General features: G+C 44.6%; 4 protein-coding genes across 4 annotated transcripts in view; 2 read left to right on the top strand and 2 right to left on the bottom strand.

The window, feature by feature from the left end:
* LOC306889109 (uncharacterized protein) overlaps nucleotides 1-11,178 on the top strand; it is a 25,302-nt gene extending 14,124 nt beyond the window's left edge. Inside the window, exon 3 of the mRNA XM_079488371.1 lies at nucleotides 9,016-11,178. Coding sequence (XP_079344497.1) covers nucleotides 9,016-10,503 — 1,488 coding nt within the window. The 3' untranslated portion in view covers nucleotides 10,504-11,178. The remainder of the gene's footprint in view (nucleotides 1-9,015) is intronic.
* A 4,710-nt stretch (nucleotides 11,179-15,888) lies between these two features.
* LOC306889108 (uncharacterized protein) lies at nucleotides 15,889-31,726 on the bottom strand. The gene is made up of 3 exons (XM_079488370.1): nucleotides 31,696-31,726; nucleotides 21,250-21,314; nucleotides 15,889-18,146 (listed from the first exon to the last, which is right to left on the bottom strand). Exons 2-3 carry the CDS (start codon nucleotides 21,276-21,278, stop codon nucleotides 16,643-16,645), a joined length of 1,533 nt encoding a protein of 510 aa, XP_079344496.1. The 5' UTR covers nucleotides 21,279-21,314; nucleotides 31,696-31,726; the 3' UTR covers nucleotides 15,889-16,642.
* Nucleotides 31,727-34,763: 3,037 nt separating this feature from the next.
* On the top strand, nucleotides 34,764-60,491 carry LOC306889107 (uncharacterized protein). Its single transcript, XM_079488369.1, has 3 exons — nucleotides 34,764-34,788; nucleotides 41,352-42,204; nucleotides 58,297-60,491. Exons 2-3 carry the CDS (start codon nucleotides 41,356-41,358, stop codon nucleotides 59,782-59,784), a joined length of 2,337 nt encoding a protein of 778 aa, XP_079344495.1. The 5' UTR covers nucleotides 34,764-34,788; nucleotides 41,352-41,355; the 3' UTR covers nucleotides 59,785-60,491.
* An 813-nt stretch (nucleotides 60,492-61,304) lies between these two features.
* On the bottom strand, nucleotides 61,305-67,214 carry aoc1 (amine oxidase copper containing 1). Its single transcript, XM_079488372.1, has 5 exons — nucleotides 67,124-67,214; nucleotides 64,956-66,497; nucleotides 64,592-64,880; nucleotides 64,360-64,492; nucleotides 61,305-63,081 (listed from the first exon to the last, which is right to left on the bottom strand). The coding sequence occupies exons 2-5, from the start codon at nucleotides 66,487-66,489 to the stop codon at nucleotides 62,812-62,814; spliced, it is 2,226 nt and encodes a 741-aa protein (XP_079344498.1). The 5' UTR covers nucleotides 66,490-66,497; nucleotides 67,124-67,214; the 3' UTR covers nucleotides 61,305-62,811.
* Nucleotides 67,215-72,089: the final 4,875 nt, after the last annotated feature.

Below are 72,089 nucleotides of genomic sequence, written 5' to 3'. Positions count from 1 at the left end.
GATACAGTAGGCTTATAGAAAGTTATGAAAGTTATGATTTTTTTTGTGGCTTAAAAGCAACATGCTATATTGTTTATAAACAATAAACGTGACATGACTTATTGCTGAATTACAGAGCTGGTATAAACATATCAAACAACCTCACTGTGATCAGACCAGATGCTTTCTTTTTTTTCTCTTATTTTTTACCCCGCTGTCATTGTTGTGTGTTATTGTTATTGAAAGAAAAGCGCTCAACACATATTTAGGTTATAACGTGGTGTTATTCAAAATACGTTTTCCACTTGTCTAGTTCAGGGTGCTTGCAGGAAAAGTTCTCAAAGTGATCATAGCTGAAAGCTGCTCGCCGCTCCATTCTCAGAGCCAGCGGTTGTTCCATTACAATCCACAGATTGGTCCTCCAAATAATTATTAATCTCAATACGAGTTTTTTTTTACTGTGCGCGAATGATGATTCAGACATTGCGGTCACGGCTGGCTGTGTTCTTCCGAGAATCAGCCACCACCTCGAGTGCTTCCCGTCCGGCGGCAGCAGCGGAATTACCGTGAGCCTCAATCCGTCAGCCACCGGCTCGACGCTCCCATCGCGCAGAGTGGCCTGTTTGGTGATACGGTCGAGGACTTCTCCCAGCAGTTCTCGACTGTAAAGAAGCAGACGGAGGCGATTAAACATATCCTGCCCCGCCGCGACCCGGCCGCCTATCGCCCGTCGAGGTCCCGCGCGGCATCTGCTCCCCAGCAGCCCCGCCCCTCTACGACTCAGACTCCGGCTCCAGCGGCCCCTGGACAGGCCGCCTCCCGGAGAAGGACGTCGAAGAGGAGAGCACCTCCGCGGAAGCAGAAGCGTTCCTGACGGGATGAACCGAGGGAGATCGAGTTCACCGGGCCCGACCCAAGCAACTACATCGCTAGAGGGTCGGACTGGGACGGTGCCTGCCCCGTCCCAGCAACACCAGCCGGGCCCTTTTCAGGGCCAGGTGCCCACATTCTCACGAAAAGAGATTTCTCTCTCCCTGGGTCTTCCTCACAGCCGCTCTCACCCTCCGCAGGATTGTGCTCGGCAACCCCACGTTGTGTTCCGGCGAGACACACAGTCGGGTGTAACCATCAGTGGCCACCAGCACCCTCAGTCAGACGGTGCGGTGTGCCGCGATATCGCCAGGCAGGCATCTCGGCAGAGCCGCTCTCCTCCCCGGGTCTCCCCCACGGCGAGGGAGCCATACTGCCAGCCATCGAACCGGGGACAATGAAGCAGATCGAACCTCTGGTCCCCCTGTCTCGGTCCCTGGGAGCCTGGTTGGCCCTTCCCAGACCAGCACGGTGGCTAGAGAGAACGATCCGTCTCGGCTATGCGATTCAGTTCGCCAAGCGCCCACCCAAGTTTCGGGGCATCCTCTTCACCTCAGTGGGAGGGGTCGATGTTCCTGTGCTTCGGGCCGAGGTCAGTACCCTTCTGGCGAAGGGGGCGATCGAGCTCATCCCTTTGGCCGATATGTACTCCGGGTTTTACATCCCGTATTTCATTGTCCCCAAGAAAAGCGGCGGGCTGCGCCCCATCTTAGACCTGCGTACCTTGAACAAGCACCTACACAAGCTGCCGTTCAGGATGCTAACGCAGAAGCGCATCCTGGCGTCCGTCAGTCGTCAGGATTGGTTCATGGCAATCGACCTGAAGGACGCGTACTTCCATGTGTCCATCCTCCCTCGTCACCGGCCGTTCCTACGGTTCGCGTTCGAGGGACTTGCATATCAGTATCGCGTCCTCCCATTCGGTCTGTCCCTGTCTCCACGAGTCTTTATGAAGGTCGTGGAGGCCGCCCTCACTCCGCTCAGGGAGCAGGGGGTGCGCATACTCAACTATCTTGATGACTGGCTCATCTTGGCGCACTCGCGAGATCTGTTGTGTACACACAGGGACCTGGTGCTCCGGCACCTAGACCGTTTGGGGTTGCAGGTCAACCGAGAGAAGAGTAAGCGCTCCCCCGTGCAGAGCATCCCCTTCCTCGGTATGGAACTCGACTCTGTAACTATGACTGCCTTTCTACCGAGCATGCCCAGTCGGTGCTGAGCTGCCTGAGGAATTTCAGGCAGCAACCAGCGGTCCCACTGAAACTATTTCATTCGCCTAGAGTTGTTGGCGGTGCTACTTGCACTGAGGAGATTCCTACCCCTCGTGCAGGACAAGCACGTGCTGGTCCGCTCGGACAGCACGACTGCCGTGGCGTATATCAACCGACAGGGTGGTATTCGTTCACGGCAGCTATCGCAACTCGCCCGACGCCTGCTCCGGTGGAGCCAGCAGAAGACGAAGTCTCTGTTAGCCACTTACATCCCGGGCGACCTGAACCAGACAGCCGACTAGCTCTCTCGTCAGTCGACGCCCCGCGGAGAGTGGCGGCTCCACCCCCGCGCAGTTCAGCTCATTTGGGTGCAGTTCGGGCAGGCACAGGTGGACCTGTTCGCCTCGCTGGACACCACCTATTGCCCGCTTTGGTACTCCCTGACCGAGGCCCCCCTCGGCACGGATGCCTTGGTGCACAGCTGGCCGCGGGACAAGCGGAAGTACGCCTTCCCCCCAGTGAGCCTCATTGCACTTGTCGTGATGATAGGTGATGATAGGTTCTCAAGTCAAACCCCATTCTGTCGTCACAACGTCTCGTTCCCTCCATCAGGGAACGGAGGTTACATACGTAACCGAGACGTATCCACGTTTAACTATACAGAGTAGTATTTTATTTTTTATTTCTGATTCCGCGCCTGTCGTCCGACATCCGATTTCATCTTTAAAAATAGACAAAAGGCCCCCACCGCGACCAGTTAACTGGGGGGGTTATAATAGGATTAGCCCTGTGGTAAAAGTTCGGACATCGGAGTGATATCTCCTAACTTTAGCCAAGTTTCCGACAATATAAATTAAGGCCAGCTTATTGTTCATAATATAGTAATTGAGCATGAAGGTTTTGTTTCCCCACGTAGCGGACGTTAAGCAAAGCCATCTGCACTGTGTCTTTTTCTTTGATCATTTGCCACTCACAGCGAATAGGGCGAAGATTACGCAGCTAAATGGCTCTCGAACGGACTCGTGACCATCCCGTTTGTCTTGCAAAAGCCGGACCATCAGGGACTATCGGGTGAATCCAGCCACTCATGCCAGTCGCAAAACGCCAACATAGTGTTTGGTTTCCACCTCTCTTTCTATCCGTGTTTGTTGAATCTGGGAGAATCTGATAACCATGGCCCATTTCAGTTTTACAATAACAATTTTCCCTGCTTTCTCCAGCGGCGTCTTCGAAGAATCACTATGCATAAGTGAACTGGCAAATCATAGCACACCTCGCTTTGTAAAATATCTGCATGTTTCAGAAAGGCGGAACAAAGAGGAGATACAAACATGCCCAGTATGTGGAAAACACAGCGTTTTTAAACTTTAAATCGTGTTTACACATTGTATTACATCTAAAGCAAACAATAATATTAGTTTTAGCCACATCCAAAGACCCATTTAAATGGGGTATCATCAAATGTATCGCAAGTTTATTATGGATTACCTCAGGGATCGGTTCTAGGTCCCTTTGCTATTCTCCATATATATGCTGCCCATTGAAAACATTATTAAAAAACATGGAATTAGCTTCCACTGCTATGCAGATGATACTCAGCTAAAATATGCTAAATAAACCACCGGGAGACTGCATTTATTAGATATTATTTACAAAAATAATTTAACTTGTTATATAAACACCATGTACTTTGCAGTGTTTTAACTTTTTTGTCTTTTCTGATTTTCTCCTGTATAGCTGCTTTGGAACAATTCACATTGTGAAAAGCAGTATATAAATAAAAATTGAATAACGTGAAAATAAAACAAAAATAAAAGGACCTAAAACCAGGGACCCGTTTCAGACAGCAGGGTAAGTGCAAACTCAGTGTAAGTTAACCCCAGAAAACGGGATACTCTGGGTTTTCCGTTTCAGAACGCGAGGTATATTAAACCTGTGACCGCGGGGTAAGTCAAGCCCGTTTCAGAAATCAAGGTATCTTATACTTAGAGTGAGTAACCATAGTAACCTACTCTGTGAACCTAACCTGGTCGGGAGCAGGTTTTATTCCACTAACCCGAGGTTTGTTACAACCTCCGCCCCTTTTAGAAGCGCGAGCGGTGTTGAACTTGCCTTCGCCGTTTGTTTTTCAATCGTTTTACTTAATCGCGCACAAGTTCGTAACACAGACATTAAAATGGCATGTCCGTTCATTCAGAGAGAGTTAAATTTACGTCGGGAGAGAATATATGGTGAACCCCCGTTTGGATGTTTTATCACATCCGGAGGATTCTTTATTTGAGCGATAGAGTTTTTCTTTACAGTCTATTAAATATATCCACAATCTGCTTCATCCTTACATCACAAACCTCACACATCGGGGTCACGCTCTTACATCTGAGCAGATTCTCTGTGTGGCTTAACGTTTCTTTGCTAATGAAAGCTTTCTATATAACACCGATGCAGAACACGTTAGCAAGGCAACTGTATGCAGAGCAGTAAGAAAAGTGTGAATCTCTCTCAAGCTTTTTTTATACACTTTTGTTAAGTTTCCTGTGAGAGCCATCAAAGAGGAGTTTAATAGGATTATGGTGAACGTCTTTCTGAATCAGACAGATCAAATAAATGTAGTATTGCTGCCACCTCTGGAATTAGATAATAATTCAAATACCCTTTAAAATGTCCCAATGTGATTAGGTGCACATTTAAAAGGTCCCACTCGCCCCGCTCTGCGCGGGCTTCGAACTGCCATCAATCCGAATGAGAGACGGGTGCTCTAACGATGAGCCTAAAGACCGCAGTCCCTATGGTGTTTGTCAGTAGAGTGTCTCTGTTGGTCGGGGAGCGAGGCTTACACACTGCACAACTCTTCAATTGCTGGCCTCCGTTACACATAGCTGGATCAGGGGCGAGCATGGCCAGTTTTCTGTCTTCTATAACCACAGTGCTCGGTTCTCATATCCACATAAATTTCAAAGCCAGTTTATTAAATATATCAAACATTTCCCAGTCAGGCATCCTACAAGCAAGAGCATTTAAACTCACCGGACTGAATGATGTTTTTATATTTCATTTTCAGCTGCTGCCTTGTTCTTTTTATTGCAAAATCGTAGGTATATGTATATATATGTGTATATATATATATATGTGTATATATATATATATATGTATATATATTTATATATATATAGGCCTATATATATTTATATATATATAGGCCTATATATATATATATATATATATATATATATATATATATATATATAGTGCCTCCAATTCGACTGCGAGAAATAAACGGAACGCTTTTTGTCACGTGGCGTTGCCATGGTGAATCGTGTTATCTTCGCTCAATTGATGATGGCTTTTTAAAGCCGCGATGAACGCGCGTAACCTAGAGTGAACTTACTCAGAGTGGATTGAACTGATTGAAACCAGCTGTTCTGAAACAGAAAACTCAGAGTAGCGATTATCTGAGTAAATCAACTCTGAGTTCATATTTTAACTCAGGGTTGCTTGAACCTCCTTATTGAAACGGGTCCCAGATTTTGAGATTTTAATGTTGGAAAATGGTTGGTAAGGAACCATGTCACATATTGAGTATAAACAAAGCCGCATTTTGATTGGAAGTGATGATTAACAAAATTTCATGACATCACATGCAACATATGACTGTCATTTATTTATTTTTTACTTAAAATTTTGCCTGTAAGAGCCGATAGCCTGGGCAGTGCTCCGACATGTGGCACGGTTGCGCATGGGGGGACTCATGTTCGATTCCCGTCTTGTTCTCCTTTCCTGAACTTTTCTCTCTTCACTTCCTGTCCACTCTCTCACTTAACTTACAAAATAAAGCAAAAATGCCCAAAATAAATCTTTAAAAAATGTTTGCCTGTAGGATGTGATAAACTTGTACACCTATTGTGTACCCGTTTAATGGTATTGTTAAAAGTTTTATTTCCCCAACATTCAAGTGTAACACAATAGGTGCATAAAGGGTCCAAGTATGTAGCCATTTTATACTTTGTACCTGTAGAAATACTAAAAGGAACCCTAAACCTTCAGGTAATGCTGTGCAAAAAAACCTCCTAGTGTTGGTTAAAGATCAGTGTTTTATACATTTTAAAGTGAAGCCACAGTATTGTAGCCGTTTTAGCTGCATGTTAAAATAATGATGAGCTTAGCTCACCAAATAATTTTCCACCAGATCTGTCAAGATCAAATTAATGAACTGAGTTATTTTGAACATCAGTTAAAGTCAAGGAATTTGTTTGGCAACATGTTGAAACCTTCCGCAGTGACTAAGCAACAGTTCTTTACATCTACCAAAAGTCCATAAGAGCACAGAAAATCTGCGCCCCGGAGGGGCCTGCTCACATCTGCTAAAACAAACTCCCATGTAAAACGTTGTCCATTGAAACACAGCGGGACTAGCCGTGTCCCATACGTCTTAATTTTACCTTCGTTGGCCGCTTCGAGCGGTGTGCCAGTTTCGCCGGATCGGCTGTCCACAGGTGATGGAGGAATCATGCTAACTTGTGCGCCCGTGTCACACAAGAAATGTCGGCAGGATAGCGAATCTGTGATGAACAGGAGATATTCAGCATTATGTGTTACTACGCTGCTGACTGTTGGGATGCCTCGGCTCTCACTGAACGTGCAAGGTGCACGACACTTTTTGGCTTTTGCTCCAAAACGGGCGTGAAAGTAACAAAATCCGTGATCGCCTGACTGCCGTGCTGGAAACGATGGCTGTACGTCTGGACAACGCTCTGTAGCTCTCGTTACGGGACACACAAATGTGCTGTTGAGTCATTAGCCGTACATTTGTGCGAAGCTGTGTGATATTCGTCCGCCAGCTGCGCTAGTTCTCTGTAATCAGTCACCGTGCTGTTTGCGAGAGAGGTGCGAACGTTCTGTGTAGGGTGGCCATACATCCGGCTTTTGGCTGGACAGTCCGGATTTTAAGCCCCCTGTCCGGCGTCCGGCGCAGCCTCAAGCCGGACACTTATTTGTCCTCCTTTTCGGAGTTGCGCTGAATCGGCCTTTAAAAACGAGCTGTAAAACCTTTATTGGGACCCAGCAGCATCGCGTCTGACGCCGTAAGATCTCCGGTCAAACAAATGATTGGCTGAAAGAGATGTCAAATAAATATCTGATATATCATTGGTTAACAACGTTAACAAGCCTCCACGAATTGAGGTGGAGTCCACGTCACATCATAACGTTAACATGCCGAAACGTCCGTCATCATTTAATCCGGAATGGACAAAAGACCACAAATTCATGTAAAAAAGCAGTAGAGATGCTATCCATGTATTTTGCACACTATGTCGCTGTGAAGTGGACATTAGTAGTAAAGGGAAAGCCGCCATTGACCGACATGCCAGCACTGAAAAACATAAAGGTAACCGATGAGCTGCTTGTACGTCTTCCCTTAGGTCTTATTTTCTACTATAGATGACAAAATCTGCGCTGCAGAGCTTTAAAGTCTATCATGCAGTCAAGCATCACCAGTCATACAGGATAAATACAAATACTGAGAACAAACACTTTTTTGCCTCTTCTGTTACACATAGGTCTACATCAAGATATGTTGTTGATCAAATTGTCTGGCAATGAATAGAGTAGTCTATCTCAGATTCACTGTATCGTGATCCCATCGATATGATAGACAAAATTGTATTGTATTTGCGAATACACCAGATGCAGTTATTCTTGCCTCACTAAATGCCGCTAAGTGTCCTCCTTTTTGGTGTTATGGAAATGGCCACCCTAGTTCTGTGGCAACTGTTGTAGGAACAATTCTTTAAACAGGAAACATGGTTTATGCTCACCGAGCAATGCTAGCATGTGATCCATCAATTCGGACGGCCGGGAATCTCCGAGACCCGGCAGCGAGAGCAAACGACGTGCTCTGTCGGTCTCTGATCAACTGAAAGTCTTTAGCAGGTAAGCCTTTAGTGCAGCGTATTTGTGTCGTTCTGGGGGATTTTCCAGGATGCTTAACGCTCGTGCGGCTGTGGAACTGTTGAGAGCTGCGACCACATAGTAGTATCTCGTGTCGTCCGCGGTTATCTCTCGTAAAGCGAACTGAGCCTCGGCTTGAGCGAACCACACAGACGCTTGTTGCTCCCAAAACTCCGGAAGCTTAAGCGATACAGCATTCGTCAACATTTTGCGTTAATTGTTCTGACTCGGGGTCACCAATGTAGCACTAGTGCTATCAAAAGAAAACACGAGGAAACCACATGTGGTAACTCTCAACGCAGTACGTTTTATTTAACCAAAAGAACATCAAAACACCAGAACACCAAAGGAACAGAATCCCGGCTCCGCCTCCTTAAAGGGGCCGTATGGCTTCTCTCTCAGTGAATACCGGGTGTGAATTATGTCAGCAAGTCCCTCGTGTGTGTGGCGCTTGCATCTGCCACTACAGCTGCATGTTAAAATAATGATAAGCTTAGCTCACCAAATAATTTTCCACCAGATCTGTCAAGATCAAATTAATGAACTGAGTTATTTTGAACATCAGTTAAAGTCAAGGAATTTGTTTAGCTCAAAGTAAAATAGATATAATAATCGTTATTAAATATACATATTTTACAGTCAAAGAGGCACAAACTTAACGCAGCTATTCTATGAATAGGACGGAATACGTGCGAGAAACCAGACCAAAAGGGAGTGGGGGGGGGGGTTATTGCCCTTCTTTTAATGATCCAATACTCTACAGTATCAAGGTCCATATTCTCAAACTTCATAAAAAGCACACAAACCATCTCAACAATTCGGAACAAACGAAAACCAAATCAATTAGAAAACCAAATACTCAAAATTACGCAGTGTACACTTAGGATAAACCTGTCTTCTCCAATGAGATTAAATGCACTTTTGCTGCTGTAAAATGTGTTTACTAACAAGTGAATAGCATTAGCACACAATTACAATGTTTTAGTATTCATTTGTTTTATATTTACAGGAAACAAAACAGACCAAAACTGATGAACTCATCAAGAAAAGCATCTTAATTGAAGATGGAAATCATTCTCGATATCGTCTGCAGACAACAACAGATCATCAGAATCAATCTGAGTCGTATAGAAAGATCAGCAGTGGTGAAAGAGACCCAGATAAACCTCATAAAATCATTCTGCTGGTTGGAGAAACAGGCACTGGAAAAACAACCCTCATCAATACTATGATCAACTACATGTGTGGTGTGAAGAGAGAAGACAAGATCTGGATTGAGATCACAGATGATCAGAGTGACAGAACATCAGCTCACAGTCAGACCTCCATCATCACTGTCTATGGAGTTTATCTACCAGAGAGTTCACTCGACCTAACATTCATTGACACACCAGGATATGGAGATGTTCATGATATCAGCTCATATGAGAAGATTGCTGTGAATCTGCTTAAGTTATGTAGATCTGATGATGGACTCCAAGAAATTGATGCAGTGTGTTTAGTTATCAATGCATCTCAAAATCGACTCTGTGACAGTCAGCGATACACATTTGATGCTATTCAGTCTTTATTTGGTGAAGATATTAAAGAAAACATTGTGTTACTCCTCACACACTCAACTGGGCTTCCTCCTCAAAATGCTCTTACAGCCGTCAAAGAAGCTCAAGTCAAGTGTGCTGTAGATGAGAAGAACCAGCCCATTTATTTTCTGTTTGACAACAGTCAGTCATTGTCCTGTGATCAAGACTGGGACCTCAGTTGTAATGGAATGAAGCGTTTTTTTACGTTTCTTGAACATAGAAGAACAAAAGGCTTAAGATCAACTCGAGAAGTTTTGCAAAAAAGGCAAAAGTTGGAGGAAAACATCTCCGAACAAAAAGCACATGTTCAAACAATGGAGCAAAAACAACACGAGTTGAAACAGGCTCAAGATGATCTGGAGAAACACAAAGAAAATAAGAACTTTGAGGACACAGTTGAAGTGTCCTACAGAGAAAAGGTTGATATTGATCCTGCTGTAGCTAAACAGGCGATGTGCTGCACCGTCTGTGAGGAGAACTGTCACTATCCAGGATGCTGGTGGTTTAAAAATATCTCCTGGTGTCATGTATTTAAAAATGATCACTGCACAGTGTGTACAAATAAATGCCACTTCAGCAAACATGTCAAAGAAGATAAAATATATGCAACACAGAGAAAGTCTGAGAAGAGGATTAATGAAGATTTAAAGAAGGAATATGATGATAATTATGAGAAAAGTCTTTCTAAGGTCAACAAGCTCAATGAAGAACTTCAAGAATTAGACAACAAGAAAATCAAGCTGGTAATGGAAGCTTTTAACTGTGTGGAGGTTCTGGAGAAGATCGCTCTGAACACTGATTCTCTGTTCACACTTCAGCACATTGATTTTCTCATTGAGAAGATGAAGGAAATCAAAGAACCTGAAAAAGCTGAAGAACTGGAGAACATCAAGAAGAGAGCAGGAGTGAAAAATTAGCATAATTATGAATTGATATACCGCTGACATAATCATATATTATTGATCAACTGTGGGGTCAACAACCTGTCTTAAGGTGCTCATATTGATTTTACAGCCAAAATGATCACGTGACTAAATCCCTTTAGAGTTTATCATTGTGATATCAAAAGAACACAAGCAGCCTCAAACCTATCCTGAAACAGAGACTGTCCATTTTCTGATCTTCACCAGGTACTGGACAACAAACAGCTACTGTAAGAAGATGTATAAACCATGTTGACTGGAATATTAAACCACTGTGTTGCTACATATCTCATTTTCAATTCATAAATAGATGTTTTTTGAGAGATGCTGTAGTTACAGAATCTACCAGCAGAGGTCAACAGAGTCAAATTAACCAGACAAACTCTGAGCTCTGGTTACAAACATTTAATAAACTTCAGCTTCTCATTATCAATTTATATGCTTTTTTAAAATAGAATAGTTTAGTTTTATCTGTTTTTAAGTGACAGAATTGCATTTGACCCAAATCCACTTTTCTCTTTGACTGAACAATTTCCTACAGTCACATTTACCATAAATGTATGAATGGTGATGTAACACACATATACTGTGTGTTTTTGTCTGCCTTTCATTTTCGTTTCCACTTTCTTGTGCTGTAAAATTAAACTTAATTAAACAATTGCTTAAAATGAAAGCAGGTGATTTTTGTCAATTCGTTTTTCACCATACAGACATGAACAAAACCCACATTATACCTTCAGCACAGCACTCATTAACACAGAAACAGCATCTCTGAACAACTTAAAATACATGCAGATAAATGTGTTACAGTCTGATCGAAGGGAAAGTTCCGCCAAAATCAACAGCTTTCATGATTTTCACAGAGTCCATTGACCTTCATTGTATGGACACGAAACCACAAATATCTTTTGTGTTTTACAGAAGACTCATATACAGGTTTTAATCAACATAAAGGGGAATTAATGTTGACAGAATTTTTTTATGTTGGCTAAACAATCCTTTAAATGATAAGATCAGAGGCTTAATGCTTTAATGTGTGATAGACGGAAATGTCGCCTCAAAGAAAGTTACACAGTAAAACATGTTTAACATACTTCATACAAAATTAATCATCACATTTACAGTATCGGGGGAATAATAAACTTTTATGTGATTTTTCTGTGATTTTCCCATTATCTGGCATCCCTACCTGCAAATAAATGTATTCACTAGTGACCAAAAAAGTTAAAACTTCCTTTTACTTTAAGCAAATGCATGTGTTTTTATTTAGATTAGTAAAATCCCCTGCTGGACCTGTATGTACATGAATAGAGAGAGAAGCTTTAGTTTATTGTGTCCTCACACACAGATCTTGTTTCGTAAGGATTCAGTTGAAATGTGACGCATGAGTTATTGTTGTCATGGTGAGTTTTAAGAATGGCAGTCCTATATAATGAAACTTCACCAGCGTGTTGTCTTCGAGTAAAAACAAGAATCTGTTCTGCTGGACGGGACACTTTAACACACACTGTGAAAACCCAAACAAACATCCTCATCACACAACGTACTTTTAACGTACATACACATTCTACAGAATAACATGTTTACATGCGTTTACATTTAACTGTATACTTGCCTCCATTTATCGTGCCGCTTTCTTTAGAGCCTGAGTGAGTTCATTATTCCACGGTGTCGGTCTGTCATTTTTAATCTTCTTTAAGCGCAGAGGAGCAACTGTGTCTAGCGTTTCTGAGAAGGTGCCGTTAAAATCTGGGAATCAATGTTCTCAAACATGTTTTGTCTTTTGTGGGAGACCTAAGAACTTAAGTTTCTCAAATCTTTTCTCTGTTTTTGGTTGGGTGGGGTAAGTAAGTGGGCTAGTGCGTGCGTGTGAGAGAAAGAGTGAGAGAGTGCGTGCGTGCGAGTGAGAGTGCCTGCGAGAGTGAGGGTGCGTGCGAGAGTCAGAGTGAGAGTGCGTGCGCCTGTGAGAGTGCGTGAGCATTTGAGAGTGGGTGCGAGAGTGCGTGTGTTAGTGAGTGAGTGCGTGATATAGTCTGTGATCTCTTGAAGGTCTGGTACGGAGGTCTAAATGTTACATACCTGACAGAACAGTCTTTCTGAAAAATCTTTTGGCTCCACACCACCACGCACCAGGCACACAGCTATCATCTTTCCAATTTGCTTGTACATACCACTGTACAGTGCTGACACACACACGCGCACAAAAACGCATGCACACACGTTAGGTTTCAATGTTTTATGGAGACATTCCATAGACTAAATGTTTTTTTATACTGTACAAACTGTATATTCTATCCCCTAAATCTAATAATCACAGAAAAATTGATTTGGATATTCCATGTTTTTAGGGGACATTTTGTCCCCTTGAGGAGATCTCCCTCATTTACAAAGTAAAAAAATCACGTGTAGGAACACCTTCATCAGCAGCACCTTCACTTACTCCATCATCATCTCGAAACACGACATTTTGCTGTTGGGTTAATTAAGATAATTGACCTTTAAATTGATGCTTATTGTTTTAAAGTATTGATAGTCATTTAAAAAGGGTGGAAATGTACTGTAACTATAAAGTTAATGTTTAGGAAACCAAGCACTTGAGATTGTTGCATACAATTAGTGTTTTACTCTAACTTAGCTATAAAGACACTGTATTGCCACTTTGCATTAAATTAAAAGCTGTCATTAAGATAAACGGTAACAAGAATGTAATAATTAGGGAATCACATTTGGAGCATTAATTATTATTAGGAATTAATTAGGAATATAACTAGGAATATATCAGAATTTGGGGAGAGCACTTCACACTAGCTAGACACGCTAGGGGTGCTACACTAGCATGTTTGCTAGGACGAATATCATGTTTTCTAGCATGAATAGCATGTTTGCTTGCATGAATAGCATGTTTGCTAGCATGAATAGCATGATTGCTAGCATGATGGAAACACGATAAGCATGTTGTTAGCATGTTGCTAACAGAATTATGCAAGCATTATAAATGTGTTGCTGGTATGTTTGCTAACACGATTAACATGTTGCTAGCACATTGCTAACATGATTTGCATTTTGAAATCATAATGGTAACACGATTACCATGTTTGTTAGCATGATTAGCATATTGTTTGCATTGTATTTATATATATATATATATATATATATATATATATATTAACGGACTTTTGAAACTTGAGTCCTGCATGTTCAAAAATTTGAAGAAAAGTCAAAGAGACAGTTTTTCCCAATAAGTTTAAGTAGAATTTATTATCAGATGTAAAAGCTTCTTCCAGCTGGGGTTGCCACTCTTCATATACTCGAGCGACCAACTGAAAAACACACTTCCGGGTTACAGATATTTATAATATATGTGACGTCAATTCTCTCTTCAGGCTCCTCCCCTTCATTGGACGGGCTTTCAATCCTCCGGAACCAATCACCTCGGGACATGTTAATCTGACTCCATTCTCCCCCATTGGTCCCTGCAAAACATTTTGAAAGTAGCCGGTCCTGCCGAAAGATGCGATTGACGCACACACATACACTCACACACTTGTTATCTGAGACCCCGCTTCTGCATACCTCAGAGCTCGTGTTACACACTTCTGCCAACTAGTTTTCAAGACAAAAAACCCAGCACAGCATGGACATACTCATATCATTATATTTAACAGTAAAACAACAGTAAACATAAACTTATAATACATAGAACATCGTAACCCCAATAATATATATATATAGCCTACCTGTATTGCTAGCATGATATGCCAGGCCATGAGTGAAATGAACCAACCTCCATGTATCTACAATGTTCTGATAAAGAGAAATCGGTATTGCTAAATGGTTGCTAGGCTAACCTGTGTGGTTGCTATGTGCGTGGCTTACCATTTGACAATCGATGATGCAATAATCTATGAGTGAAATGAAGTAACACAAATGTCTCTACGATGTTCTGATGCAGAGATATAGGTCTTGTTAAACGGTTGCTTAGATGTTTTGTTGCTATGGGCGTGGCTTTGTGACTTACTGAAGTAAAATGAGCCCACCCCCATGTCTCTACGTCACTGTGCCTGCAAAGATATCCATCTGGACTTTTTATAATGGTAGTCTAACTAAACAGTTGCTTGGTTGCTGTAAATGGTTGCTATGGGCATGGCTTAATAGCTTAATTATGATCATGTGACACTGATTGGTTGCCTGAGTCAAATGAGCCCACCGCCTTGTCTCTAAGTGGTTGTAATGCGAAGATATTCAACACAGGACAGTTATAACAGTTAAAACGCCTTATATGGGCATGTTTCCTCTCCCAATAAAAGGATCTTACATACCAGGGGTGCAACTTATGAAGTAGAAAGTTGATCTTGTATTTAAAATAATTGCTTAGACAAAGAAGGTCCAGGTGTCATAGAGTTCAAGCCAAACAAAGTGAGATCTTTCCAAAACATCTGAAAATACAGTGTTCTCCAGCCTACAGTTAAAGTAAAAACTCTCTTGAAAGACCCTGTTATCACTTATTTGTATTAACCAATTGCTGTTCTTCCGCCACCAATAGATGGTGGTTGGCTCATTATTAGCTATTTTTTAAATAATTGTATACAATGTAACCATCTTAGTTACAATGGTCAGTGGAAAGTACCTAGGTTTTCTGTGCCTCATCCTCTGAACTTGATTAAACTTTAGGCCTCAGGCTTCTAGGTCTCACAGACATTACTGGATTTTATATTGCTGCATAGTGCTCAAATGTTCTCTTAAACATGCTTAAAAGAATATTAAGTGCGTTTATGTGAATAATCATTGATCAGGTATACTGATTGTAACGTTAAATCATACGTACAATAATCTTTGAATAGTCTTTTGATAAATGTGGTTTCAGATCATATTACTATACTCCCACATACGGTATGGATATCTTTCCAGCGCAGTGTCGTAGAGACATGTGGTTGGGCTAATTTTAGTCAGGCAACCAATCAGTTCTGCATTGGAACATCATAGAGACACAGGAGTTGGTTCGTTTCACTCTTAGTTTAGGGCCTCATCAATTGGTAGATGCTAAGCCACGCCCATAACAACCAAACTGGTTAGCCTAGCAATCCTTTAGCAATAGCAAAATCAATGCATAGGAACATCGTAGAGACATGGAAGTTGGTTCGTTTTACACATGGCTTAAGAGTATTATCAATTGGCAAGATGAGGACGGTAATCCAAAAGGGTAACTTTGAATAAATCACACAATAAAGACAAACACCACAAGCACACGAAACAAAATCACTATCGGACCAAGGAATAGGGCAAAACACAGGGCTTAAATAACAAGGGAATAGAATCAGACGAAGGACTTATTAACTAACAATGAACACAGAAGACAAAACCAAACTGAAGACAACTGTTACAGATGTAGACATGATTTATTTATTGCAAAAGCCATTTTAAAAAGGTTCAATGACTATATAAAGAATCACAGAATTTATGCACCTTTTATTGCAGATTGTGAAGGCCTGCATACCTGCTTTTTGTGTTGGTTTGTTTGTGTAGGTTTATTCTTTGTCTTTTGGGGCAGTGGTGCTGTCCATAGAGGAGATTGAGGACCCCTGGGAGCAGAATCTTCTCTCCTAATAAAAAGCTTCCTCCTCTTCATTTAAGAGAACCCCATTCTTCCGTGCATCGCTTTTATAGATTATTCTTTGCTTATAAAAACAAATACAGCTAACTCATATAAAAGATGTCCAACATATGGTTCCACTGTTTCTCATGCCCCCTTGGTTTGAAAATATATTTTTTTGGATTATATATACACTATGAGAGTTAATTGTACCTTATTAAAAACTGCTGATTTTGCCTTTAACATAGTGGAATTTTCTGCATCTATAGTTTATATAAAATATTATATACAGATACTGCAGAAGATTGCTCTGGTCAAATCGGTCATCCTCATGACTCCCTGCAGCAGGCCTATGGCATGTTCACACATATGAGCAGGAACGCTGGGCATCTTTTCTCTGGTGTTTTTGTGTAAGGAGTAGGGGGAATGTCACAAAAATATTGCAATCGATTACAGTGGATCAGGTTGCCCAAGCTGGTGTGATTTGAGGGAGCACTTACTTGCATGTTTATTGATCTGGGTATACTAAATGAAGCAAATGTGTTAAGCTGTATGTGGTGCTTGATTTTCCCCTGCTCTCTTCTTGATGTTCTCCAGTTCTTCAGCTTTTTCAGGTTCTTTGATTTCCTTCATCTTCTCAATGAGAAAATCAATGTGCTGAAGTGTGAACAGAGAATCAGTGTTCAGAGCGATCTTCTCCAGAACCTCCACACAGTTAAAAGCTTCCATTACCAGCTTGATTTTCTTGTTGTCTAATTCTTGAAGTTCTTCATTCAGCTTGTTGACCTTAGAAAGACTTTTCTCATAATTATCATCATATTCCTTCTTTAAATCTTCATTAATCCTCTTCTCAGACTTTCTCTGTGCTGCATATATTTTATCTTCTTTGACATGTTTGCTGAAGTGGCATTTATTTGTACACACTGTGCAGTGATCATTTTTAAATACATGACACCAGGAGATATTTTTAAACCACCAGCATCCTGGATAGTGACAGTTCTCCTCACAGACGGTGCAGCACATCGCCTGTTTAGCTACAGCAGGATCAATATCAACCTTTACTCTGTAGGACACTTCAACTGTGTACTCAAAGTTCTTATTTTCTTTGTGTTTCTCCAGATCATCTTGAGCCTGTTTCAACTCGTGTTGTTTTTGCTCCATTGTTTGAACATGTGCTTTTTGTTCGGAGATGTTTTCCTCCAACTTTTGCCTTTTTTGCAAAACTTCTCGAGTTGATCTTAAGCCTTTTGTTCTTCTATGTTCAAGAAACGTAAAAAAACGCTTCATTCCATTACAACTGAGGTCCCAGTCTTGATCACAGGACAATGACTGACAGTTGTCAAACAGAAAATAAATGGGCTGGTTCTTCTCATCTACAGCACACATGACTTGAGCTTCTTTGACGGCTGTAAGAGCATTTTGAGGAGGAAGCCCAGTTGAGTGTGTGATGAGTAACACAATGTTTTCTTTAATATCTTCACCCAATAAAGACTGAAAAGCATCAAATATGTATCGCTGACTGTCAGTTAGTCGATTTTGATCTGCTTTAATCACAAAACAAACAGCATCGATTTGCTTCACCACATTATCAGATTTACATAAATGCAGGAAACTCTTGGCGATCTGTTTATCATGCTCAGTTCCTCGAGTGTCTCCATATCCTGGTGTGTCAATGATTGTTAGGTCAAGTGAACTCTCTGGTATATAAAATCCATAGACAGTGATGAGGGGGGTCTGACTGTGAACTGATGTTCTGTCACTCTGATCCTCTGTGATCTCAATCCAGATCTTGTCTTCTCTCTTCACACCACACATGTAGTTGATCATAGTATTGATGAGGGTTGTTTTTCCGGTGCCTGTTTCTCCAACCAGCAGAATGATTTTATGAGATTTATCTGGGTCTCTTTCACCAATGATGATCTTTCTATGTGACTTTGATTGATTCTGATGATCTGATGTTGTTTGCAGACGATATCGAGCAGGATTTCCATCTTTAATTAAGATGCTTTTCTTGATGAGTTCCTCAGTTTTTGCACAACTCATTTCACTGTAGTGTCAGAAAAACATAATAATTTTATACTGCACTTTGCGACATATTAATGTGTATATGAAAAACATGTGTCATTATGTGATATTTGTACGTCCACATTTCACATGGCACATTAATGTAAAGACCAGGTTTTGTAAAGGTTTTGGTGGAGCAATAGAAAAAGTCTCTGTGACTTATGTAACCTCGGTTCCCTTTCTGTCAGTCTCTCGACGTTGTGTCGAACCGACAAATGGGGTTTGACTTGAGAACCCTTCATCTTCTGACTATTTTGAAAAGGCAAATGTAATTGGGGAATTATATTTGCATGCCGGACTCCGCCCCGGATATCTGTCGAGCTCAGGATGAAGCAGACATCGAGATGTCAGCCATGCTCTCTCGGGCTGCCGTGAGCGTTGGGCTGCGGTGCACAACACCGCCTATCCCCTGCGCTTGCGGCTGGATAAGTGGTACATCGGGTCCCAGCGTGATTCCAAGCCGCTCCAGGCCCCAGTACCATTTTTTCCCGAGGTGAATTAGGAGCTCGGTAAGGCACCCCCTTTAGGCGCCCTCCTGTCAAACTGACTCTGTCAACCCTCACTTCCCTCGATGGGGGGGCAGCTAAGGGCTATGTCGATGTGCCACAGATGGAGCATGCTGTCGCGGTGCAATTGTCGGCCACCTGGGGAGGTCGACCTAGTCTTCTGTCCAAAGCTGGTAGGTGTTTGGCATCTCTGGTGTCGAAGGCTTACAATGCCGCGGGCCAAACTTATTCCGCTCTTCATGCCATGCCGCCGGGTAAAACCGAATCAACCATCATGCAGGAACTTCACGCCGTCACCGACCTTTCCCTCCGGGCAACCGAGGTGATGGCGCGGACCCTGGGTCGGACGATGTCCACACCTGTGGCCCCGGAGAATCACCTCTGGCTCAACCTTGCCCAGAGTCGGGACAACGAGACACAACTTCCGTAGCGTATATCAAACCGCCAGGGTGGCATTTGCTCACTGCAGTAAACGCAACTCGCCCGACACCACAGTCCCTGCATGCCACACACATCGTGGGCGACCTGAACCAGACAGCCGACGTGCTCTCTCATTAGTCGGCGCTTTAGAAAGAGTGGCGACTCCACCCCCAGTCCGGCTCATTTGGGTGCAGTTCGGGCGGGCGCAGGTAGACCAGTTGCCTCCCTGAACACCAGCCATTGCCCGCTATGATACTCCCTTACTAAGGACCCCTCGGTACGGATGCCCTAGCGCACAGCTCCAGAGGCCCCCCTACTTGTGGGTTCTGGCTCTCTGGCAGACATCTGTAGAACACCTACACAAGGGTTTACAACCCCCGCATGGAACAGGTGTACGCCTGAGTCGTGCAACTCGTGAGACCGGCGACCGGTAGGGTGTATGCCTGCGAAAGCACCTTCCCCCTCATAGGCGGGTCAGTGCGCTATTCTGACTCACTTCTTTCCCCTCGGATGAAGAATAGGCATTCCATCGATCACTAAGCACTCCATGGTGGCAGGCTGGGCGGAGCAGCCCTGCCTCCTGTGGCCAGGTATAAACTGAGTTATCACGTATAGCTTTAACCGGACCTAATGCCCTACACGAAGTAACCCCCCAGCAGGGCGGTTTCATCTGACGTATTCTCATGAGATGGTTCCCCACGTGGTGACCCATGACCTCCTCCAGCGATTGTGACGGCACAACGTCGAGAGACCGACAGAAAGGGAACGTCTTGGTTACGTATGTAATCGCTGTTCCCTGATGGAGACCGCCCTAGGCGAGGGTCCTCGCGAATCGCAACCATCCAGCCATGTAGTAAGACATCAATTCGTGTCACCACAACAAGAGGTTCTTACTACCGGCCGAATAGGTGGTGGCCTTGCTACTCTAGAGGCGAGGAGGCCACTGACACCGTAAGGAGCCCTGGGAATCGCTACTCCCTCGCCTGACGGGGGGAACCCAACAGAGACCACATCTGCCGAAAGGAATATGTGGAATGCCTACACGGTCTCACAAGTAGGAAGAACTCATGGGAGTAGTAGTGCGCCAACCCAGGGGGTGCACAGAAGCTGTGGAGTCCACCAAGGGGAGGTAACAGGTTAGCCGACAGGGGGTCAGACACTACTCAAGTAGGGAAGTCACTACGTGTGGAGCGATAGCCAAGGTACAAGGGTTCACCTCGTTAGGGAAACTTCTTATATGCTGGGCGTGAATACAAGATGCTCTGCCAGGCTCGTACTCCCCAAGTGTTTAGTGATGGATGGAAAGCCTATACTTCATCCAGTGGAGGAAATAGAGAGGCTGGAATAGCGCGCTTACTTGCCCGAAGAGGGGAGAGTAGTGTTCGGTCCAAGTAGAAGCGCAGAGCCCGTACTGGACACAACAGAGTTGTGGCTAGGGTGCGGCGGCAGATAGACATGATGGGAACACGCCTTGTGCCGGTGTGCCACGCTCTACAGCCTGACTCCCGAGCGGCATGACTGCCGACAAGGATGCTATATGCCTCAGCAGCCTCGGAGTGTTTCAGAGGACCGCTGACTCCAGTAGAAAGATTCGAAAACCGCTCAGCATAAGCCTCGCAGGTTCCAAAGAACAAAAAGGTGAATGAATGGGCACATTCTCCAAGTTCATTGGCCTTTTCAAAGTAGAATTGGAGATGATAGGTTTTCAAGTCAAACCCCATTCTGTCAGTCTCGACAGAATGTTGAGAGATTGACACAAAGGGAACTGGGTTTTTTACTTCATTAAGTTTATCTGCAATTGCTTCAAAATTCAACCCTAATCCAAACAGTTCAAGTTATGTATGAGGATTTTTTTTTATTTGTCAACTATGTTTGCATTTAATCAAAAACATATGACAAGAAAAGGCAATAATGAAGCCCCATTTCTAACCCCACCCCTAAACCTAACTGACACTGGTGCACGTGAAGATTGTACAATGAATACCACTTTACAAATTCCTACTAGATAGCCTTGTAAAATAGACTTGAATTGCCTTGAGCATGTGTTGGTTTTTGCTGTCTGTGTTGTTAACTGATCATGTTTTCTTAATTTGATGATGTATATTGTATTTGCATGTGTTGTGTTTTTTTTTGCAATGCGGTTTGTTAGGATGTTTATACCTGTTTGAGAAGCGTTGACAATCTGTCATGACTGTTTCCAGGTCAGACTGTTTTCAGGTTTGATGCTACAGATTTAAATAGACATTAAATCTAAATTAGGTCTTGACACATTTTGAACAATCACAAGCCATTTTATGCAAAATAGCAAAATCTATTCTATAGAAAAGAATGTAATATATAAAATGTCAATAATTCTATGACTCTATGGTACGGTTGCACCAACAAGGATTAGTCTTAAATCTAGATTAAATCAAGGTTTATGTACTAATTATGTTGCAGCGAACTGTAAACATTGCTTAAAAATAATCAGATTTATATTTAATACATTTTTGTTTTATGTTTAAATTTTGCACTAAATCTAGATTAACTTTAATTTCAGTTAGGGATTAATTTAACTAATAAACTACTGAGGAGGATTAAATAATAAAAAACACATATCTGTCATAACATGTGCAGGAAAATAATCAGAAACAAAAACGTCATGTCATGCTTCAGTGATTAGTTTTTTTGTAAATAAAAATGGAAATTAAAAAAAACCTAGTCTTGGCTTGGCGGTTGGATATACTGGGTGGTCGGCTTATGTACAAGCACAAAATCTGTGATTAAACAGAAAAGACCGACATCCTGAGAAGAGTAGTTATTTTAGTGGTACTAGTGACCAGGGACACCGGTTTTGTGGGCACCCTGTCTAAATTGTGGTTCGGTCCCGAAAAGGCTCATCACAGCTGATGGTGCTGCCACAAACAGCCCTGAACACAACCGAGGACAATCCCCAGAAACACTGCACTATTCTTTCATATGTCTGCTCCAGTCGCGAGGTGCAGGAAAATGATGCGGCTAAACTGTCATATTTTTTACTCTATCACACGCTGTAAAATCATCAAAGCTGTTGATTTAATACTGCTACAACAATCTGATGACAATCTGAGGGTATTGTTGGTGTGACAGCCACCCATGTGTTCTGAGTCCGTGCGTGTGTGCCCCGCCCCTCGTCATCTCTCATTACCTCACTTGCCTTGCCCTGCCCTGCCTTGCTACTCCCCAGTCACTGATGTCTTGTCTCGTTTAGGCTCCAGAGCTACTAGATGTCTGCACGGTGTTCTCCTTCTCCTCTGCCTTCAGATCGCTGCCCCGACGGCCATGGATCTCTTTTGTCCTCGCCTGTTCTGGGATCGCTCTTCTCCTCCACAGACCTCCTGGCATTGCTGCTTCTCTCGACCCCAAAGACTCTGCTTCACCAGCTTCTAGGTAACCTCCCTTCTGGTGGTGTGTGGGCTCCACTCTCCTCTCCTATTTTGTTGGATTATACCGTTCTGCCTTGTGGATTACTTAATTGGATTTAACTGTTGCCTCAGTTCCCCGGTGGGCCGTTTTCTCCCCAGCCCCACAATCAGTCCAGTGCCCATTTGCCCACACCCCTGGCCAAGCGCTCGAGGCTATTTGAATTCTGATCCTCCTGCCTGGTCTTGCTGTCTGGACTCTTCTGTGTCTTCTGTTTTTCTGAGCTGTGAATAAATAACTGCATTTTATCTCCTTTCCTTGAATTTATTTGTGGAGCACTGCACCTGGCAAACGGTTGAGGACTTCTCTCAGCAGTTCTCGATGGTAAAGAAGCATTTATCACATCCTGCCCTGCTGCTTCCTAGCAGCCCCGCCTCTCTTCAACATCGCCCCTACCCAGGCAGCCCCCCGGAAGAAGACGTCAAAGAGGAGAGCACCATCTGGTCACCAACCACCGTGAAAGCATTCCTGACGGGATGAGCCCAGGGAAATCGAGACCACCACTGGGCTCGACCCCAGCCTCTCCAATGAAATTGGCGAATGAAATTTGCATGCCGCTCATTCATTCACCTTTTGTTCTTCGGAGCCTTCGCATCTGATGACATTCTATGAATTTCCGAATTCTACGACGCGGTGCAGCGGAGATTCCCCTGGGCGTCCTGGCAGTTCCAGAGGTGTTTTTCTAAAAGAGCAATTTCTTCAGTGTGGCATTGCCCGCTGATCTCTTGGGATACACTCATCGAGGACTCATCGCTGGGAGTGCGGTCCGTCTCGGCATTCGTTCCAGTTCGCCAGACCTCCGCCGAGCTTCGGGCATCCTCTTACCTCAGCAGAGGCAGGGATGTTCCTGTGCTCCAGGCCGGGGCTGCCACCCCTCTGGCGAAGGCAATCGAACCGTTCCCTCGGCCGAGATGTCCAGTGGCTTCTACAGCCGCACTTCATCATCCCCAAAAATCAAGCATCGTTTAAGTTCAGGCAGGTCACGTCAGTTCAGATCGCTCCAGCTGACAGTCAGCAGCTCTGACATGCACCAATCCTAATCCGACACACACCACAGCGCAGCATTTAAATTCCCATTCATTCCGTATCACAGCCTCGGCGGTTCCTCGTTTGCGGTACACTGAAGCAATCTCAGTTGCATGATAAGTAAGATACTGATAAGCAATACGTTGCAATGAGAACACCGTTAATTTATACAGCAGTTCTCGTTTTATTGGCATTTATGTCTGCTCAGGATTCCGATGATGATATGCTCCTCCCAGAGGATACCGGGGAAATATGCGATACAGACGACAGTCCGTTTCGCGTCAGGAGGAGAAGCTCTCATTTAGCTAGTAAAAATCCTACCCAGCTCATCTCAGACTGGCCAGTCGAAAAGATCCTAGCGACTCTATGTAGCCTTAATATCCAAGCTCCTCTCGGAGTCGAACACAAGGAATTATTCGATTTCTTTTTGGAATGCATACCCGAAACTCCATTGACGCCCGCAACACGGCTCCAGAAAAACCACCGCAAAAAGGAAGCGGTGTGCCCGTTCTTCTGCCGGACATACACCAAAAAAGCGCGATTCAGAGAAAGTCGGCAATGCCTCCGAGGACCCTGTGATGAAAGCTCTTCAAAGCATTCAGCTCTCTCTTTCCGACCTTAACGGCAGGATACAGGTACTGGAGAGTCGGCTTTCACCAAACTCAACTATCTGCTCTTCAATGCCCGCCATTCACTCGGCGGTAGCAGTGCTCGACCCCTCCATGGCTGATCCATTAGGCACGATACCACGCAGGTCGCTAGCAACGGCACTTCCAGCCCCCATCATCGGAGCTCCTTTCTTTCCTCCAGCCGCTGCAATATCACCCCACCTACGCATGCAAATCCTCGCAGGAATCGACATTAATTTGGTTAAAATTTTGCTTTGTTCGGACAGTCAAGACAAACACCTAGTAGACTGTGGAGACATTTCTGTGCTTTTGAAAGATAATGATCATAGACTTTCTAACTGCTTAACCATGCCAGAATTAAATGTTGCTTTTGGAATCTACAGAGATGTGATTTGCGAAATTCATCCAGAGCATAGCTCCGAGCTAGGCACGTATTTAGCCATTATTTCTGACCTCGCCATGTCTTACGGCGGAACCTTGTTCTATGAGTACCACAAATCTTTTTCAGCAAAATCCGCCATGTATATTCAAAGGTTTAACCAAAGGCTAGACTGGTCCGTGGTAGACTAGGCTTTAATTAGCAGACATTTTACCGGCCATCGTGCCTTATCCTGCTCATTATGCGGGTCGTTCACGCACAGTCCTTCCCTGTGCCCGAGGTCCGCTAAACCATCTCATTCAGGCAGCATTCCAAAAGAGGTGGCCAAGGAGAAGGTCATCCATACTCCTATGTGTTTCAATTTCAATTAAAATGTTTGTAGATTTCCTAATTGTAAATGTATTCATGCATGCAGTTATTGTGGAGACGGGCATCCGAAGGCAATATGTCCACGAAGATCCCGTCCACTAAAAAAGAACAAATAAAGCCTTCCACTCCTGTCAACATTCCTGAACTCGGCAAAGCATTAACGAAGCATCCCAACTGTTGTTTCGTCACATATCTATTAAATGGACTTCTTCACGGTTTCTCGCCGGCTTGTCGAGTCTCCCCAAATCTTCTCACAGCTCACAGGGAACCACAAGTAGTCGATAGTTTGTTGACTAAAGAGATCGAAAAGGGTTACATGATCGGACCTTTCGACTGCCCTCCCTTCCATACATTTCGAATTAATCCTATAGGCATAGCCACAAGAAAATATTCGGGAAAAAAGCGTCTAATCATAGATCTGTCAGCCCCTCATGACAACGAACATGTTCCAAGCATCAACAGCTTAATACCTCTCGAAAATGTTTCTCTGTTTTACAGCACAATCGATGACGCAATTCAGTTGATTAAAACGGCCGGAAAGGGTGCCTGGTTGGGAAAAGCAGATATTGTCGATGCCTTTAAAGTCATGCCACTCCATCCGTCGCAATGGCATTTGTTCGGAGTTAAATGGCGTGAGAAAACCTTCTTTTCCGTTAGACTCGCTTTCGGATTCCGCAGCAGCCCACGTATTTTCGATACATTATCAGAAGCACTATGTTGGATTTTGTTAAATAATTGTAAATTGCCGTTCGTGCTTCATTTGCTAGACGATTTTCTGGTCGTGGATTATCCCCACTCCTCGCCAGAGCGATGTATTAATACTTTTAAAAGAACATTCAGCAAATTAGGCGTTCCTTTATCAGAAGAGAAAACTATCGGCCCAGTAAACTTCATCGACTTCCTCAGAATTAGTTTAGATAGCAATCTCATGCAAGCTTCGTTGCCCCTCGATAAACTACAGCGCATCAGAGAGACAGTGAAGGAAGTTACACGTCACGAGATTATTACAAAAAGGGAATTACTTTCACTGCTCGGACATCTTAATTTCGCCATGCGGATCATTCCGCAAGGTCGCTTTTTTATTTCCAGGCTTCTAGATCTTTCAAAAACCGTCCCCAAATTGCACGAGCCCATCAAGCTGGATTCGGGTTGTAAATCCGAAATGCAATATTGGTCATGGCTTTGCGATAATTGGAATGGGATCCAATTGGGATCCTATGTTCTGTCAAGAGCAAGCCACCACCTCGTTTGCTTCCCGTTCTGTGACCGCAGCGGCTACGGCCCTGTCGTCAGCGGTGGCGAGCAGCGAGGGTGATGTGGGGATTATCGTGAGCGTTAATCCGTCAGCCGGCTGGCTCGCGGACCGCTCGCGCCCCGTCTCGCTTGTTTAGCAGTTCCCCAAGGATGGTCCTAAGCCATCTTATTCCTCAGCCATGCGCTCGGACACGAGCCGTGGAGATGAGGTGTCTCTTGCAACATCGGAGCGCGACCTGCTAGCATCAGACTCTGGCGATTCCCTGAAGCTCCCTCCCTCGGGAGGTCGAGCACAGGTGAGAGCAGACGTCAAGATGTCAGCCATGCTTGCTCGGACCGCCGTGAGCGTCGGGTTACGGTGCGCCGCAGCCCTGGTGCTCGCGGCTGGGTACTTCGCACATTGGGCCCGGGCGCGACTCCAAGCCGTGCCCGGCTCAAGTGCCAAGTTTTACCGAGCTGCATAAGGAGTTCAGTAAGACCTGGAGCGTCCCCTTCGGCGCGCTTCCGTCTAGCTGACTCTATCGCCCTCTCTTCCCTCGGGGCGGGGAGGCAGCTAGGGACTATGTCAATGCACCCTGGGTGGAGCATGCAGTCGCGGGTATCCGCAGACGGCGGCCACCTGGGGAGCTTGACCTAGACTCACCGTCCAGGGCATGTAAGGTCTCGACATCTCCGGTGTTGAGGCTGGCAGTGCCGTGGACCAAGCTGTCTCCACTCTTACGCCATGGCCATCCTGCAGGCCAGGGAGCTAAAGAGAGCCCCACGGGGTAAGACCGACCCAAGTAGTGCCGCCGCCGACTGGCCCTCCGGGGACCGCGGTGGCAGCGCAGGCTGGGTCGGACGATGTCCACATCAGTGGACCGGAAAGATGCCTCGGACCCAATCTTGCGCAGGGGGGCGATGTCGAGAAAGGCCACTTTCCCGACTCCCCTCTTGCAAGGTCGGCTGATTGGTGGCGCTGTCAAGGGCTGCTCCAGCAGCCTTTTGACAGTGTAAAAACAGACCGGCCTGCTGTGACCCGGCCGCCTTTCGGCCGTCGAGGTCCCGCACGTGGTCTGCCCCCAGCAGCCCTGGCCTTCTCCAGCGTCGACTCCGGTTCTGGTGCCCCCGCAGGTGGCCCCCCGGAGGAAGACGTCGAGAGAAGGACCACCTAGAGAGATTGAACCATCGGGCCCGACCCAGCCTTGTTTGCTGGATGGTCGGACTGGGGCGGTCCCTGCCGCGTCCCAAATACCTTCTGGGCCCCTTCGGGGGCCTAGTGCCCGCCTACTCACAAGGAGAGGTCTCTCTCTGGGTCCCACTTGCAGCCGCTCTCACCCTCTGAAAGATGGTGTTCGGCAACTCGACGTTGCGTCGTGGCGTCACGCAATGACGAGTATAAAGCAGCCCTCAGCACTCTCGCTTCGACGGTGCGTCGAGCTGCGCCATCGCCTGGCAGGTGATTTAGCGGAGCCGTTCCCCCCGGGGGTACCAGCACTGCTAGTCATTGAACCAACCCCCGCGGGTTGATGAAGCAGATCGCAGCCCCCCCCCCTGTGAGGTCCCTGGGTGCTTCGCTCACGAGCACGCACAGTCAGTGCTGAGCTGCTTGAACTTTCAGGCAGCAGCCAGGGGTCCCCTGAAATCAGTTTCAGAGGCTCCTGGGCATGGTGTCCTCGGGGGTGGCCTGTCCCCCTCGGGTTGACGCACATGGGACCGCGACAGCACTGACTACAGAGATGAGTTCCCTGGAGAGCGTGGCACACTGGCAGTAGACGTATCGTCATTACGCCTGCTGCCGTCGCATCCTAAAACCCCGAGCAGGTCTTGAGGCCGGTCGTGGTAACGACAGATGCCTCCCTACGGGGTGCGGGTGCGGTGTGCAACGGGCGCGCAGTGTCGGGGCGCTGGACGGGCCGCCGCCTGCGTTGGCAGATCACTGCCTTCAAGTTGCTAGCTGTCCTGCTTGCACTGATGAGGCTCCGGCCTCTCGTGCAGAGCCAGCATACTGGCCCGGACAGCACGACCGGCGTAGCGTACTAAACCTCAGGGTGGCATTCGCTCGCTACAGTCATCGCAACTCGCCCAAACGCCTCCTCCCGTGGAGACAGCAGGTGGCAAAGCCCCTGCAGGTCACATGCCCACCGGGTGTCCTGAACCAGACAGCCAAGCGCTCTCTCGTCAGTTGACGCCTCGTGGGAAGTGACGACTCCACCCCTGGTGGAGACAGCAGGTGGCAAAGCCCCTGCAGGTCACACGCCCACCGGGTGTCCTGAACCAGACAGCCAAGCGCTCTCTCGTCAGTTGACACCTCGTGGGAAGTGACGACTCCACCACTGCGGCCGGCTTGGGTGTGGTTTGGGCGGGCACAGGTGGACCTGTTGCCTCCCTGAACACCACCCAGTTCCGCTGGGCACTCCCGAGGCTCCCCCCTCGACACGGAGGCCCTAGCGCGCAGCTGGCCGCGGGACAAGCGGAACTACGCTTCCCCCCAGTGAGCTTCATTGCGCAGGTCCTGTGCAAGGTCTGGGAAGGGAGTATCAAGTGCTGCTAGTTGCGCCGTACGGGCCCAACTACACTTGGTCCTCGGAGCTAATACTCCTGACGACAACTCCCCCTGGCCAAATCCCCTGGCGAAGGGCCTACTCGCAGGGGATGGACACGTTGTGGCATTCGAGCCGGGCCTCTGGGTCTGGCTCCTGGATGGGACGAGGAGTTCCTGGATGATCTACCCCCCACAGTGGTGGAGACTGTCACTCAGGCAAGGGCCATGCCCACAAGGCTGGATGCCTTTAAGTGGCGCCCCTTCTCGTTCTGGTGCTCCTCTCGAGGAGAAGACCCGCGGAATTGCTCGCTCAGGAACGTGCTGTCCTATTGCAGGAGAGGCTGGGGAGTAATCTTCCCTTCAGCATTGGAGCGTGGGTACCCGCTGTCGCGGTTATCACGTACCAGTTGCTGGTGAGCCTCTGGGGCGGCATGAACTGATTATTAGGTTCCTCTAGGGCGCGAGGGGCTAAGGCCTCGTCCGCGCCCCGTATCCTCTTGGGACCTTAAGGTGGACCTTTGGGTCCCCTTTTTTTCGGGCCCTGCGGAGAGCCCCCTTTCTCGTTCTGCGACGGGGGTTGGCTCTCCTGCTGGGGCTCGAGTCCATCCAGAGGGTGAGGCACCTGCAAGCATTCCGTGTCCACCGATTGCCAAAATTCAGGCCCGGTGACTCTCACGTGATCCTGAGACCCCGGCCGACTTACGTGCCCAAAGTTCCACCGCCCCCTTTGGGAACTAGGTGGTGAACTTGCAGGCGCTCCCACACCGGGAGAAAGACCCAACCTGTACGTGGGGTGTCCAGTAAGCGCATTGCGCCTCTACTCGAACCACACGGAGGGCTTCAAGGCCCTGAGCAGCTCTTGTCTGTTTTGGAGGTCAGCAACGGGAGTGCTGTCTCCGAGCAGAGTTGTCGCGCTGGATCGCACACGCCGTCACTACGGCGTGCCGATCCTAGCCCGTGCCCATTTGAGTGACGGTACACTCCGCTCGCGGTGTGGCCTCCTCGTGGGCATCGGCTCAGTGCGCCTCTCTGGCAGACATCTGTAGAGTTGCGGGTTGGGCTACGCTATACCTCGCAGAGGCTTGCAACCTCCATGGGGAGTCGGCAGCTCGAGTCTTGCCAACAGGTGAGACCAGCAGTCGTAGGGCGTACGCCTGCGCATAGCGCCATTCCCCTTCTTAGGTGGATCAGTGCGCTATGGGCTGCCTCCCTTCTTTCCCCAAGGGTGAAGAATAGGCAGTCCCGCCATCCATCAATAAGCACTCAGGGCGGCGGGCTCGGCGGAGCAGCCCTGCCGCCTATGGCCGGGTATCAAGCTGAGTTATTACATATAGCTCTAACCGGACCTAGTGCCCCACACGTAGTAACCCCCCACTAGGGTGGTTCCGTCTGAGATGTCGTCATGAGATTGTTCCCCGCGTGGCAACCCATGACCTCCCCCAGGTGGACATCCACCTTGCGGCACTCCGCACATACCTCCGATGAGTTCTCCCCTATTTGGTGAGACCATGTTGGTGTCTCCACTGTATTCCCCCCTATGGTGGGAAGTGGTCTCCGTAGCGCACGTCCACATTGAGGGAACAGCGCTTACCCAGTAGCCCTACGATACTGGACGGCTTCTCGTTTAGAGAACAAGGCCTCCGTCTGTGGTGGCCGAGGGCAGGGGCTACTCATCTTTGCCAAAAGCTCTGGGAGCCCTGCCTGCCCACTGGAAGGTTACAATTTCGCGAGAGCGCTTACGTCTGACTCGCCTAGGCCGGTCAACGTCGCTTCGCTGGAGATTGTGACGCGGCTAGTGCCGTGGCGTTTTCAATAGGAACCCCATCTGTCGGCTTCGACACAACGTCGAGAGACCGACAGAAAGGGAACGTCTCGGTTACGTATGTAACCTCTGTTCCCTGATGGAGGGAACAAGACGTTGTGTCCTTCATGCCACGACAATAGCCGTCCGCTGCAGCAGTCAAGAGATGCTCTCAGGCTCCTCAGCACAAAAGGTGAATGAATGAGCACGCCGGCTGCCCTTTTATACCCGGATATCCGGGGGCGGAGCCCGGCATGCAAATTTAATTCGTCAATTTCATTGGCCTTTTCAAAATAGTCAGAGATGATTGGTTCTCAAGGGCGAACCCCATCTGTCGGCTTCGACACAACGTCTTGTTCCCTCCATCAGGGAACAGAGGTTACATACGTAACCGAGACGTTACATACGTAACCGAGACGGTTTCTTTAACATGCACAAACAGTTTGTTTCCTTTTTTCAAGACAGTGCAACTGTTTTGTAACACCAGTAACACGGCGGACAAAATAAATGGATACGGTGGTTTAAATAAAGGTTAACATTTTTATCCACGATTAGTTCATGTCTGTTAAAAATTAAGTAGTGCAATGCATTTTGAAATAAAATAAAACTAGAGTCAACATCAGCTCTAAACTCTCTCTACTTTAATCCTTGTTGGTGCAATCCACACTATAAATAATTAAAAAACAATTGTTTTAAATAGACATTTTTTCCTGTAAACACAGAACAAAAATTCATGCCACACTCAACCTTTAACTTTTAACATGCAAGCTGTTGATTCCATTAAATAAAATCTAATTAATTTAAATAAATGTTGTATTGCAACATTTTGTTGTTAATGCTGTATTTTAGGAAAGAACATACTTGACAAAAGATAAACTTTCATTGTTTTAACAGAAAAACTCTTTGCACTCTTTATACTCTTTAGAATGTTTTCTTTCTTGAGAGCTGCCAAACAGTGTTTTGCTTTTTTGTAATAATGACAATCAAGATCTATTTGATTTTATTTACAATTTTTTAACTGCTTTTTTAGTTCTCCCACATTACCTGACTTGAATATAATATATACAGTATATATTAAATATCCTTAATTCACAAAGTCTAAAGAATGTCGTCGAATCTGAGATAATTCAGTTCAAGGTCATAATGTTTTCAGAGCTTAGTAAAATGAATCTACAATACTTACAAGGTTATCTGTTTTTCTTCCTTGTCCAACTAACACACAGTTAGATTCCGACTTCATTTATATACTGAAGACAACGCCCATTTTCTGAAAATCATGTGATTTAGGAGAAGACGTGTTTATCCTTACTAGAAATCCATGAACATTTTCTTTTATAGGAGTAGATAAAGCATTCTGTTTAAAAAATATGTATGTTTTTATTGGTATAATTACTGTAAAAAACTAAACATTTCTATTATTTAAAAGTTAATGTATAATAAAAAAAATATATGTTCTGTGTTATAATGCTATACCTACAATAAAAAAGAGGACAATTTCACAAATGTAATGGTAAACCAAGAGTATAAAAAGGGAAAATGGTAATTATATCTGTAAAAAATGAAAAATTACTTGCAGCTTACTGACTTAACCCTGTAATTCCCCTGTGAAAACACTCTTAATGTATGGTTTCCCTACAGTAAAACTAATACCTACAGTTTTTTTCTACAGTATACATTAGTGTAAAGAAGCAGTAAATAATTGTTAGTTAACTGTCAATTTACAGTGATTATATTTACATTTACATTTAGGCATTTGGCAGATTTGCATTATCCTTTACGTTTATACACAGGTATCTGCAATCCCCTGGGATCAAGCCCACAACCTTGCGTTGTTAACACAATGCTCTTACCACTGAGCTACAGGAAAGCTATATTATATTAAAAATATGTATTAATATTTAATATAATTATATTAATTATTAATACAAACAATTTGTAATAACAAATATCTACTAAGTAAGTAATAATTACTCAAATAAAACAAAACATACTGTAAGGTCTTACTTGAGCAAACAACATCATTGCTAATTGGCTTAAACTTTTACATTAAGGTGCATGTGTAAGTACAAGTGGGAAAATTACAAATACATTTCAAGAAACCAAGTTAACTGCAAGATGGAAAGAAAACTGGCAACATCTTCAACAGTCAATTTTGAGATGCTATGTAATTCCAGACCTAAACCAGGACTTAACCACTGAAAAGGCATCCAAATGAAAAATTTAAAACACTTAACCTTCAAAAACTAGTTACAATTACATTTAATATTGATTAACATGCATAAGGAAATATTGTAATATCAGATCCACGTCTTTCGTCTTCTTTCTCTCCATAACTGATACCTATATGGCTGTAAAACAAAAACAATAGTAAAAAATAAATAATACAAAACATTTAACCTACAACTGTTGTGATTACTTGCATGTCAATAGTTTACCCGAAAATGAAAATTCTGTCATCTGTTACTCACCCTCTGGTCATTTCAAACCCTTTTGACTGACTTGTGCAGAACACAAAAGGAGATATTTTTAAGAATGTTGGTAACCAAACGATGGTGGCACGCATTCACTTGCTTTGTATGAGTGGTGGCACCAATGCAAGTGAATGTGTGCCACCGCTGTTTGATTACCAACATTGTTCAGAATATCTTCTTTTATCTTCTACAGAAGAAAGAAAGTCACACAGGTTTGAAATGTCAACAGGGTAAGTAAATGATGACTGAATTGCCATTGTTGGGTGAACTACCCCTTTCAGATTTTACCTTCTAAAAAGTGTAGGTACTTTTGACAACAATACTTGGAACAATATGGGTGGCAAAGAGAAGCAGTGAAAACGTGTGCTTCATTACCTTTAAATCTTCCAAGGGTTCTGAAAGTCATTCAGGTCTGACAGGGATGGAAGGAGTTTAGGTGGTAAACTGTACGCCTTGGTGCTTTGGACCCACTTCATTGATTTATACCCACCAGGCTCCTGTTGTCAACAAAACAAAACAACAAAAATGTAAAACCTTCCTTGGCTTGGAAAATTTTAATAAACTATAAATTGTTAGAGATGCAGAAAGTGTGTGTGCGTGTGTGTGCGTGCGTGCGTGCGTGCGAGAGAGAGAGAGAGAGAGAGAGAGAGAGAGAGAGAGAGAGAGAGAGAGAGAGAGAGAGAGATGAAGAAAACGTGTGTACATGTGAGTGTTAGAGATGCAGATTGAGTGTGTTTGTGAGAGAGAGAGAGAGTTTGTGAGAGAGAGAGAGAGAGAGAGAGAGAGAGAGAGAGAGAGAGAGAGAGAGTGTATGATATGCAGAAAGTGTGTGTGTGTGTGCATGTGTGAGACCATATGTCTTTTGTATTTTGGTAGTGGTCTCTTTCTGAAAATAAGTATTAGTAAGAGAGAAAAAGAAAAATAATAAGCCAATAAAACATTTCAAATCATTATTTCGAGTACAATTGATGGCAAGTAGCTGACCAATAGGCTGATTTCACTCTGCTGCCATGTAGAAAGCGAAAACGAGGCAAATGTGGGAAGAAAACCGGAGTTTAGTTGAAAAGTGTCTTTCCGTTTTTTACCCACCTCTTAAAATAGCGATCATTTGAAATACACCACGATAACTTTCCACCAAACTATACAATATTATTAACTTACCTTTCAATGCTAGCTCTTGTTGGTTGTGTTGTACGAAGAAAACAGTCATTTTATATTTCATTAAATAAAGAACATACCTTTGACACACAGAGCGTAGCTGAAGGTAACGACGGGGGAAGGGACGTCACTACTCTGGCACCAAGCAGATTAAAAATACTGACAAATAAACTGTAAATGAACAGATTGCATATTTCACTGATGAGGAGAAGACAAAAACATGAACATGTTCTTGTTAACAATATCTAACGAAATACCCTGTTTTACTTTACATGGCTGGTGCATAATAATGATAATAAAGCAGTCGTTTAATTGAAATGTTGTGTTTATTTTTTATTAACAGAACTCGCCGGTGGAAAACTTGGGTAAGATGTTGTGTATGGCTGTGCTTGTACGTCCATGACCATCAAAAGTTGTCGAAAGGCGCGATCACGGTCCCATAATGCAATTCGAAAATGTGTATGAACAGAAAAACAGAGTAACGTATTTCAGTTTAAATATACAGTCATTTAACTGTTAATGTAAGGATAAACACGTCTTCTCCTAAATCACATGATCTTCAGAAAATGGGCGTTGTCTTCAGTATATAAATGAAGTCGGAATCTAACTGTGTGTTAGTTGGACAAGGAAGAAAAACAGATAACCTTGTAAGTATTGTAGATTCATTTTACTAAGCTCTGAAAACATTATGACCTTAAACTGAATTATCTCAGATTCAACGACATTTTTTAGACTTTGTGAATTAAGGATATTTAATATATACTGTATATATTATATTCAAGTCAGGTAATGTGTGAGAACAAAAAATGCAGGAACTTGAAATTGTTAATAAAATCTAATAGATCTTGATTGTAATTTTTTACAAAAAAGCAAAACACTGTTTGGCAGCTCTCAAGAATTTTTTTTTTAAAGAGAATAAAGAGTTCAAAGAGTACAAATGAAACTTTTTTTTGTGAAGTATTTTCTGTCCTAAAACATAGCAATAACAACAAAATGATGAAATGCAACATTATTGTACATTTATTCGATTAAAAAAATGGAATCAACGGCATGTTAACAGTTAAAGAGTGTTCTTCTACCTGAATTTAAAAGTGTCATGCATTTTTGTTCTGTGTTTACAGGAAAAAAAGATTATGAATACTATTTGTTTCAATTATTTAGAGTCTTAGAATTAATGACACAAATATGTATATGCCCTTTTATATCATATTTGCTTTTCTTGAGGAAATTTTGAGTAATATGATTTCTCCAAAATGTGTCAAGATTGAATTTAGATTTAATGTCTATTTAAATCTGAAGCATCAAACCTGGAAACAGTCATGACAGATAACATTGCAAACAAATAAAAACACATACAAATAGTAAATACATCATCAAAATAGAGCTGTAAGCAGCAATTTCGGGGTCAAGACCTAGGGCACAAAAGGAAATACATGTGGACTTTTTGATGATTAGTTTCCTTACAACAGATAAAGTATGTAAAAGCATAAAGAGCACATAACTTCTTATAACTGTTAAAGACTAGGCTGGACTGGCACCAGTGAATCGGTATGATCTTGTTTCTAGACTGTTCAGAAGTTCAGAATGGTTCAGATGCTATAGCAGGGGTGGCCAACCCGCGGCTCGCGAGCCTCATGCGGCTCTTTAACTAGTTTCATGCGGCTCTTCAAAGCTTCAAATCTTCAGCGTCCCTTCCGCTCACTCCACCCTAACTGTGTGTTCACACCGGGCGCGAATGAGGCATCAAACGCTAGTGATTTACATGTTAAGTCAATGTAAAGACGCGCTTGCGGCGCGAATGAGGCAGCTCGAAAGACGCGAATTGCGTTAGTTGAAAAATCTGAATTTTGGCGGAAATTTGCGCCGCGTTAACCAATCAGGAGCCTGCTCTAGTAGTGACGTAGACGACGTAGCCCCTCCTATGAAGCGAATTTCACGCGTGAATAGCACGAATGACACAAAATGTTCAAGCGTCCAACTACTCGCGAATAGCGCGTTTTTGACGCCTCATGTGAACACACAGTAACATCGAACAGGAATTTCCAAAAGGGACTGAACTTCGCAAGAACAAGTTAGCACACAATGTTAACTGTTGAAAATTACTGATATTATCATGTTGGTGTGGTTATTTTCATTAGATCTGGCTGAGCAGAGGTCTGTGAATGCGTGCATACATGATTAAAAGATGATGTTAATGTGTACCCATGTGTATGATGTGGCTCTTTGCAGTAACACAGAAAAAAAAGTGGCTCTTAGTCTCTGACTAGTTGGCCACCCCTGTGCTATAGGCAAAAATATATGTGAAAGTTTGGACTTTTAATGGCGCTAAAGTGATTGAGTTAAAGAATCCAAATTTGCTCTGATAATGATGGGAAATTTTGCTCTTGCATTACGCAGAAAAGTTATGCAAGTTCCCTTTCTGTCGGTCTCTCGACGTTGTGTCGAGACTGACAGAATGGGATTTAACTTGAGAACCCTAACCCTAACTTGCATTGTTGTCACGCTCACCGTCACGCTCACCGAACCTGTCTCCTTTGGGCGTCGCCAGACAATCTCATAGCGGATCTACGCTACGGCGTGCAGAGGATAGGATTACGGCTGCAAAATCAGGTGGCGATTTCCTGATTCAGATGCTGAGGACTCCCTGCAGCTTTCAGCTACGTTCGGTCGAGCCCAGGCACAGTGCAGTTCACGGCTGGAATCCTGGTACCTGGACACGGAACACGGGGATCCGTGTTTGCCCCGGTGCCAGTTTCCCGGCAGTGCACGACGAGCTTACGAAAACCCGGCACGCCCCCTTCAGTGTGTTCGCGGCAGAAGGGCTCGGTCGCCGTGACTTCCCTCAACTCTGTCGGTATCCCAGGAAGAGCATGTTCTTGTGGCACACGTGCACTTGTGTCCACAGACGTGCTACCTGAAGGCACCAACCAAGGCTCCCTTCCAAAGCGTGTTCGCCCTCGCAATCACTGATGTGAGGGCTTTCACTGCGGCGGGTCAGCTGCCTCCACCCTTCATGCCATGGCCATCCTGCAGAGCCACCAGGCTAAGATGTTGGAGTGGTTAGACGAGGGAAAACAGGACCCAGTGGTTATGCAGGGCCTGCGCACCGCCACAGACCTTGCTCTCTGGGTAACCGAAGTGATGGCGCACACAGGGTCTGACGATGTCCCCTCTTGTGGTCCTAAAGAGACATCTCTGGCTCAATTCTGCGCAGATGGGAGGCGTCGAGAGAGTCCACTTTCTTGATGTACGTGGGCTGCTTGGGCATCGTCGAAGACTTTCGAGTCTTTTGACGAAATAGCAGACGGAGGCCATCAGCCTCTCCGCCGTGACCCGGCCACACTAGGGCGTCAGCAGCCCCACCCACTCCCTTCCGTACCTCCGCCTGCGGTTCCGGTGCCCCTTCCTCAGGTGGCCCCCCACGGACGGTGGTTTCAACGGAGGACGTCAGCTCCCTGCCAGGAAACGTCTGGCAGGAGCCACCCGGGGAGACCTAGGACATTGGGCGCAGCTCCAGCCCCAGGTGTCGATCTGCATGGGATGGTCCTTGCCACGTCCTGCATCAGGCCGGGCCCTTCTCAGGGCCTGGTGCCCACTTGGTCTCCAGAAGAGCGTCCTTCTCGCTGGGTGCCTACAGCATGCAACAGCCTCAATTTGATGTTGTGACATGCCACTTCCGCAGCCCTCCGCACTCTCCACGCGACGGTGCGTTCGGCAGTGAAGACTTAAGGCAGGTAAGTCAGCAGACCCGCTCGCCCCCCCCAGGGCCCTGACCCTGGCGGGACAGCTGTGCTGCCACCACAGAACCCCCTTCAACCTCCCCCCACGGGGCAATGAAGCAGATCTCCCCGCGAGTTCTTCCGTCAAGATGTCTCTGGGCCTGGTCATAGCTCCCCAGCACGTCACGGTGCCTAGTGAGGATGATCCGTCTTGGCCTAGCGATCGGTTGCTAGGCACTCGCCAATGTCGTGGGACATTCTCTATCCTTAGAGGAAAGATCGCTCCCGTACTTCGGCTCGAGGTCACCACCCTTCTGGAGAAGGGGGCAATCAAGCCCGTCCCTCTGACCGAGATAGTAGTAAGAACCTCTCGTCGTGGTCACACGAATTGATGTCTTACTACACTACAGGATGGTTACGATTCGCGAGGACGTTCATTTGTGACTCGCCCAGGCCGGTCAGTGTCGTTCTGCTGTAAATCGTGTCACGGCGCAGCACTGTGATGTTTTCCAGGATAAACCCATTCTGTCAGTCTTGACACAATCCGAGACGTTATGTCCATCATGCCAAGAGCGCTGCGCCGGCACGCTGCAGCGAACAAGAGTGCCTCTCAAGTTCCTCAGTCCAAAAAGGTGAATGAATGGGCACGTTCCCCATTCGCCAAGTTCATTGGCCTTTTCAAAGAGTCGGAGATGACTGGTTCTCAGGTCAAACCCCATTCTGTCAGTCTTGACACAACGTCTCGTTCCCTCCATCAGGGAACCAAGGTTACATACGTAACCAAGACGTTATCAAATTAGAAACATTGCATAACTTTCCTGGTTCTATGGGCTGTGATAGACTTCCAATGGCGGAATAATTATAATAAGAAATCTAACGGATGCAATAGGGGGTCCTGGACTTTTTAATTTTACAGGTCATCTCAGAACATGACCATGATGAACTATAAACATAGTAGAATGATATGCTTAATGCACCTGCTTCACTCACGAGCATGATCAAGTCAATGTTATATATTGAACAATTGCAGATATACTTTATGAACTTATAAACGTGTTCCCTTTCTGTTGGTCTCTCGACGTAGTGTCGAGACTGACAGAATGGGGTTTGACTTGAGAACCTATCATCTCCGATTGTGCTTTAAAAAGGCCAAAGAACTTCACGAAAACCTGGAACGCACCCTTTTCAGCACGTTCAAGGCTGACGAGCTTAATCGCCATCACTTCCCTTGACTCCGTTGCAGCTAAAGGCTATGTTGAGGTACCCCAGGTGGACTGTGCTGTCGCGGTACACCTGTGCCCAGAGACCGCCAACACCTGGAGGTACCGACCAAGGCTCCCTTCCAATGCATGTAAGTTCTCGTCATAACTGGCGTGGAAGGTTTACACAAGCTGCCTCCATGCTTCACGCCATGGTCTTCCTTCAGGTCCACCAGGCTAAGGCGTTGAAGCAGTTAGACGAGGGTAAGTGCGACCCAGAGGTTATGCAGGAACTGCGCACCGCAACTCTGACTTCGCTCTGGGTATCAAGGTCCCATACGGCATCTGCATCCCAGCTGCCATGCCCTTCTCAGGGCCTGTTACCCAGCTTTTCTCCAAGAGAGCTTCCTTTCTTCCCGGGTGTCCACAGCATGTTGCAGCCTCAACTCGACATTGTGACATGACACTTCCACAGCCCTCTGCACTCTACACTCGACGGTGCATCCGGCAGCAAAGACTTAAGGCATGTAAATCAGCAAACTCGCTCGCCTGCCATGCTGCCCACCACTGAACCTTCCCTCAAGAGGCTGAGGAGGCAGCTCACCCCACTAGTTCCTCTGTCACAATGGCTTGGGGCCACATCACAGTTCCCCTGCACATCACATTGGCTAGTGTGGATAATCCATCTCGGCTATGTGATCTAGTTCGCCAGGCAACCGCCCAAGTGTCGTGGCATTCTCTACACCTCAGTCAGGTGAGAATGCTTCCGTGCTTCAGGCCGAGGTTAGCACGCCATCCCTTGGCTTACCAATCTCAGGCCCCTGCCCACTGTAGTGACGCTCACTCCACCGGGGTGCAGCCACCTCGTGGGCACTGGCTTAGTGCGCCTCTCTGGCAGACATCTGCAGAGCTGCGGATTGGGCTGCGTTCAGCCTTTTTCGCAGAGGCGTCTAACCTGTTTTGGACCGGGTCTTGAGTGAGACCGATGGTGGCTGGGCATACACCTGTGAAGCGCCCTCTCCCCTCTTCAGGCAAGTATGCGCGCTATTCCAGCCTCCCTATTTCCTCCACTGGACGAAGTATAGGCACTCCATCCATCACTAAGCACTTGGGGAGTACGAGCCTGGCAGAGCAGCTTGAATTCACGCCCAGTATATGTGAGTTTCCCTCACGAGGTGAACCCTTGTACCTGGGCTAGTGCTCCACACGTAGTGACTCCCCTACATGGGTAGTCCCGTCTGACAAATTTTTTCAGTCTTGGTTACCCTGTCGGCTTACCTGTGACCTCCCCTCAGTGGACTCCACTGCTTCTGTGCACACCTGGGTTGGTGCACTACTACCCCCTTGAGTTCTCCCCACTGGTGAGACCCTGTAGGATTCCATATATTATCTTCCTTCGGAAGATTTGGTCTCCGTGCAAGGGGGTAGCTTCCCATTGCTCCTTACGGTGTCGGGTGGCCAACTCGCCTCTAGAGTAGCAAGGCCTCTTGTCGTGGTCACACGAATTGATGTCTTACTACACCACTGGATGGTACGATTCATGAGGACGCTCATCCATGACTCACCTAGGCCGGCCAGTGTTGTTGCGCTGGAAATCGTGACATGGCCCAGCACCGTGGCGTTTTCGACAGGGACCCCATTTTGTCAGTCTCAACACAACGTCGGGAAACTGGCAGAAAGGGAACGTCTCGGTTACGTATGTAACCTCGCTTCCCTGATGGAGGGAACAAGAAGTTGTGTCCATCATGCCACGAGCATGTGTGTGCCTTTCAAGTTTCTCAGCCCAAAAAGGTGAATAAATGGGCCACCATCTCTCTTTTATACCAGTATGTACAGGGCGGAGTCTGGCGTGCCGTCCCATTCGCCAAGATCATTGGCATAGTCAAAGTAGAATCAGAGATTATAGGTTTTCAAGTCCAACGCCATTGTGTCAGTCTCGACACAATGTCTCGTTCCCTCCATCAGCGAACCGAGGTTACATACATAACCGAGATGTTACATCTATACCCAAAACGTTTCTATTGCTCCACCAAAACTTTTTCAAAACCTGGACTGGGTTTCCCGAAACCTTTGCATCACATACGTTGTTCTTAAGAATATATCGCTACCACTCTTAAGGTATAACTTAAGAATGACGTAGCATTAAGAAGGTTGCCCTGGTCTTAGGTTGTTGTAAAATGTAAAATGTGGACGTACAGATATCAAATGATGACACATGTAGTTCATATACACAATAACACATGCCTATCGCAAAGTGCAGTTTAAAATTATTATGTTTTTCTGACACTACAGGGAAATGAGTTGTGCAAAAACTGATGAACTCATCAAGAAAAGCATCTTTATTAAAGATGGAAATCCTGCGCGATATCGTCTGCAAACAACAACAGATCATCAGAATCAATTTGAGTCGTATAGAAAGATCAGCAGTGGTGAAAGAGACCCAGAGAAACCTCATAAAATCATTCTGCTGGTTGGAGAAACAGGCACTGGAAAAACAACCCTCATCAATACTATGATCAACTACATGTGTGGTGTGAAGAGAGAAGACAAAATCTGGATTGAGATCACAGATGATCAGAGTGACAGAACATCAGCTCAGAGTCAGACCTCCATCATCACTGTCTATGGAGTTTATATACCAGAGAGTTCACTCGACCTTACAATCATTGACACACCAGAATATGGAGACACTCAAAGAATTGAACGAGACGAAGAGATCGCCAAAAGCTTGCACATTTTATGCACATCTGATAAGTCAGTCCATCAAATTGATGCAGTTTGCTTTGTGATTAAAGCAGATCAAAGTCGACTCTCTGACAGACAACATTACATATTCAATGCTGTTCAGTCTTTATTTGGTGAGGATATTAAAGAAAACATTGTGCTACTCTTAACACACTCAAAAAGGCTTCCTCCCAAAAATGCTCTAACAGCCGTCAAAGAAGCTAAAGTCAAGGGTGCTTTAGATGAGAAAAACAACTGTCAGTCTGAGACATTTGCTGAAGAATATCAAACAATAAATTATCAATTATGGGATCTCAGTCATGAGGGAATGACAGGATTTTTCAATTTTCTTTACATGACCCAACCAAAATCCTTGCAGATGACTCAGAATGAACAGGAACACCTGATAGCAAAGTCCTTGGTGAGTAAATGTTTTCATTAAGCATCATTTGGAACTAAAAATGTCCACAATGTTTGCAGTCTTGTTGTCTTAGCTCAGCGATCTTGTTTTTCTCTTTCTCTCTCTCACTGTTCTGTGAAACTCAGCAAGCTGTGAATTTATCTTTTGCATTCTTACCTAAACACTCAGATTTAATGTGCAGATGTTGGAATGAAAAACTCAAATTCTTTATGAATCATATGTTACAATGTTTTACAATATAATTATATAATTGTAGTTTTAACATGTATAATAAATTAAGCATAATATAAAAAATGTATAGGTCAACCTGTCCTCTATGGGGGACTATTTTAATAAATAAAGGAATGCTTTTTTAATTTAATAATTCAAACATAAAGGTGCAAATAAATATATAATTTGTGAATAGACAAAGTAATATACATATTTGAAACAGTTTATTTAATTCATATTTTAAAATGTAGATAGAACAGCTTTAAATCTGTTTATTTAATTTAGAACTTAAAACATAAAATATTAATAAATTATTTTAAATGCTCATTTTAAAATGCATTTTAAATAAAGCTTTTTCAAAATGTTTTTCTTTTTCATTTTTATTGGTCAATAAAAAAATGCATATGGATTGTTTACATGTGTTACGTTGAGGAACCAGGCAGAGAGTAGAACAAATAAACAAAGACAAAATAAACTGTGATAGAGCACCCACCAACCATCTGGCCTGCATCACCCCCCCCCCCTCCTGGAGAGGAAGTCAGCCACGGCCATCTGCGTCCCCGGCCTTTGAACCACCTGAAATTTGAATGGATGTAAAGCTAGATACCAACAAGTGATCCACGTACTGGTATCCTTCATGCGGTGGAGCCATTGTAGGGGGTGTGGTCCGAACAGAGCGTGAACTCTTGCCCCAGGAGGTAATAGAGGAGGGTGAGGACGGCCCACCTGATTGCTTAACATTCCTTTTCAATGGCTCTCCTGGAGACATGGATCGCTGCAGTGGGCCAAGCGTTGTGGCATAAAGGACACAACGTCTCGTTCCCTCCATCAAGGAACTGAGGTAACATCTGTAACCAAGACATTCGCCCAGAGAACTCATGGGTGAATGGTGCACAACCCCAACAGGGGTGCAGGGAACAGTGGAGTCCACCATGGGGAGGCCACAGGTTCACCAGCGGTGAACCAAGAGTGAGGAAAACTTCTGACTGGACGACCCAATAGGGGAGTCACTACGTGTTGAGCATCAGCTCAAGTAAACAGGGGTTCACCTCGAGGGGGACACTCGCCTCTACCGATCTTTGGTATATGAGCCGCTCCACCCGGCTCGTAACCAGAAGGAATGCTTAGTGATCGATGCAATGCCTGAACTTCACCAAGTGGGGAAAGTAGGCAGGCAAAAGAGTACCAGCCTGCAGCTTCCACAGATGTCTGCCAGAGAGGCGCCCTGATCCAGTGCCCACGAGGAGGCTACACCCTGGGTGAAGTGGGCTCTCACTGCCAATGGGTCCAGTAGGTAAGTACTGAGTGATAAAATAGTTAGCATAAAGATGATACTTTGCAGGTTCTTAAGAGCAAAAGGTGCTGCGCCATTTCCCAATTTCATTGACCTCTTTAAAAGTAAAATCAGAGTTGATGATTCTCCAAAATGGTGATGGTTTTCAAGATCAAACCCCTTCTGTTGGTTCGACACAACGTCGAGAGAAATGGAAAAAAAATCCCCCTTACTGGAAATGCATGGTCTCGTATAGCCTATATAAAATTACCAAGTTACCAAGGTCAGGTTGCAGCGGCAATATAATTTGACCGGTTAAAGCGGTGGTGCAACGGTGTGCCATGCATTAACATGGTTCAATTATCAAATAACGAGTCGGACGTATTACGTAGTATTTCTGTGCTCGATAAACTCCCCCAGTGTTCGTACAGGTTTTGGAAAGTTTTTTTCAAACGTGAAAAATCATAACTTAACAACTTTTCTTGTCCCTTATTGGACAATTCTCCCAGAAAAGCATGTGGCACGCCTATGCATCAAACCTGGAGAGCAGGAGAAGGAGCATGTGCACAATTCACTTTCACTTGTGTGCAGGAGAGAGCGCGAGCACTATGTTCGAGAAGTTCAGCTTTGTTGTTTGTTGGCCCGTCCAGCGCCCCGACACTGCCTGCACATTGTAAAACCCACCCCAGCCGAGGAGGGAGGCGACTGCCATATAGAAGCGATCTCGCCTCTGCTGAGGTTAGAGAATGTTCAGAGATTTGGGAGGGTGCCTGGTAAACCAGATCGCGTGGCCGAGACGGATCATCCTCACTAGGCACGCGCCAGGGCCCTGGGGGGCTAGCGGGTCTGCTGACTTAAGTCTTCGCTACCGAACACACCATCGCATGGAGAGTGCGGTGGGCTGCGGAAGAGGCATGTCACAACTTCGAATTGAGGCTATTGCATGCTGTGGGCACCCAGGGAAAAGAAAGCTCTCCTGGAGACCAAGTGGGCACCACTGATATGGGACGTGGCAGGACTGTCCCATGCAGCTCGACAGCATCGTGTGGCAGGAGCTGCGCCCTATGTCCTGGGTGTCCCCGGGGTGGCTCCTACAAGTAGCTTCCTGGCAGGGAGTTGATGTCCTCCATTAAATTCTCGTCTGCCGGAGGCCACCTGAGGAGGGGACAATGGAGCCGGGGCAGAGGTATGGAGGGGTGGCGCTGCTGGGAGGCAGACACCAACCGTGAGGTCGCAGCGGAGAGGCTGATGGCCTCTGTCTGCTATACCGTCAAAAGTCTTCGCCGGTGTCACCAAGGAGCCCACGCTGTGCGATGGGTGCATCAAGAAACGGACTCTCTCGACGCCTCCCATCTGTGTAGGATTAAGCCAAAGGTGTCTCTCTTGGACAACAAAATTGGACATCGTCGGACCCAGTGTGCACGCTGCGGTTCCCCGGAGAGCGAGGTCTGTGTTGGTGCGCAGGCCCTGCATAACCACTGGGTCCTGATTTCCCTCGTATTACCACTCCAACACCTTAGCCTGGTGCATCTGCAGGATGGCCATGCCATGAAAGGCGGAGGCAGCTGACCCGCCGCAGTGTAAGCCCTCGACATCAGATGGCGTGGACGAACACTCTTTGGAAGGGAGCCTTGGTCTGTGCCTCCAGGTGGCACGTCTGTGGACACAAGTGCACTTGTGCCACGAGAGCAGGCTCTACCTGGGGTACCAATATAGCCCTTAGCTGCTCCAGAGTCGAGGGAAATCACAGCGACCGAGCCCGTCTGCCACGAATGCGCCGAAGGGGGCATTCCCGGTATTAGTGAGCTCGCCATGTACTGCCGGGAAGTGGCACCGGGGACAGAATGCGGTTCCCCCATGTTCTGTGTCTAGTAACCAGGAATCTGGCCATGAACTGCTGAAAGGCAGACGCCCATAGGAGACAGGTTCGGTGAGCAATGCTCGACGAAGTTATGCCCACCGGAAGATTTTTTGATAAAAAGTGGGGCAATTCCAACAGTGCTTCAGATTCGCAGCCTGTAAGTATATTTTCAATGTAGAAGACTTTGTTACGGACTAACGCGTGTTGTGTTAGATTTTTGTTTGTTTGTTTATTGATTTATATAGCACAATTTAATACAACTGCCGTTGCCCAAAGTGCTTCACAATCACAGCTATAAAACACAGAACAATAGAATAAAAAACATATCACATAAAAACACATAGACAGACCCAGTTAAGAAAGCCCTCCCCTTTTAAATTTTAAAAGATGCTTTTTTAGCATAGCTTTGAACATAGATAAGGTTTTGGCAGATCGTATCGATTGAGGGAGGTCATTCCACCATTTCGGACCTCTATCACCCCATGTATATATTTATTCCTGGTACTACAAGGCAACTGTTTATTTTCGGATCTCAAGGATCTAGAAGGTGTTTAAATTGCCACCAGGCTGGATAAATACACCGGAGCTAAGTTGTGCAAGACCTTAAAAATGTCCCGAAACCTTCTTAACACAACGTCGTTCTTATGTTACACTGTATCTTGTCGTATATGTGCACGTCACGTGTACATCACTTTTGAAGAAGAAACGATAACAAGTCTATAAAAAACAACCTCATACTGTAACAAGACCAGATGATACTTAGAATGAGGACGCCAGCATGTAGAGTTCTGGATTAATTTATTAACAAAAGTAATCCCACGAGTATCTTCAAACATGAAATCAGGTAAGTTTCATCAAACATCAAATCAGGTAAATTTCCAGGGAACAAGAACGGGTAATCCAAAGTACGGGACTACAGAACTGAAGATGAAACAACAACGCTCAACAAAACACAAGTGAAAAAGTTCATTATACATAGTATGAAACCAAATAGTGAACAGTTGTGATGGATGAGCAATCAAAGTTGGCTGCTGGGGTGTGCGGTGCATTCTGGGTAATGTAGTGTTCAAAAGTCTCGGGATTCAGAACGGGTGTAAACGGGGAGAGGTGAAGATCCCGGGGGCGTGGTCTGGAGAACTGGTGTTGTTACAGTACCCCCCCTCCACTTGTCGACAAGGGCGACCACGTAGTCTGGGTTTGGGACTATCTGGATGGTGAGTGTGGAATTCGGTGAGTAGGAGAGGATCTAGGATGTCAGCTCGCAAGACCCAGGAGTTTTCTTCCTGACCATACCCCTCCCAGGAGACAAGGTATTCCAGACGACCCCGGCGCAGACCTGATTCCATAATATCTGCGACCCGGGAAATCTGCTGGGAGATATCCAGTGGTGGAAGAGGGATTGGGCGACAGGTGGTTATAGGAGGGTCTGTGGAGGGAACAGAAGTGGGATTAATATACGGTTTGAGTAATGATACATGGAACGAAGGGGCGATCCGATATTGGCGGGGCAACTTGAGGCGGTATGTGACAGGGTTGACTTGGCGAATTACGGGAAAAGGACCAATACATTTGGGGCTCAGTTTCTGGCTAGGCTGTCGTAGACGTATGTCCTTGGTGGATAAGCAGACTAACTGAGCAGGAAGGAAGATGGAGTTGGTGAACGGCAGGTATCTGCGTATTTCTTCTGTCTACGAACAGCCTGCTGAAGTTGTTGGTGTGCTGAGCCCCACACCCTCTCACTCTCCCGGTACCAGTGATCGACAGCTGGCACCGTGGTTGGCCCTGGAGTCCAAGAGAAGAAAGGGGGTGTATAACCCAGCATGCACTGGAAGGGGGTGAGTCCGCTGGATGTATGGCGCAGGGAATTTTGCGCATATTCAGCCCATGGGGAGGTGGCGGTGCCAGCTGTGTTGTTGTGCATGACAGTATGACCGCAGGTATCGCCCTAGGTCCTGAATCTTACGCTCGGCCTGACCATTGGCTTGGGGATGATAACCCGATGTCAGGCTGACGGTGATTTGAAGCTTTTCAAAGAACGCCTTTCAGACCTTGGAGATAAATTGGGGCCCCCTGTCGGACACGATGTCCTCGGGTAATCCGAAGTTGCGAAAGACTTGGACAAACAAGGATTCCTCTGTTTCGAGCACTGAGGGCAGTCCGGGTAGGGGAATGAATTTACAGATTTTGGAGAACCGGTCGACTACTACTAGTACACAAATGAAAGTGACAGACAGGTCTGTTATGAAGTCCACCGCAAGGTGGGACCAGGGCCAATTTGGGATGGGAGGCAGTAGAAGCTTCCCCTGGGGCAATCTCCGGGGTATCTTGGACACAGCACAGGTGGGACAACTTCTCACATACCTGGTGATATCCTCGGCCATACCGGACCAGTACCGAGTAGCTACGAGTGAGAGGGTCTGCTGGCTGCCTGGGTGGCTGGATCCCTGGACAGAGTGTACCGTTTCGATAAGTCATTCTCACAATTCTTCGGGCACAAAACTGAGCCCAGCAGGAACCCCGACGGTTCGAGAAGATGATGGTCGACAATTTCCTGGTCCATAGCCCATCGGATTGGGCTCAAGAACAGCTGAGGAGGTAGTATGGCGTCTGGCTCACTGGTGTCAGGAGGCAGGACGTTCTGTCGAGATAGACAGACCGTTTTTTACCGTTCTGGGAGCCGGGTTGGTAAATTACTTTAAATCTGAAGCGGGTGAAGAAAAAAGCACATCTTGCCTGGTATACATATTCATGCAATTTCAACTATTTCTGAAGTGATTATTTTGTAAAGAACACCGCTTTCTCACATAACGCAGTGAAGCAGCCTGTGCATGAGAGGATCATTGATTCTCGAGCTGTCAATATTAACAGATTCCACACCATCGCCGTGGACAGCACCTGGTAGCATCGCACGTAAGAAGGTATATCTTAAACAGCTTCCTAAGGTATTGTTCGGAGAACATGCCTTGAAATGATATACCTTTAGTTAAGGTATACGTTAGAACTCTTTGTAGCCCGCTTAGAGAAAACGTTATCGAGAAACGCAGCCCTGAAATTATACTAGAGCAACATTGTCTTGGGCTAAAGGTATACCATTGCGTGTCCCCCGAACAATACTTTTCATATTGCACTAGGTGCTGTAGCCATTAAAGAAAACTTATTTAGGTTCAAATGTATGTTCAATATTTTAAAATTTTGTTTTTTTATGTATTTAATCTATTTTGGTTATGAAAAGTGAATACTGATACAGTAGGCTTATAGAAAGTTATGAAAGTTATGATTTTTTTTGTGGCTTAAAAGCAACATGCTATATTGTTTATAAACAATAAACGTGACATGACTTATTGCTGAATTACAGAGCTGGTATAAACATATCAAACAACCTCACTGTGATCAGACCAGATGCTTTCTTTTTTTTCTCTTCTTTTTTTCCCCGCTGTCATTGTTGTGTGTTATTGTTATTGAAAGAAAAGCGCTCAACACATATTTAGGTTATAACGTGGTGTTATTCAAAATACGTTTTCCACTTGTCTAGTTCAGGGTGCTTGCAGGAAAAGTTCTCAAAGTGATCATAGCTGAAAGCTGCTCGCCGCTCCATTCTCAGAGCCAGCGGTTGTTCCATTACAATCCACAGATTGGTCCTCCAAATAATTATTAATCTCAATACGAGTATTTTTTTAAATAAGAGAGAGTAACTTGTTTGGCCATACTAAAGAAAAATCAAGATACCATGTACACTACTAGCGAACGTTAGCTGTTGGTTGTTGGCGCCAGATTGCAATAGTGCGTGCTACGTTGATGTTGCATTGACCAATGAAAACACATCACCAACACACTTACATTTTGAATAGTTATCAGGCTTACTTATAATTTTACAGCTTTTAACATAACATGTTATAGATAAAATACACCACATAAAGTAGTTCCCTTTCTGTCGGTCTCTCGACGTTGTGTCGACAGAATGGGGTTTGACTTGAGAACGGGCCAATGAAAATTGGCGAATGAAATTTGCATGCCGGTCCCCGCCCCGGATATCCGGGTATAAAAGGGAGCCGGCGTGCCGCATTCATTCACCTTTTGTTCTTCGGAGCCTTCGCATCCTGATGCTGACGACTTCGCGGTTCTTTTAAAACTGTTGCTGGTCTTACGACGTGGTGCAGCGGACTGTCCCTTCTCCTGTGACTTCCCCTGGGTGTCTCGGCAACTTCCAAAGCCTCTCTCTAAAAGAGCAAATTTCTTCAGCGTGGCATGTCCCACTGTGCTCGTGGGTGCAATGCACTCATCGAGGAAGGGGACGGACACAATGTCTGCCTCAAGTGTCTGGGACTCCAGCCGGACTCCAGCATGCTGAGGCAGCGTTTGTGGATACGTCATGTCCGTACTGTGAGCGAATGATGATTCAGACATTGCGGTCACGGCTGGCTGTGTTCTTCCGAGAATCAGCCACCACCTCGAGTGCTTCCCGTCCGGCGGCAGCAGCGGAATTACCGTGAGCCTCAATCCGTCAGCCACCGGCTCGACGCTCCCATCGCGCAGAGTGGCCTGTTTGGTGATAAGGTCGAGGACTTCTCCCAGCAGTTCTCGACTGTAAAGAAGCAGACGGAGGCGATTAAACATATCCTGCCCCGCCGCGACCCGGCCGCCTATCGCCCGTCGAGGTCCCGCGCGGCATCTGCTCCCCAGCAGCCCCGCCCCTCTACGACTCAGACTCCGGCTCCAGCGGCCCCTGGACAGGCCGCCTCCCGGAGAAGGACGTCAAAGAGGAGAGCACCTCCGCGGAAGCAGAAGCGTTCCTGACGGGATGAACCGAGGGAGATCGAGTTCACCGGGCCCGACCCAAGCAACTACATCGCTAGAGGGTCGGACTGGGACGGTGCCTGCCCCGTCCCAGCAACACCAGCCGGGCCCTTTTCAGGGCCAGGTGCCCACATTCTCACGAAAAGAGATTTCTCTCTCCCTGGGTCTTCCTCACAGCCGCTCTCACCCTCCGCAGGACGGTGCTCGGCAACCCCACGTTGTGTCCCGGCGAGACACACAGTCGGGTGTAACCATCAGTGGCCACCAGCACCCTCAGTCAGACGGTGCGGTGTGCCGCGATATCGCCAGGCAGGCATCTCGGCAGAGCCGCTCTCCTCCCCGGGTCTCCCCCACGGCGAGGGAGCCATACTGCCAGCCATCGAACCGGGGACAATGAAGCAGATCGAACCTCTGGTCCCCCTGTCTCGGTCCCTGGGAGCCTGGTTGGCCCTTCCCAGACCAGCACGGTGGCTAGAGAGAACGATCCGTCTCGGCTATGCGATTCAGTTCGCCAAGCGCCCACCCAAGTTTCGGGGCATCCTCTTCACCTCAGTGGGAGGGGTCGATGTTCCTGTGCTTCGGGCCGAGGTCAGTACCCTTCTGGCGAAGGGGGCGATCGAGCTCATCCCTTTGGCCGATATGTACTCCGGGTTTTACATCCCGTATTTCATTGTCCCCAAGAAAAGCGGCGGGCTGCGCCCCATCTTGGACCTGCGTACCTTGAACAAGCACCTACACAAGCTGCCGTTCAGGATGCTAACGCAGAAGCGCATCCTGGCGTCCGTCAGTCGTCAGGATTGGTTCATGGCAATCGACCTGAAGGACGCGTACTTCCATGTGTCCATCCTCCCTCGTCACCGGCCGTTCCTACGGTTCGCGTTCGAGGGACTTGCATATCAGTATCGCGTCCTCCCATTCGGTCTGTCCCTGTCTCCACGAGTCTTTACGAAGGTCGTGGAGGCCGCCCTCACTCCGCTCAGGGAGCAGGGGGTGCGCATACTCAACTATCTTGATGACTGGCTCATCTTGGCGCACTCGCGAGATCTGTTGTGTACACACAGGGACCTGGTGCTCCGGCACCTAGACCGTTTGGGGTTGCAGGTCAACCGAGAGAAGAGTAAGCGCTCCCCCGTGCAGAGCATCCCCTTCCTCGGTATGGAACTCGACTCTGTAACTATGACAGCCTTTCTACCGAGCATGCCCAGTCGGTGCTGAGCTGCCTGAGGAATTTCAGGCAGCAACCAGCGGTCCCACTGAAACTATTTCATTCGCCTAGAGTTGTTGGCGGTGCTACTTGCACTGAGGAGATTCCTACCCCTCGTGCAGGACAAGCACGTGCTGGTCCGCTCGGACAGCACGACTGCCGTGGCGTATATCAATTGACAGGGTGGTATTCGTTCACGGCAGCTATCGCAACTCGCCCGACGCCTCCTCCTGTGGAGCCAGCAGAAGACGAAGTCTCTGTTAGCCACTTACATCCCGGGCGACCTGAACCAGACAGCCGACGCGCTCTCTCGTCAGTCGACGCCCCGCGGAGAGTGGCGGCTCCACCCCCGCGCAGTTCAGCTCATTTGGGTGCAGTTCGGGCAGGCACAGGTGGACCTGTTCGCCTCGCTGGACACCACCTATTGCCCGCTTTGGTACTCCCTGACCGAGGCCCCCCTCGGCACGGATGCCTTGGTGCACATCTGGCCGCGGGACAAGCGGAAGTACGCCTTCCCCCCAGTGAGCCTCATTGCACTTGTCGTGATGATAGGTTCTCAAGTCAAACCCCATTCTGTCGACACAACGTCTCGTTCCCTCCATCAGGGAACGGAGGTTACATACGTAACCGAGACGTATCCACGTTTAACTATACAGAGTAGTATTTTATTTTTTATTTCTGATTCCGCGCCTGTCGTCCGACATCCGATTTCATCTTTAAAAATAGACAAAAGGCCCCCACCGCGACCAGTTAACTGGGGGGGGTTATAATAGGATTAGCCCTGTGGTAAAAGTTCGGACATCGGAGTGATATCTCCTAACTTTAGCCAAGTTTCCGACAATATAAATTAAGGCCAGTTTATTGTTCATAATATAGTAATTGAGCATGAAGGTTTTGTTTCCCCACGTAGCGGACGTTAAGCAAAGCCATCTGCACTGTGTCTTTTTCTTTGATCATTTGCCACTCACAGCGAATAGGGCGAAGATTACGCAGCTAAATGGCTCTCGAACGGACTCGTGACCATCCCGTTTGTCTTGCAAAAGCCGGACCATCAGGGACTATCGGGTGAATCCAGCCACTCATGCCAGTCGCAAAACGCCAACATAGTGTTTGGTTTCCACCTCTCTTTCTATCCGTGTTCGTTGAATCTGGGCGAATCTGATAACCATGGCCCATTTCAGTTTTACAATAACAATTTTCCCCGCTTTCTCCAGCGGCGTCTTCGAAGAATCACTATGCACTAGTGAACTGGCAAATCATAGCACACCTCGCTTTGTAAAATATCTGCATGTTTCAGAAAGGCGGAACAAAGAGGAGATACAAACATGCCCAGTATGTGGAAAACACAGCGTTTTTAAACTTTAAATCGTGTTTACACATTGTATTACATCTAAAGCAAACAATAATATTAGTTTTAGCCACATCCAAAGACCCATTTAAATGGGGTATCATCAAATGTATCGCAAGTTTATTATGGATTACCTCAGGGATCGGTTCTAGGTCCCTTTGCTATTCTCCATATATATGCTGCCCATTGAAAACATTATTAAAATACATGGAATTAGCTTCCACTGCTATGCAGATGATACTCAGCTAAAATATGCTAAATAAACCACCGGGAGACTGCATTTATTAGATATTATTTACAAAAATAATTTAACTTGTTATATAAACACCATGTACTTTGCAGTGTTTTAACTTTTTTGTCTTTTCTGATTTTCTCCTGTATAGCTGCTTTGGAACAATTCACATTGTGAAAAGCAGTATATAAATAAAAATTGAATAACGTGAAAATAAAACAAAAATAAAAGGACCTAAAACCAGGGACCCGTTTCAGACAGCAGGGTAAGTGCAAACTCAGTGTAAGTTAACCCCAGAAAACGGGATACTCTGGGTTTTCCGTTTCAGAACGCGAGGTATATTAAACCTGTGACCGCGGGGTAAGTCAAGCCCGTTTCAGAAATCAAGGTATCTTATACTTAGAGTGAGTAACCATAGTAACCTACTCTGTGAACCTAACCTGGTCGGGAGCAGGTTTTATTCCACTAACCCGAGGTTTGTTACAACCTCCGCCCCTTTTAGAAGCGCGAGCGGTGTTGAACTTGCCTTCGCCGTTTGTTTTTCAATCGTTTTACTTAATCGCACACAAGTTCGTAACACAGACATTAAAATGGCATGTCCGTTCGTTCAGAGAGAGTTAAATTTACGTCGGGAGAAAATATATGGTGAACCCCCGTTTGGATGTTTTATCACATCCGGAGGATTCTTTATTTGAGCGATAGAGTTTTTCTTTACAGTCTATTAAATATATCCACAATCTGCTTCATCCTTACATCACAAACCTCACACATCGGGGTCACGCTCTTACATCTGAGCAGATTCTCTGTGTGGCTTAACGTTTCTTTGCTAATGAAAGCTTTCTATATAACACCGATGCAGAACACGTTAGCAAGGCAACTGTATGCAGAGCAGTAAGAAAAGTGTGAATCTCTCTCAAGCTTTTTTTATACACTTTTGTTAAGTTTCCTGTGAGAGCCATCAAAGAGGAGTTTAATAGGATTATGGTGAACGTCTTTCTGAATCAGACTGATCAAATAAATGTAGTATTGCTGCCAACTCTGGAATTAGATAATAATTCAAATACCCTTTAAAATGTCCCAATGTGATTAGGTGCACATTTAAAAGGTCCCACTCGCCCCGCTCTGCGCGGGCTTCGAACTGCCGTCGATCCGAATGAGAGACGGGTGCTCTAACGATGAGCCTAAAGACCGCAGTCCCTATGGCGTTTGTCAGTAGAGCGTCTCTGTTGGGAGGGGAGTGAGGCTTACACACTGAACAACTCTTCAATCGCTGGCCTCCGTTACACATAGCTGGATCAGGGGCGAGCATGGCCAGTTTTCTGTCTTCTATAACCACAGTGCTCGGTTCTCATATCCACATAAATTTAAAGCCAGTTTATTAAATATATCAAACATTTCCCAGTCAGGCATCCTACAAGCAAGAGCATTTAAACTCACCGGACTGAATGATGTTTTTATATTTCATTTTCAGCTGCTGCCTTGTTCTTTTTATTGCAAAATTGTAGGTATATGTATATATATATGTGTATATATATATATGTATATTTATTTATATATATAGGCCTATATATATATATATATATATATATATATAGTGCCTCCAATTCGACTGCGAGAAATAAACGGAACGCTTTTTGTCACGTGGCGTTGCCATGGTGAATCGTGTTATCTTCGCTCAATTGATGATGGCTTTTTAAAGCCGCGATGAACGCGCGTAACCTAGAGTGAACTTACTCAGAGTGGATTGAACTGATTGAAACCAGCTGTTCTGAAACAGAAAACTCAGAGTAGCGATTATCTGAGTAAATCAACTCTGAGTTCATATTTTAACTCAGGGTTGCTTGAACCTCCTTATTGAAACGGGTCCCAGATTTTGAGATTTTAATGTTGGAAAATGGTTGGTAAGGAACCATGTCACATATTAAGTATAAACAAAGCCGCATTTTGATTGGAAGTGATGATTAACAAAATTTCATGACATCACATGCAACATATGACTGTCATTTATTTATTTTTTACTTAAAATTTTGCCTGTAAGAGCCGATAGCCTGGGCAGTGCTCCGACATGTGGCACGGTTGCGCATGGGGGGACTCATGTTCGATTCCCGTCTTGTTCTCCTTTCCTGAACTTTTCTCTCTTCACTTCCTGTCCACTCTCTCACTTAACTTACAAAATAAAGCAAAAATGCCCAAAATAAATCTTTAAAAAATGTTTGCCTGTAGGATGTGATAAACTTGTACACCTATTGTGTACCCGTTTAATGGTATTGTTAAAAGTTTTATTTCCCCAACATTCAAGTGTAACACAATAGGTGCATAAAGGGTCCAAGTATGTAGCCATTTTATACTTTGTACCTGTAGAAATACTAAAAGGAACCCTAAACCTTCAGGTAATGCTGTGCAAAAAAACCTCCTAGTGTTGGTTAAAGATCAGTGTTTTATACATTTTAAAGTGAAGCCACAGTATTGTAGCCGTTTTAGCTGCATGTTAAAATAATGATGAGCTTAGCTCACCAAATAATTTTCCACCAGATCTGTCAAGATCAAATTAATGAACTGAGTTATTTTGAACATCAGTTAAAGTCAAGGAATTTGTTTGGCAACATGTTGAAACCTTCCGCAGTGACTAAGCAACAGTTCTTTACATCTACCAAAAGTCCATAAGAGCACAGAAAATCTGCGCCCCGGAGGGGCCTGCTCACATCTGCTAAAACAAACTCCCATGTAAAACATTGTCCATTGAAACACAGCGGGACTAGCCGTGTCCCATACGTCTTAATTATACCTTCGTTGGCCGCTTCGAGCGGTGTGCCAGTTTCGCCGGATCGGCTGTCCACAGGTGATGGAGGAATCATGCTAACTTGTGCGCCCGTGTCACACAAGAAATGTCGGCAGGATAGCGAATCTGTGATGAACAGGAGATATTCAGCATTATGTGTTACTACGCTGCTGACTGTTGGGATGCCTCGGCTCTCACTGAACGTGCAAGGTGCACGACACTTTTTGGCTTTTGCTCCAAAACGGGCGTGAAAGTAACAAAATCCGTGATCGCCTGACTGCCGTGCTGGAAACGATGGCTGTACGTCTGGACAACGCTCTGTAGCTCTCGTTACGGGACACACAAATGTGGCTGTTGAGTCATTAGCCGTACATTTGTGCGAAGCTGTGTGATATTCGTCGGCCAGCTGCGCTAGTTCTCTGTAATCAGTCACCATGCTGTTTGCGAGAGAGGTGCGAACGTTCTGTGTAGGGTGGCCATACATCCTGCTTTTGGCTGGACAGTCCGGATTTTAAGCCCCCTGTCCGGCGTCCGGCGCAGCCTCAAGCCGGACACTCATTTGTCCTCCTTTTCGGAGTTGCGCTGAATCGGCCTTTAAAAACGAGATGTAAAACCTTTATTGGGACCCAGCAGCATCGCGTCTGACGCCGTAAGATCTCCGGTCAAACAAATGATTGGCTGAAAGAGATGTCAAATAAATATCTGATATATCATTGGTTAACAACGTTAACAAGCCTCCACGAATTGAGGTGGAGTCCACGTCACATCATAACGTTAACATGCCGAAACGTCCGTCATCATTTAATCCGGAATGGACAAAAGAACACAAATTCATGTAAAAAAGCAGTAGAGATGCTTTCCATGTATTTTGCACACTATGGCGCTGTGAAGTGGACATTAGTAGTAAAGGGAAAGCCGCCATTGACCGACATGCCAGCACTGAAAAACATAAAGGTAACCGATGAGCTGCTTGTACGTCTTCCCTTAGGTCTTATTTTCTACTATAGATGACAAAATCTGCGCTGCAGAGCTTTAAAGTCTATCATGCAGTCAAGCATCACCAGTCATACAGGAGTGTCTTGAATAAATACAAATACTGAGAACAAACACTTTTTTGCCTCTTCTGTTACACATAGGTCTACATCAAGATATGTTGTTGATCAAATTGTCTGGCAATGAATAGAGTAGTCTATCTCAGATTCACTGTATCGTGATCCCATCGATATGATAGACAAAATTGTATTGTATTTGCGAGTACACCAGATGCAGTTATTCTTGCCTCACTAAATGCCGCTAAGTGTCCTCCTTTTTGGTGTTATGGAAATGGCCACCCTAGTTCTGTGGCAACTGTTGTAGGAACAATTCTTTAAACAGGAAACATGGTTTATGCTCACCGAGCAATGCTAGCATGTGATCCATCAATTCGGACGGCCGGGAATCTCCGAGACCCGGCAGCGAGAGCAAACGACGTGCTCTGTCGGTCTCTGATAAACTGAAAGTCTTTAGCAGGTAAGCCTTTAGTGCAGCGTATTTGTGTACTTGTTGCTCCCAAAACTCCGGAAGCTTAAGCGATACAGCGTTCGTCAACATTTTGTGTTAATTGTTCTGACTCGGGGTCACCAATGTAGCACTTGTGCTAACAAAAGAAAACACGAGGAACCCGCATGTGGTAACTCTCAACGCAGTACGTTTTATTTAACCAAAAGAACATCAAAACACCAGAACACCAAAGGAACAGAATCCCGGCTCCGCCTCCTTAAAGGGGCCGTATGGCTTCTCTCTCAGTGAATACCGGGTGTGAATTATGTCAGCAAGTCCCTCGTGTGTGTGGCGCTTGCATCTGCCACTACAGCTGCATGTTAAAATAATGATAAGCTTAGCTCACCAAATAATTTTCCACCAGATCTGTCAAGATCAAATTAATGAACTGAGTTATTTTGAACATCAGTTAAAGTCAAGGAATTTGTTTAGCTCAAAGTAAAATAGATATAATAATCGTTATTAAATATACATATTTTACAGTCAAAGAGGCACAAACTTAACGCAGCTATTCTATGAATAGGACGGAATACGTGCGAGAAACCAGACCAAAAGGGAGTGGGGGGGGGGTTATTGCCCTTCTTTTAATGATCCAATACTCTACAGTATCAAGGTCCATATTCTCAAACTTCATAAAAAGCACACAAACCATCTCAACAATTCGGAACAAACGAAAACCAAATCAATTAGAAAACCAAATACTCAAAATTACGCAGTGTACACTTAGGATAAACCTGTCTTCTCCAATGAGATTAAATGCACTTTTGCTGCTGTAAAATGTGTTTACTAACAAGTGAATAGCAGTAGCACACAATTACAATGTTTTAGTATTCATTTGTTTTATATTTACAGGAAACAAAACAGACCAAAACTGATGAACTCATCAAGAAAAGCATCTTAATTGAAGATGGAAATCATTCTCGATATCGTCTGCAGACAACAACAGATCATCAGAATCAATCTGAGTCGTATAGAAAGATCAGCAGTGGTGAAAGAGACCCAGATAAACCTCATAAAATAATTCTGCTGGTTGGAGAAACAGGCACTGGAAAAACAACCCTCATCAATACTATGATCAACTACATGTGTGGTGTGAAGAGAGAAGACAAGATCTGGTTTGAGATCACAGATGATCAGAGTGACAGAACATCAGCTCACAGTCAGACCTCCATCATCACTGTCTATGGAGTTTATCTACCAGAGAGTTCACTCGACCTAACATTCATTGACACACCAGGATATGGAGATGTTCATGATATCAGCTCATATGAGAAGATTGCTGTGAATCTGCTTAAGTTATGTAGATCTGATGATGGACTCCAAGAAATTGATGCAGTGTGTTTAGTTATCAATGCATCTCAAAATCGACTCTGTGACAGTCAGCGATACACATTTGATGCTATTCAGTCTTTATTTGGTGAAGATATTAAAGAAAACATTGTGTTACTCCTCACACACTCAACTGGGCTTCCTCCTCAAAATGCTCTTACAGCCGCCAAAGAAGCTCAAGTCAAGTGTGCTGTAGATGAGAAGAACCAGCCCATTTATTTTCTGTTTGACAACTGTCAGTCATTGTCCTGTGATCAAGACTGGGACCTCAGTTGTAATGGAATGAAGCGTTTTTTTACGTTTCTTGAACATAGAAGAACAAAAGGCTTAAGATCAACTCGAGAAGTTTTGCAAAAAAGGCAAAAGTTGGAGGAAAACATCTCCGAACAAAAAGCACATGTTCAAACAATGGAGCAAAAACAACACGAGTTGAAACAGGCTCAAGATGATCTGGAGAAACACAAAGAAAATAAGAACTTTGAGTACACAGTTGAAGTGTCCTACAGAGTAAAGGTTGATATTGATCCTGCTGTAGCTAAACAGGCGATGTGCTGCACCGTCTGTGAGGAGAACTGTCACTATCCAGGATGCTGGTGGGTTAAAAATATCTCCTGGTGTCATGTATTTAAAAATGATCACTGCACAGTGTGTACAAATAAATGCCACTTCAGCAAACATGTCAAAGAAGATAAAATATATGCAACACAGAGAAAGTCTGAGAAGAGGATTAATGAAGATTTAAAGAAGGAATATGATGATAATTATGAGAAAAGTCTTTCTAAGGTCAACAAGCTCAATGAAGAACTTCAAGAATTAGACAACAAGAAAATCAAGCTGGTAATGGAAGCTTTTAACTGTGTGGAGGTTCTGGAGAAGATCGCTCTGAACACTGATTCTCTGTTCACACTTCAGCACATTGATTTTCTCATTGAGAAGATGAAGGAAATCAAAGAACCTGAAAAAGCTGAAGAACTGGAGAACATCAAGAAGAGAGCAGGAGTGAAAAATTAGCATAATTATGAATTGATATACCGCTGAGATAATCATATATTATTGATCAACTGTGGGGTCAACAACCTGTCTTAAGGTGCTCATATTGATTTTACAGCCAAAATGATCACGTGACTAATCCCTTTAGAGTTTATCATTGTGATATCAAAAGAACACAAGCAGCCTCAAACCTATACTGAAACAGAGACTGTCCATTTTCTGATCTTCACCAGGTACTGGACAACAAACAGCTACTGTAAGAAGATGTATAAACCATGATGACTGGAATATTAAACCACTGTGTTGCTACATATCTCATTTTCAATTCATAAATAGATGTTTTTTGAGAGATGCTGTAGTTACAGAATCTACCAGCAGAGGTCAACAGAGTCAAATTAACCAGACAAACTCTGAGCTCTGGTTACAAACATTTAATAAACTTCAGCTTCTCATTATCAATTTATATGCCTTTTTAAAATAGAATAGTTTAGTTTTATCTGTTTTTAAGTGACAGAATTGCATTTGACCCAAATCCACTTTTCTCTTTGCATTTGACCCAAATCCACTTTTCTCTTTGACTGAACAATTTCCTACAGTCACATTTACCATAAATGTATGAATGATGATTTAAAACACATATAATGTGTTTTTGTCTGCCTTACATTTTCGTTTCCACTTTCTTGTGCTGTAAAATTAAACTTAATTAAACAATTGCTTAACATGAATGCAGGTGATTTTTGTCAATTCGTTTTTCACCATACAGACATAAACAAAACCCACCAGGGATGTGAACAGGAATTTTGAGGGGCAGTTGCGTTGACCTGTTTGAGGCTGCCCCGCACACCGGACACGGGGCTTAAAGTCCCGCAGAAATCCGGAGGTATGGCTACCCTAGACAACGTTGACTCGTATCACCCGACAACCGCGACAATCTCCTTCATTTGTGTGAGGACTCCTTCGTGTCCTCACACAAATCCACAGCTTTCATGATTTTCTCAACACCGGTCGCGTGCAGCGGCTGCAGCCACGTAAACAGAGTTTGCCCTTCCCCTTCTGACTTTCACTTTTGTTGCCCGAATATGGAAGTGAATGAGGCTTTGCGTTTTTTTATCTAGACCTATGTGAAATTCTGCATCCATTGTACATGATTATTTTTTTTTCACCTCGGAAGGGCAACGTAAGTCGAGAAGGGCATATGGGCAGTTGCCCGGGCAACCCGAGCAACCCCCCTGTGCACGTCCCTGAAACCCACATTATACCTTCAGCACAGCGTCTCTGAACAACTTAAAATACATGCAGATAAATGTGTTACAGTCTGATCGAAGGGAAAGTTCCGCCAAAAATCCACAGCTTTCATGATTTTCTCAACCACATTTAAACTCTGCATGAGCCCATTGACTTTCATTGTATGGACACGAAACCACCAACTGATTTCTCAAAATATATTTTGTGTTTTACAGAAGACTCATATACAGGTTTTAATCAACATAAAGGGGAATTAATGTTGACAGAATTTTTTTATGTTGGCTAAACAATCCTTTAAATGATAAGATCAGAGGCTTAATGCTTTAATGTGTGATAGACGGAAATGTCTTCTCAAAGAAAGTTACACAGTAAAACATGTTTAACATACTTCATACAAAATTAATCATCACATTTACAGTATCGGGGGAATAATAAACTTTTATGTGATTTTTCTGTGATTTTCCCATTATCTGGCATCCCTACCTGCAAATAAATGTATTCACTAGTGACCAAAAAAGTTAAAACTTCCTTTTACTTTAAGCAAATGCATGTGTTTTATTTAGATTAGTAAAATCCCCTGCTGGACCTGTATGTACATGAATAGAGAGAGAAGCTTTAGTTTATTGTGTCCTCACACACAGATCTTGTTTCGTAAGGATTCAGTTGAAATGTGACGCATGAGTTATTGTTGTCATGGTGAGTTTTAAGAATGGCAGTCCTATATAATGAAACTTCACCAGCGTGTTGTCTTCGAGTAAAAACAAGAATCTGTTCTGCTGGACGGGACACTTTAACACACACCCAAACAAACATCCTCATCACACAACGTACTTTTAACATACATACACATTCTACAGAATAACATGTTTACATGCGTTTACATTTAACTGTATACTTGCCTTAAACATGGCAAAACCGTCTCCTGTATGTTCTAAGGGCGACTGACGGTGAATTATGGTCTGTTTGCAGGGAGATTTCAGAAGTGAGATGTTAACTGACCGTTCAGCTCACTGCTGTGATCCATGAGCTCACGGATACGACATCCTGAATCCTGGATGCTCTCTGTTGTATCCCTGTATCCATGGATACATTCTCTTACTTTACACTCCATCTCACCTCAGACAATGTGGTTACCACGACAACCAATGTAAACAGCATCCACTGTACATTTTACACAAGACCACATATTCACTTTTTTTCAAAAATGTGTTTATCCCATAAAAACATGGAAGAAATGTTCAGGTAATATTTCACACTATATTCTTTGATTCTGATATTATTTACAGACAGGATGATGACTTTTATGATCAAAACTAACAAATAAACCTTAAACATCTGGACGCAAACAGACAAAATGTTAAATGATCTCTTATTTATTTGTATGTCACTTTGGATAAAAGTCACTGCTCTAATAGTAAAATAGTATAAACATACACATCAGAATATTTAATTATAATACAGCAGAATTGATTTTATGTTTATATTTTTTGCAGAAAAAACTTTAGCAAATTAAACTTGATTCTCTTTGATTTTGGGGTGTCAGGAACATTGTTTATTAACTGATCAACATATCAACATGTTTAAAAATATAAACAAAATTATAATTGTCACAACGATCATGTTTTGGTAAAAAGATCATGCTTGTTGATGTGGTTATTAATGTTCTACAATTAGTTGATGATGTCACAAGTGCATTATATAGATGTAAATATGGCATTTCCATTAGCATTTGTCAAAAGTTTTGAGCATTTTCTAAATGTTATATACAGCACAAACACGAGATTAAATAAATCGAGTCTCTGTTTACACACCAGCGTATGTACCATTGTAGAAGAAAGGCTTGTCAGAGACACAGTGACCAATGACCTCTGGAGTCCATCTCTGAACCTTCGGCTGACCCTTTTCATCCGGCCGGACAATGACGGTGCTGCGGGACGCGAGTGATGGATCTTCGTCAAAGAAGTTAAAGGGACGCAGGAAGAATCCCACCGCGTTTCCTGGAGTTGCTGTGTTGGGAATGTCCTCCGAGTGAGGAATGTGAAGAAATCCCACCGTTACCCAGGCAACCAAATCCTGAAGGAAAATACATCAGAATCAGAAGGAGCTTTATTTCAAAGCATGTTTACACACACAAGGAATTTGACTTGGCGACAGGACCAGAAGAAAGCGTACACATGGTGCAAACATAGATGAAAGTGATGAAATATACATTAAGATAGAAAAAAAAAGAAAATGAAATAATAACACTAATGCACTATATACAAAAGTGAAAAAATCAAGACCAAAAAAACATATTTTTTTTAATGAATGTGCAGATGTGTTATTTAAAGGTCTATCGTATTGTTTCTTACAATGTACAGTTTCTAGGTGCTATGTGCAATGTGATGGACAGTGTGTAAGAGCTTTAAATTGTTCAGGCTGAGTATAGCCTGCGGGGAAAAACTGTTCCTGTCTGTTCTGGTGGTCAGTGCTTTGAAGTGCCGGCCAGATGGCAACAGTTGGAAGAGGGAGTGAGCAGGGTGAGTGGGATCCAAAGTGATTTTCTTAGCCCTTTTTCTCACTCTGGAGGAGTAGAGATCTTGGAGGTTGGGCAGGGGCACCAATAATCCTCTCAGCAGTCCTGACTGTAGTCTCTTAATGTCTGATTTTGTAGCTGATCCGAACCAGACAGTTATGGATGAGCACAGGACAGACTTGATGATGGCCGAGTAGAACTGTGTGAGCAGCTCCTGTGGCATGTTGAATTTCTGATGGAAGTACAACCTCAACCTCTTGAGTCTCTTCAGGTCCTGAGAGATGGTAGTGCCCAGGAACCTGAATGACTGACTGCTGTAGCCACGCTGTTGTTCATCGTGAGTTAAATGTGTTTATGTATACACACTACCATTTAAAAGTTAAATATCATGTAACTCGGAAAACCTTTTCTTACTATCTTAAGAATCTTTTGATGTCTGGAAAGTTATGTAATAAAAATGGTTTTAAAATGGACTTGAATGGACATGAATAATGAAGAAAACAGTGACAGAGACTTCTATATCTGAGATGAATGACTTTTGTAGCCATACCTGTGACATCACTTCCTGTCACTTCCTGACATATTTGGAGACATGGATTTAAATGAATCAGATTTTTTATCAAATATTATCTGAAGGATCTAAAACTTTTATTAAATATTAAACCGTTTAAATACTGTATGTTGTTTTTATTTGATTTCTAAAAGATTATATATAATTATATTGCTTTATTATTTTGTTCCTGTCACATGTTTGTTGTTCACTCATTAAATGATGATCTGTTGTGAGGTCTTAAGGCTGAATACAAGTAATTCTCATGTTCATCTCAACTGTTTACCTGGTTCACAATATTCTCATTGTTGCGAATATAGTCCTCAAAGGACACGACAGGTTCCCAGGGGTCATTCTGTGTGTAGATGCTGCTGCTGGTGACCTCATTGTCCTTATGTCTGGTTACAGCTAACGGGTATCTGCAGTCACAAACCAAAAGACAAAGTTATACACACTCATTCAAAACACAAAACTCATATTGTTAGATTTCATATTGAAAATAAATGTTTGCTGTTCACCTCGACCACGAAATACCATTTTCCTCCCTCCAGCCTCGTGGCAAAACACTGTTGGCATGAGAGTTAAACTGTATCCGATAGCCCTTCTTATGTCCCCACTTGTTGTTTTGATTTGGATTGTAGAAATGCAGATATTTGGGAAACTTCTTTCCAAAGCGGAAAGCAGCGCTACGTTCTGTTTCATGCTGCGTCAGGTGAAGTTTCGACTGAAGGATGGTGTGTTCTGGGCTCCAGGGGTTAGTAAAGTTTACATATTTGAGCTTGATAGACTCGAAGCTGTTGTCCCTCCCTGTTCAAACAGACAAAAAGCATTAAACAGTCATTATAATCACTAAACAGATAAAAAATCTAGCACTAAACTCACCTGCGATGTCAAGATCCACTTTGTAATGAATCAGGTGTGTGTGCAAGTTGCCGAGTACATAGTTGTAAACCTTGGATCCGTAGTTCAGTCCGTTCTCTGTAAAGAATGTGGCATGGATGTACCCTGTGGCACTCACCCTGGACTCCATGACACCATTCTGATAAAAGATAAAGTCCCAGATGTAGTCATAGTTGTACACGGTAGACGTGGTTCTAATCACCAGAACGTGGTTTTCAAGACCTCCGAAAAAATTGTATCCCCCTTGGAAGTTGCTATTAAAATGTCTTCTCAGAGGAAGACCTGTGTTCATTTCAAAAATGCAAAGAGCATTTCTGTATCGTACAGGTTTGTCTGTGTCATAGTAATGATGAAGATCCACAAATTTAGCAATTTCAGGACAGTCGATCCCTGGAGCCAGCTCATAATCTGATGTTCCCATCATCCACCCGGCATCTATGTATTTGGTCTGCATGGCGGCTGGCGTATCTCCGGAGTAAAATGCAATGGCTTCCTGCAGACTGACTTCATAAGCGATTCTCTCTCCGTTGAAGCGTAAATCAAAAATTTGCAATCCAGCTGAAGAGCGCACTCTGTATGCAAAAGACCATCCGGCATACTCCACAAAGTTCCCATCCACCTGAAATCTGCGGCCTTGAGGTTCCACGAGCTTCGCTCCATGAACATTGGTCCGCGTGTTCGTGTGGCCTCGAGGGATGAAAGTAGAAAACAGATCTTCCTCGTCGTGCGTGGGCAACTTGTGTTTGTTGATCGTGCCCTTCTCATACTTCTCCACAAGCTCATCCACGCTGTCAAAATACTGTCCATTATACCACACCTTCTCCTCCGTCCACTTCCCAGGATCCAAATCTTTATGGTTAATAAGGATCTCAAATCCCACAGGGTGAATAAAATAACCCTCCACAAACTTCTGCAACATGACCCACGTCCTCCTCTCGCCGGGCGCTAACCCACGAGGTGCGATGTCCGAGAACGTCAGACAACGGTCGGTGCAGTTTCCGAATGTGAATCCGCTGCTTTCCTGCAGAATCTTATTGACTTTACTTGCAACTTTCTCCAAAAATTGATGCAGGTGTTGGTACTCCACGACAGTAATCGGCCTCGACTCGAAGCTGATCGGCCGGTCGCCTTTAAAAGTCTTTGCCTGATAGGAACTCGGGAAAGGCAGGGGGCCGACAATGTACTCTGTCACGTTGGGTTTAGTCTGGTTGCCGAACTGCACCACTACGCGCGCCTGTCGCGGAGGTTTGGCCTGACCCCTGTCCAGTGCTCGCAGGGCCTCGTGTTTGCGAGGGACGTGAAGCTCCATAAGAAGGATGCTGTTCTTCATTAAAGCCTTTTCCCGGGCTGAGGTGAGGCCCAGCTCGCTGCAGGAGTACAGGTAGTCTCTCACGGCGTTCATCTCACGAGGATTGAGATCGGCATACATCATGGCTCCGTGATGGGCCCACTCCCGAGCTCTCGATGAGGCAGTGGGCGAGGCCAGAGAAACCAAGAGCAGCGTCCAGAACCACATGTTGACCCCTGCAGACAAATATTACAAATAATTCAAATAAAACTAGAAATGAACAAACTTGACAAATCCCATTTGTATGTTGGATGCTGGCATTCCCCACCAGATGTCTAAATTGACCAAAAAGACTTCTGGATTTGGTGCTTTCCAGAATTCATCAGATAAAACATGACTATTCAATGTTTAAACGTTAAGCAGATGTTATAATATGTGGAGCGGCTTGATCTTTGAATACATCTGTACTTTGTACGTTGACCCTGTGCCAAATGATGGTAATAAAGTGTTAAATTCACTAAGCTTCTTTATCTTCTGCTTACATTTGACTCTGCGCTTTCTTAACCGAGATGAGAAACAGATCATCCCCATTTCACAAGCCCATTGGGCTCTATTTGCTATCTGAACTCTTAACCCCAATTCTTTTGAAGGTGTTTGAGCATATTTTTCTGTTCTTGCACCTGTGGGCTGTAACATTTACAAACGCATTCCTACAGAACAAGGTTAATGCTTCAGTTCCCATACGTTCTGCAGCTGCATCGATATGTGCACAATATTATATAACCCTCCACACAAACATCCAATAACCCGTCTTGTAACACAGATTGAAATGATGTTTTACAGTCTGTATGAATGATCTTACCTTCAGCTTCCACGTTGTGAGCTCGATGAGTCAGGAGAAAACGCTGGAATGTGTATCTTGAGTCAGTCAGAGATCGTCTGAACTCCCCTGCTCGACTCTTCTGTATTTATCAACCAACCACCGCTCGCGAATGGACGGTGATGGCTGATTGGTCAGAAGAAGGTCATAAAAGCTCACAGCAACAAAAGCAGGAGGGATAATCAATAGATCTGCTCGCATAGTCAGCTCATGTTTGGGATAAATCACCGTCTTATGATATCTTTTTTGTTTGTTTTGTTTGTTTTGTTCTCTGTATCAATATTGTATCATTTCCAGAATGCCATGTTTACATCTTCGGATTAATAAATCAAATACAGGATGTTTGGACGGGATATTTCACAGATTTCCAACAATCATGAATGAAGCTCAACATTTTAATTCAGTCTAAAAACTTTACTTTTGAGTTACACCGAGTATACCAGAGCTCATGTGTGTTTATCTATTTTACATTTACTTTATTGAGGGGGAAACTAAAATCTGACAGCCGTTGTAAATTGTGATGCAGCTGGAATCAGAAAGTCAGCAGTTTTTACACCATTAGAGACATCAGAATATGATCCATCATAAACACTTGTCATAAAACTGGCTGTCAATACTCAGATCTGTGTATGTTTGAATGGAAAATAAGACTTTGTGGTTAATGATTAGCTTTAGTCTTTTACAGCTTTATTCTTCAGAGACTCAAGTTCTTCATCTGAACTATTTTTCCCACTTTAGAAAAAGTTGTTAACAAAATAACAAATTTTCAATTATGACAGATATGTAGAACCCCAGATTGAATCTGTTGTGTGGTCTGTCAGGTCTTGCCATGACAAATGAACAGACCTGTGACCAAACAATATCTTTTAATGTTTCCAAAATGAGATAACTACCGATTTTAAACTTCAAAAATCATGTCTCATGAGCCACAAGACCAACAATTCAACATCAGCAAACAATGTCTTTAACCCTATAAGAAAACCATAAGTGGTAATATTCACCCCTAAAACTAAAGCTTTCCCTGGTCCTTAGGGGTTGGAACTGGGCACTGAGCTAATCGTCTGTTATCCAGTCTCAAACTGGGCTTGACATGTATCAATACATTGTCTGTTGATGTATTTCAAGTTTTCTTGGGCATCTGGGCTTTCTGATTTTTAAATCCAACATACTGTAGCACCGGGGAAGGGCCCGGAGGAGCGGGTCAATAACGACCCTTTCTGCCACCTGGAAGGCTGAGGGCTCCCCTGTCAGCAGCCAGAGGTGTCCCAGGCGTGTCAGCTGGGCCGTTTGTGCTCTCACGGGAACATGCTCATCGTAAGTCAATTGCTGGAATTGTTGCGCCACACTGACGGGGGACAGTACGATCCTGGCGAAGATCTCCCGCATCAGAGCATCATAAACCTCGCAGAGGGGAGGCTGGAGCGAGAAATAGGCTTGTTGAGCCTCGCCGGTCAGGATTCTTGCCCGCTCCGCTTTATCCCACGCTTCCCTCATAGCGATGACCTTGAATGTATGGAGGTATGCTTCGATGTCATCATGGGCCGTGAGCTTAGTCAGGAGCTGATGCGCGGTAGTTCTGGCATCCGGCAACAGTGCCCGGGCAGCCACGGTCTCTCGCAGTATTCCTATTGCTTGCTCAGTATGTTCCTGTCGCTGGGCCAGTCGTTCGGAAAAGTGCCCATGAACAAGGCAGTTCAGTTTGGTAGAAGGAAACCGCATGGTTAACTTTTATGCTACCTGCTAGCTGTTGGAAGTCCATTTCTGAGAACTCTTAGAGTTTTTGCTCAGAATGCACTAAGTTTGGAGGATCTACTATACATCTCTGAGAAACGAGAGGTAGGGATCTGGGGGTTACCACACTGTAGCCATTGACTAACTTCACCTCACCTTCATTTGGATTATTGGAGTATATCATTGCGTCGTTCTCAAATAACCTTGTGGACTCATCTCATCATCATCTCTGCCCATCTAAGGACTGGTCATTGACGTTAAGTTTCCTTAATTATTTTGTCACAGAAACTCAAAGATAAAGACTGTTTGTTACAGTATATTGGTTTATTGTTGGAGGAATTATATAGTATGCAGTTATTGAATAAAAAAGGAATATTTGTTGAATGAAGTAGTTTTATTTTCTTCGTACTAGACGAATTTATGTCGAACCTCCTCAGTGTAACACCTAAATAGAAAAGGGGATGTTACACACCTTACTAGTACCATGTTGTACCCCCTTTTGCCTTCAGAACTGCCTTAATCCTTGGTGGCATAGATTCCACAAGGTACGGGAAACATTCCTCAGAGATTTTGGTTCATATTGACATGATAGCATCACGCAGTTGCAGCAAATTTGTCGGCTGCACATCCATGATGCGAATCTCCCGTTCCACCACATCCCAAAGATGCTCTATTGGGTGACATCTAGTGACTGAGGGTCATTTTAGTACAGTGAACTCATTGTCATGTTCAAGAAACCAATTTGAAATGATTTGAGCTTTGTGACATGGTGCATTATCCTGCTGGAAGTAGCCATCAGATGATGGGTTCATGGTGGTCATAAAGGGATGGACATGGTCAGAAACAATGCTCAGGTAGGCCGTGGCATTTTAACAATGCCCAATTGGCACTAAGGGGCCTAAAGTGTGCCAACAAAACACCCCCCCACACACCATTACACCACCACCAGCCTGCACAGTGGTAACAAGTTGCCAATAACACAATTGCTTAAATCACCTTTCTTTCCCATTCTGACATTCAGTTTGGAGTTCGGGAGATTGTCTTGACCAGGACCACACCCCTAAATGCATTGAAGCAGCTGCGATGTGATTGGTTGATTAGATAATTGCATTAATGAGAAATTGAACAGGTGTTCCTAATAATCCTTTAGGTGAGTGTATGTTGCCCATGCATGTATTAGACACCTGAAAAGTCATCGGAACAAAAATTCTATCTAAAAGCGAATGCTCACCTAGACCTGCCTGAAACACTCCTGTAAACACACAAGCAAAAATCTATGTCTGTTTGTGGTTTGATTTGACTAAGACCGCCCAAATGTAAACACAGGTAAGGTGGGCGTACCCAAGGTTTGAGAAGTAGGGGGACACAAAACGGGGGAAAATGTTTGACGGTCGGGTGGCTTGTCCTCTTATGCTCCCAATCTCCTCTGTGATACAAGAATATCCCTCCCACTTGCAGCTCCAAGACGGACTCTCATTGGTCACTCAGTAAGGCAGTTGTACTACCCTTATCAAAAGCGGCTTCTACAAATAACGAGAGGGGTATGTCTACAGCGGATGAGGCGAGTGGACCTCCACTCAATAATAAAGGGTCAAAATGGCGTCACTGAGCTCTCCCAAGTTCAAACTTTAACTCGGGTAATTTTATTTCAGCATCCGTACACTACTTCCAGACTGACGCTGTCTTAATGTGCAATGCAACCACAACACATGTGGCTTCCGTGAAATTACGCAAAAAGGATGAATAAACACGACAAATTTATATATTTTGGACGATCAATATTGATGTCTCGCCAATGTTAGCTGATGTTGCATGAATTTCTATAAAATACAGGTTTAGAAAATCAAATTTTTAATATGATGTTACACACCCTGGTACCGTAGGTGGCGATATACACCTAAACATGTTGGTTGCCACCCGCCATTAAAAGGAAAGAAGAAGGAGTCTCACGTTTGTTGATCGCTATTTACTGTTCGTTAACGTTAAAACCTCATGTGAGGAGGTTGTTTTCACATGTAATTTCTCATGTAAATTTTTTAATTATTCAATGTTTTACTGTGCTGATGGACGTGTGTGGTGTGCGCACGTGCGTGTTTTTTACTCGAAACAATAAAAAAATATTTTCCTTTACCTAAATGATTTGTGTTTACATGTTTCATTTTTATAAAAATGTATTTATTTGATGTTTCATTGTTCACTGCTAACTATTATAATGTTTACTTTTTAAATACAAACCTGGAACCAATGTCTGGATTAAGTAACATTAAAGGTATTTAATAACATTTATACAATAATTTTGTAGCATTATAACATAACAAGTATTTATTGCCATTAAAACAGCGCTGTTTCATAAATTACTTCCGGGTTGAGGTCATAATTAAGTGACGTATATCTGCTGGGGCTTCGAGTGGAGGTGACATATGCAGCAAGCCCCTATTGCAAGTAATATAGGGTCCATCACAAAGCCTTACGTCATCAGGAGCTGAACCCAGAGAAAAGTTGTCTCATCCAACTGATCTCAGAACTAACTCTAAAACCCCAAACACGTCCAACTGAACCCCAAACTCCAGCCAGAATTAACCAAAAGATAAAAACATCTAAAACACTGGACAGAAGCAACAGCTCAGCAAAGTAAACTTGAATGCTATCGGTCATTAAACAGAGAATATAAAGCGGCAGAATACCTCAAAAGCGTTTCAGACCCTAAACTAAGAAAAGTGTTGACCATGTACAGACTCAGTGAACACAAGCTCACTGTGGAGACGGGCCGACACAGACAGACATGGACTCCAAGAGAAGAGCGACTGTGTCCACACTGCACACAGAGACAAGTGGAAACAGAGCTGCACTTCTTAACCTCGTGTCCAAACTATACGGACATCAGAGAAACATTCTTCCCCCAGTTCACAAACTTCCACAAAGACTTCAAGCAGCTTCAACAACAGGACAAGATCTCATACATACTGGGAGAAAAGCCCATCAGCTCAAACCTGACGGCGAGATACGTCAAGTCCTGTCACGACAGAAGAGCAACAACCAGCACAACACACACACAACACTGACACAACACAACACAACACCGACACAACACAGACACAACACAGACACAACACTGACACAACAACAGGACAAGATCTCATACATACTGGGAGAAAAGCCCATCAGCTCAAACCTGACGGCCAGATACATCAAGTCCTGTCACGACAGAAGAGCAACA

The sequence above is a fragment of the Barbatula barbatula genome (assembly GCF_947034865.1).
Source record: "Barbatula barbatula genome assembly, contig: SUPER_23_unloc_1, whole genome shotgun sequence".
NCBI lineage: Eukaryota > Metazoa > Chordata > Actinopteri > Cypriniformes > Nemacheilidae > Barbatula > Barbatula barbatula.
This window is presented reverse-complemented; position numbering and strand designations above follow the sequence as displayed.

Excerpts from the sequence above, each read along its gene's own strand:
- LOC306889108 (XM_079488370.1), bottom strand. The coding sequence starts at position 21,278 with ATGACAGATTGTCAACGCTTCTCAAACAG. Across the intron at positions 18,147-21,249 it reads TGTCAACGCTTCTCAAACAG|TGAAATGAGTTGTGCAAAAA; the intron begins GTATAAACATCC and ends CTGACACTACAG.
- LOC306889107 (XM_079488369.1), top strand. The coding sequence starts at position 41,356 with ATGAGTTGTGCAAAAACTGATGAACTCATCAAGAAAAGCATCTTTATT. Across the intron at positions 42,205-58,296 it reads ACCTGATAGCAAAGTCCTTG|GAAACAAAACAGACCAAAAC; the intron begins GTGAGTAAATGT and ends TTATATTTACAG.
- aoc1 (XM_079488372.1), bottom strand. The coding sequence starts at position 66,489 with ATGTGGTTCTGGACGCTGCTCTTGGTTTCTCTGGCCTCGCCCACTGCC. Across the intron at positions 64,881-64,955 it reads AGTGGATCTTGACATCGCAG|GGAGGGACAACAGCTTCGAG; the intron begins GTGAGTTTAGTG and ends CTGTTTGAACAG. Across the intron at positions 64,493-64,591 it reads AATGGTATTTCGTGGTCGAG|ATACCCGTTAGCTGTAACCA; the intron begins GTGAACAGCAAA and ends TTGTGACTGCAG.